Genomic DNA, 72,089 nt, shown 5'->3' on the forward strand with positions numbered 1-72,089 from the left:
TCCCTGTCCCCATGGAACTCACTTCTTCATCCCATCCACAGCATCAGCCTCAGTCAGCAGTAGTGTCTCTTGGAGCTGCTCAAGGATGAACTTCCTGTGCTCCTCCTGCTGCATGATCCTACAGATCATTCCCATGACCCTCCAGATCATTCAGAATCACAGAATACCTCAGGCTGGAAGAGACCGCTGAGCATCTCCTTGTCTGAGTGCCCTGCTCAAGGCAGGCTGAACCAGGTGAGGTTTCTCAAGGGCTTCCCCAGCATGGCTTCCTTGACACAGGAGATAAAAGTGCCTTTTGTCCCACCCCACAGGGGGATTACAAAGACAGGAAACAGTGTTGGTACAAGTGTTGGACACTGAGGCACTGTCACATCCTTCCAGGAGGACTTTGGATCACTGATGGCACTGTGACCCTCATCATCTCGTGAACTTCCCACCCACCACATCACCCACCTCTTCAATCCAGACATCACCAGTCTGGCTACAACAGGACAATGGTAAGCATGTCAAAGGGCTTGCTAAAGGCCAGGTGCACCCCATGCCTTTCTGTCCCCTGCCCACTCTGCTTCAGCAATCCCCTCTTTGTCCTTCACCTGCCTGGAGCAGGCTGGACCCCATCACTGTCCCAGGGACTGAGGTCATAGAATCATAGAATGTTAGGGGTTGGAAAGGACCTCTAGAGATCATCCAGTCCAACCCCTCTGCCAAAACAGGATCACCTAGGGCAGGCCACACAGGAACACATCCAGGGATGTGTTGAAAGTTTCCAGAAAAGGAGACTCCACAGCCTCTCTGGGAAGCCTCTTTCAGTGCTCCCACAGCCTCACAGTAAAGAAGTTTCTCCTCATGTTGAGGTGAAACTTCCTATGTTCTAGCTTAAACCCATATTTCCACTGAAAAGAGATTGGCCCCTTGATTTTGACACCCACCCCTCTGATATAGACATACATGAGTCCCTCCTCAGCCTTGTTTTCACAAAGCTAAACACCTCCAACTCTCTCAGTTATTCTTCATATGAGAGATGTCCAAGTCTCTTAATAATCCTAGCTCTCCTTGGGACTCTCTCCAGTAGGTCCCTGCCTCTCTTGAACAACTGGATCCAGTATTCCAGGTGTGGTCTCACCAGGTCAGAGTAGAGGGGTAGGAAAACCTCCCTAGATTTGCTGGACATACTTTTCCTTATACACCTGACTGTTCATGGGCTGTGCTGGTCAAGCTGGGAGGCAGACCCAGCTGATGGTGCTCACTGCCACTGACCACCTCCCACACAAGCACTTGGGTGCCCATGCAGGGTGCTCAGAGGGGCCCTGCCTGATTCCAGTGCCATGGGATGTCTTTATTGCGGAACATTCACCATCCCTGAGGGCTCTGGACAACAAAGAAGTGACAAAGGAACCAGCCTTAAGTCCCCAACCCCCCCCCCCCCGGGACCATGATGGCATCACAGGGAGCCCCCAGAGAAAGCAGCACAGCAACAATCTCTGCAGAGTTGACTCCTTGGGCAGCTTCTTGAGAGCAAGTGTGGAAGAAGAGCTGAGCTGAGGAGATCCCCTGTGATGATGGAAGGGCTGTGCTGGAGGCCAGCTCTGTCACAGCAGTACCCATGCCCTGTCCCTGCCTGCGGGAACAGGACTGTCACACCGCAGGGCTGTGACCAAGCTGCCAGAGCACTCAGGGCTTACCCAAGGGTGCAGAAGGAGAATGTGGAGGTGGAAAGTGGAAAGCTTGGAAAAGATCAAGCGCTGGTGCTCCCAGGCAGTGCCCTTGTGCCAGGACTCTTTCCCCTCCACCTCTGCACACAGGCACTGCCCTGCATCTCCAGAGAGGGTCTCAAAGAAAGGTCTTCAAAAAAACAAGACACTGGAAAGTTCTTAATTCTATTTAAATACACCGAAAGAGCACAGCTCCTAATGAAAGTCTCTGGGTCAAAGAAAATCTGGATAGAAAAATAATGAGAATGGACAAAAAAAGTAACATTCCTATATGGGCATAAATTGGAAAAGAAATGGCTGATAGCTGGCTGGGTGTGTACTGAGTTACATTATGAACAAGTTGCAGAAAAAGTAACTCAGTTAAATTTTTTTAAAAAAAGATCTAGAGATCAGTTTTGAAAATGCACCCTTGAGCTCCTGGTTCCTCATGCTGTAGATGAGGGGGTTCACTGCTGGAGGAACCACTGAGTACAGAAATGACACCACCAGGTCCAGGGATGGGGAGGAGATTGAGGGGGGCTTCAGGTAGGCAAAGATGCCAGTGATGATGAACAGGGAGACCACGGCCAAGTGAGGGAGGCACGTGGAAAAGACTTTGATCCTTCCCTGCTCAGAGGGGATCCTCAGAACGGCCCTAAAGATCTCCACATATGACACCACTACGAGAACAAAACACACAAAAGCTAAACAAGCACTGATGACAAGGAGCCCAAGTTCCCTGAGGTAGGAGTGTGAGCAGGAGAGCTTGAGGATCTGGGGGATTTCACAGAAGAACTGGTCCAGGGCATTGCCCTGGCAGAGGGGCAGGGAAAATGTATTGGCTGTGTGCAGCAGAGCAGTGAGAAACCCAGTGCCCCAGGCAGCTGCTTCCATGTGGACACAAGCATTGCTGCCCAGGAGGGTCCCGTAAAGCAGGGGTTTGCAGATGGCCACATAGCGGTTGTAGGACATGATGGTCAGGAGAAAAAGCTCTGCTGTTATGAAGAAGACAAAGAAGAAGAGTTGTGCAGCACATCCCTTGTAGGAGATGAACATGAGCCAGCAGTGTGCCCAGGTGGCCAAGAAGGCCAATGGCATCCTGGCCTGTATCAGGAATAGCGTTGCCAGCAGGTCCAAGGAAGTGATTCTGCCCCTGTACTCAGCCCTGGTGAGGCCACACCTCGAGTCCTGTGTCCAGTTCTGGGCCCCCCAGTTCAGGAAGGATATTGAGGTCCTGGAGCAGGTCCAAAGGAGGGCAACCAGGCTGGTGAAGGGACACGAGCACAGACCCTATGAGGAGAGGCTGAGGGAGCTGGGGCTGTTCAGCCTAAAGAAGAGGCGGCTCAGGGGAGACCTCATCACTCTCTACAACTTCCTGAAAGGAGGTTGTAGCCAGGTGGGGGTGTGTCTCTTTTGCCAGACGACTTTCAACAAGACAAGAGGGCATGGTCTTAAATTGTGCCAGGGGAAGTTTAGGTTAGATATTAGAAAGAATTTCTTTACGGAGAGAGTGATCAAGCATTGGAATGGGCTTCCCAGGGAAGTAGTGGATTCTCCGTCCCTGGAGATATTTAAAAAGAGACTAGATGTGGCACTCAGTGCCATAGTCTAGCAACCGCAACGGAGGTTCAAGGGTTGGACTCGATGATCTCTGAGGTCCCTTCCAACACAGCCAATTCTATGATTCTATGAAATGTTCCGAGTGTGGGAAGGAGTTTTCCCAGAGTTCCAATTTATCACAGCATCACCACATCCACACAGGAGAGAGACCCTATAAGTGTCTGGAGTGTGGGAAGGAGTTTACCTGGAGTTCCAGTTTATTTGAGCATCACCGCATCCATACAGGAGAGAAACCCTATTAGTGTCTGGAGTGTGGGAAGAATTTTTCCCGGAGTTCCAATTTATCACGCCATCACCGCATCCATACAGGACAGAAGTTGTATCCCTGCACACACTGCGGGAAAGACTTCAGCAATAGCACCTCCTGGATTCATCACCACTCAGTGCCATAGTCTAGCAACCGCAACGGTGGTTCAAGGGTTGGACTTGATGCTCCCTGATGTCCCTTCCAACCCAGCCAATTCTATGATTCTATGATTCTATGAGATGTCCCTGTTGTCCCAGAGGGAATTGGCCATGGCTTTGGGCAGAGTGGTGGAGATGGATCCCAGGTCGAGGAGGGAGAGGGGGAGAGGTTGAGGAGGAAGAAGTACATGGGAGTGTGGAGGTGGTGGTCACAGGCGATGGTGGTGATGATGAGGCCATTGCCCAGAAGGGCAGCCAGGGAGATGCCCAGGAAGAGCCAGAAGTGCAAGAGCTGCAGCTCCCTTCTGTCTTCAAATGCCAGGAGGAGGAACCGGCTGATGGAGCTGCTGTTGGACATCTGCTGCCTTTAAAAGTCATGGAGAGCTGTTTGAAGAGGATACACAAAAAATTTAGGAGACAATTCTATGAAAAATTCCCCATCTCAGTCCTACAAAGATGCACTTTTCTTCAGCCGTGGTTGTTGCTATCTCTTTCAAGAGGAGCAGAGACTGTTAACAGGCTTCCAAGAAGCAACAGGGGCTTCATGAGAATCGTGGGGACAGGGAGCAATCCTAGAACGGACATTTTTCATATGAGATTGTTAGTGATTCCAAAGGCATTGCAGATTCTCTCCTCCCTGCATAAAAGATCCCTGACAAGAGAATGCAGTTTTAGAAGTTTGGGGTTTTTTTGTTATAGCTTACCCCATCTCCTCTGGGGAGTGTTCTTGGGTATCAGAAACCCTCAGCATTGCTGCAGCACTCAGGCAGAACAGAGTGAGCAAAGAGCATTGCCTGCAGCTGCATGCAGAGAAGGGGGAGCTGGGCTGTGTCTCTGTCTCTCCCTGCTGAGAGCAGGGGGACCCAGCTCAGAGTACTCAGTGTCTGACCCTTTCTCAAGGTCTCAGCAAACCATTTCCAGCCCAGGACACATGAGGCTCATTGTGCCCCCCTGGAAGGCAGCTCACAGCTTGGACAGACACCCCAAGGATGGAATGAGGGCATCTGATGAAGAGAGGTCAGCTCCCTGCCCAGCCTCACTCAGACTGCACTGCCCAGAGCTTCCTAGGGCAGAGCACAGCTGGACACCTCCTTTCCTGAAACCATCTTCATGGGAGGAGCCACAAGAGCTGTGCCTGCAGCTGAAACTTCTGCTCTCAGCCTGACATCAACAGCAAGAGCAGCTGAAGGGGGCATGAAGAGAGGCAGAGGGGCACTCAGGAAAGCCTTTCCCTCCCTCAGCAGTGCACAACCCCTCCCAGATGTTGATAATGCCTGGCAGGCACCTCCAGCCCCTGGGCAGGGGGAGGTGGGCACATGGCAGCATAGATGCACTTCACCTCTTGTGTGAGCAGATGGAGGAGGAGGTGCCCAAAACCCCAGACCCCACGGGCTGGCTGAGGGCTATGCTGTCACACAGACCCTGATGAACCTAGGAAGGTGATGCTGGGTGTATCTGTAGGGTAAAGGAGGCTGAAAGCACTGGCTGAGGTTCCTAGCACACAGGAGGGTGATGGTGTAGGGACTCTCAGCCCCTGATCTCACCTCCCCAGGTGAGGTTTCCTCCCACCTTAACAAGAAAGAGAAAAGTGGAAGTGCAGCCTGAGGAAAGCCAAGTTTCCCAGCAGGAACCTGTGCCCTGACTGTGCATATGAAAAATCCCTCAGAAATAATCTGGGTATGATTTTGGATCCGAGAGCAGTGCTGTCTCACAGAACCCTCTCAAAACAAGAAGGACCCTGCCCTGTCCTCCCTGTCTCCTGGCAGCCACAGCTTCTGCCAGCAGCACGGAGCTCCCTGGGAAGGCTGAGAGTTGCCCCTGGCAGGCAGGCAGCAGAGTCCCTGCCCCAGCACACAGCCCCTGGGCTGCAGGACCCTGCTCTGAAGGACAGCCCTGGGCACCTCTGTCTGCACACACCCCCTCAGCCCCTGCAGCCACCCCAGCAGAAGGCAGCCCCATGCCCTCTCCCTCTGATGCTGCTCCAGGACAGCCCTGCTCTGCCAAACCTTTTCCTCCTGCCCACCAAAATCCTCCGGAAGGATCCCATCATCTGTGGCACAGGCTGCCAGCTGGAGAAGACCCCCTGCAGGAAGCCCAGCTTCACTGCCCTGCAGCCAGAGACTCACCATGGCAGAGGCTGTGAAATTTCTCCCCCAGGCAGCTCTCAGCTCTCCTCCCAGCCCAGGCTGCCTTTCTCCTCTCTCTCCCTCCTCTCTCTCCCCTGCCCTGCTGCCTGCAGGCAGTGCCCTCAGCCCTGCTGCGCTCTGCAGAGGAGCTGCTCTTGCCCAGAGCTCTCTCTCTGCAGCACTCTCTGCTTGCCAGCAACTCTCTCAGTCTCAGGAGCCCGGCCCAGCAGCACAGGAGCAGCGCCAGACTTTGCCACTTGCTCAACTCTCTCGGGGCTCCCTCCAGCTCTCCCTGGGGCTCCCCAGGAACCCAGTGTGACACACACTGAAGTCATCTCTCATGTCCCCTCCCTCCCTCCTTTCCAGCACAGCCAGTTCCCCACTAGAGACACAACCTCTGCTTCTTCCACTCTCCCACTGGACACCCAGGCACTGCCAGGGGGAATCTCCTTTCCCTCCTCTTCCCCTGCAAGCCACGGGTGACACTGGAGGTTCCATGGGTGCTCCAACCTCAGTCAGGGCAGCTGCTCAATTGAGTGGCCAAGCACAGCCCTGTGGTGCTACAGGAAATGTCAGGGCACTCCAGCACAACCACCTGCTGCTGGCACAACAGCACAGCACTGTCACATCCCATGGCCTGACCCAGACAACAGCCAAAGGAGATTCCATCTCCCAGGCCAGAGTTTCCCTTTGCAGGGTAAACAAAGAATGACAGCCTCCTGAGACCATCCAAGTACCCCTTGATCAGATTAAGATGAAATGATACTCCAGGTCTTTTACTCTACAGTCATATTATCAGTTCTGTTGCTCTAGCAAGTAAAATTATTATGAGGAATTTTTAGGGAACACAAATCACTCAAAGATATGTATGGATATATATATTATAAAAGCACAAAATAGATACTTCATTGTTCAGGCTGTGCAATCACAAAGGCTGATTGCTTGGATCACAAAAACCACATAGTCAAATGACATCTCAACAATCCAGTCCCCTCACCCCATGAGTCCAAATATCACAAGGAATGATGATATCATAAGGCAATATCATAAGGCAGTGATATGATGGCTACAAGCTTAGCATCTCGACTCCAGCTTCTTCAATTCAGGCAGTGGTGATCTGTATGATGTGCAGAGTCCTTGTTCTTCAACTTTTGGTGTCATCACATGCAGTAACATTGTAACACTATGTACATAGTAACACTATGTACAATGATCACAAACTTCACAACAGTAGAGCATTACAAAACCAAATAAGAATGGAAAATTTACACAAATGCAGCACAATTACAAAAACAAAAAGAACTCATAATTAATTTTGACTCAGTTTTGGTCCTTCAGCAGACTTTGGTAACCTTCATATATCCCATAATCTGCTCTCATGGATAAGTTTTCCTTAGGAACTACATTATCACATATACCCTTGCCATACATGTATCTACCTATGTTACTTGGCTAGTAAATTTCCATGAGACCCCCTTAAACTATTGCTACTTCTATACTTCTACTTCTGTAAAACCATTGAATATATGTTCCTTTAAACTACTACTTTTATTTCTCTAAAACTACTGCTTCACAAGAAATCAGTCAATCGATCAAGCAAGCAAGGAAGATGTTCTGGGGCTTTTCAGCCAGATTCTTTTCTACTGAGCTCTCTCATTCAATCCTCATGAAAAACTATTGGAGTTTTAATTCTCTTATTTCAGGAGACAACTGACAGAAGCCTTACTGCAGGCTGATCAAGATGACCCATTACATCACCCATGGTGTCACAGAGGCCTCTTCTCCCAAGGGAACAATGAGAGGAAAAGAGGACATGGCCTGAAGTTGCACCAGGGGAGGTTTAGGCTAGATCTGAGGAAGAATTTCTTTACTGAGAGAGTAGTTAGGTGTTGGAACAGTCTGCTTAGGAAAGTGGTGGAACAACCATCCCTGGAAGGATTTAAAAACCGTGTAGTAGAGATGATCCTGCTCTGTTGCTGTCAGCATTGTCCTGCAGTCTGCTGCCTCCCTCTTGTACTGCTCCCTCAGCTGCACGCCCAGCCTGCTGTGCAGGAAAAGTGTCCAGGATCCCATCCTGCCACATCCCTTTAGGAGGGTGTCTTAATTGTAAATACTTTTCTGGTTTTTCCTTATTTGGTAAAAAGCCTTCATGACGCTGAAACAAATATTAAATCTGAAATTTTGAGTGGGATATGAAGCGGTTCCCGATCTGACTACATTTTGTTCTCCACAAGAAGTTGAAATAAGCATCATTGGTGTGATGGAGCTTGGAAAATGAGGTCAAAATGACCCTTCATACTTTGCTGTGATGGGTTAAGTAATGACAGATGAAATCTAATTTCCATTAAAATCTCATCTGTCATTGAGTGTAGCTTTAATGTTTTTCACTGGTATGGAGGCATTGGTGGTTCTTCAAATGGGAGCTTTGCCTGAAGCTCTTCCCGCACTTGGGACACTTGTATGGACGCTCACCTGCATGGATCCGTAGGTAATAGGAGAGACCCAAGCTGGCTGTGAAGCTCTTTTCACACTGGGGACACGTGTAGGGTTTTTCCCCAGCGTGGACATATTGGTGATGAATCCAAGTGGTGCTATGTGGGAAAACAGTCTGCGGAGGCTTAAGGATTCCATGTGCACATCAATATGATTGTATGAAATCGTTTATTAACAGCTTGCACTCACTTATATAGAGAAGTCTTGTTTACACCATCATATCATGCAGGTGGCTTTGTATTCCAATTACACATTCCATTCTCACGGAAACACTAATCTCACATAATTATTTTCCTCTTCTGTTGCCAATTAAGTTATCTCTTTCCCAGTAGCTTTTTTTTAGAAAACCTCTAACTAGGCCTCAATAACCATTAACCCAATGTGGCCTAAATTGAAGTAAGTCAGGATTGCTCACAACCTGTATATTTCTGAACTGTTTCCCCAACAGTGCCATTGTTGAAGGCCTTCCTGCAGTGAGTGCAGGGATACAACTTCTCTCCTGTATGGATGAGGTGATACTCTGATAAACTGGAACTCCAGGTAAACTCCTTCCCACACTCCAGACACTTATAGGGTCTCTCTCCCTTGTGGATGCAGCGATGCTGTGATAAATGGGAATTCTGGGTAAACTCCTTCCCACAGTCGGAACATTTAAAGGGTTGTTCACCCATATGGATCCCTTGATTCTTGATAAAATTCCATCTCCTTCTAAAACCTTTACCACAGTCAGGGCAGGTGTAGGACATGGTGCCTGTGTGATGGTGTCACAATTGGACCAGGTCCGAGCTGTCACTAAAATGTCTCCCGCAGTCAGGACCTCTCTGAGGTCTCTCACCCCGATGAATTTTCCAGTGCTGGAGATGGGCCAAGTGGATCCCAAACCGATCCTTGCCAATGTCTAATTTTTCTCCAGGATGGATTCAGTGATATTTCACCAATGTCATGCTTTGACCAAAAGCTGTCTTATCTTTGGGTCACCCAGAGACGTTTTTGTCCAGATAGAGTAACTGCATGCCTATGAAAGAAGCCATAGTGCAGTGAAAAAGTAGTGGTGGGGTTTTTGTGTGGTGATGGAAGCCAAAACCTACATCAAACTTACTGTGGGTGAAAATGGAGTGTGAGGTGGAATGAGGAGGTTACCCATAGAGTTGGACAACCACTGATCATCCTTTACTTCATCTTTAGGAGCTAAACTGGCACCTAAATCCCAAAGGGGAACTGGGTGGGAGACAGGTTTCTAGCATTTTGAGCCACTCCTGACGTGAATTGGGATCACCCCAATGCTCTTGAGTTGGGGTCTCCTGAGATGTTTTGGCAATCCCTGATTATGGTTCCTGAGCCCTGGTGTTATTAAGTCCCCTGGAAGGATTCTGGGGTTGCCAACATTACCCCTGAATCCAGGGTAATTTGAGGGTCCCCAGTGGCAGCCACTCCAAAAAAAACTTTGGGGATGACTTGGGGATCCCCTATCAAAGACGCCCAACCCAGGATTAGTTAGGAATCCCCCAATGAAGTGGGGGGAGACCAAATCACAGCTCCTCAACCCACTTGAAGAGGTTGGGGGGTCGCTAAACTTACCGCCCTCACCCCAGGGATAAGTTTAGTTCCCCCCTCTCACCCATCCTCCCCCCCCCCTCCCCCATCTTGTGCTGCTCACCCCCAGTTAAGGCAGCACTGGGATAACCACCCCCCTCCCATCACCTCCCATCACTTCCCGGTACCTGCAGGGGGGGCATAGCCCAGGCCGGTGGGGAGGTGGGGGCGATGCTCTGGCAGTCACCAGTGTGGGGGTCCTGGCTGCGGGGCGGGGGGTTTGGGTGCAGCCCCTGGGTGGCGGAGTGAAACCTCCCGGGAGCTGCAGCGTGATTGCGGGAAGCAGTGGGGGGAGGAAGAAAAGAATCATAGAATCATAGAATCATAGAATTGGCTGGGTTGGAAGGGACCTCAGAGATCATCGAGTCCAACCCTTGAACCACCGTTGCGGTTGCTAGACTATGGCACTGAGTGCCACATCCAGTCTCTTTTTAAATAGCTCCAGGGACGGAGAATCCACTACTTCCCTGGGAAGCCCATTCCAATGCTTGATCACTCTCTCCGTAAAGAAATTCTTTCTAATATCTAACCTAAACTTCCCCTGGCACAACTTAAGACCATGCCCTCTTGTCTTGTTGAAAGTCGTCTAGCAAAAGAGACCAACGTCCGCCCGGTTACAACCTCCTTTCAGGTAGTTGTAGACAGCGATGAGGTCTCCCCTGAGCCGCCTCTTCTCCAGGCTGAACAGCCCCAGCTCTCTCAGCCTCTCCTCATAGGGTCTGTGCTCGAGTCCCTTCACCAGCCTGGTTGCCCTCCTTTGGACCTGCTCCAGGACCTTGATATCCTTCCTGAACTGGGGGGCCCAGAACTGGACACAGGACTCGAGGTGTGGCCTCACCAGGGCTGAGTACAGGGGCAGAATCACTTCCTTGGACCTGCTGGCCATGCTGTTCCGGATACAGGCCAGGATGCCATTGGCTTTCTTGGCCACCTGGGCACACTGCTGGCTCATGTTCAGCTTCCTGTCAATCCAGACTCCCAGGTCCCTTTCTGCCTGGCTGCTCTCCAGCCACTCTGTCCCCAGCCTGTAGTGCTGCATGTGGTTGTTGTGGCCAAAGTGCAGGACCCGGCACTTGGCCGTGTTAAACCTCATCCCATTGGAATCAGCCCAACTCTCCAGTCTGTCCAGGTCCCTCTGCAGAGCCCTCCTGCCTTCCAGTTGATCGACACTTCCCCCCAGCTTAGTGTCGTCTGCGAATTTGCTGATGATGGACTCAATCCCCTCATCTAAATCATCAATGAAGATATTAAACAGAACTGGGCCAAACACTGATCCCTGGGGGACACCACTAGTGACTAGCTGCCAACTGGATGCAGCCCCATTCAGCACCACTCTCTGGGCCCGGCCCTCCAGCCAGTTCTTAACCCAGCACAGGGTGCTCCTGTCCAAGCCACGGGCTTATAGTTTTTTCAGGAGGATGCTGTGGGAGACGGTGTCAAAGGCCTTACTGAAGTCCAGGTAGACCACATCCACAGCCTTCCCCTCATCCACCAGTTGGGTCACCTGATCATAAAAGGAGATCAGGTTGGTCAGGCATGACCTGCCCTTCTTAAACCCGTGCTGGGCCTTGGGGGGGAGGGACCCAACTCAGGGGGTGAAGTTGGAAGTTGGCAGGGGGGGGATGACATGGGGGGGATGACATGGGGGGGCTGGGCACATCAGGCTTGTGTCCTGAGGGGGTTGGGGACCTCAGGCTTCTGGCATGGATGTGCCCCACACTTCCCAGGCTCCCTGGAAGCAGGACTGAGTGGCCACTAGAAACTCTGCCTGGACAGAACCAGGTTTAATTGCAGCTGATTTAAAAAACCATGTTTACCCCTGTCTTCTTGCCCAAACCAGGATAAAGGCCCAAACCAGGACACTTCTGGAAGAAGCATCAGTGAACCAGGCATTATGCATACTGCTTTCAAATTCTGGGGCTTCCTTAATGGGGCTAGGAGTTTTCATAATTAAATCTTTTTCTTTCATGGAGTCAAGGGGTTCCTGAATTTTCAATTGCTTGTCTGGGCCTTCAACAATTTGAAACAGCTCAGCAAAATATTCAATTTGGGAACACCATTTTCTGATAGTCCCTTTCTGAGAAATCCCATCAGGGGGCGGTTTCCCAGATAAGACCTGGTTAAGCACTTTAAAGGGTCCCTGCAGGATTACCTGTTGTTTTCTAATTATCTTGCTTATCTCTTTCAGTGCCCTGCTGACTGTAAGCAAAGCCTTTTCTAGAATTGAATAGCGCTTTTCAGAGGCTTTTAATGACTGTGAATAAAACGATATAGGTCTGGGGGGTCCTGCTGGGCCTCCTTGCCAAAAGTGATAAGAGAAGGTGCTAGGGGAAAAACCCTATTCAATTATTATCAGGTCTGCAGGGTGGAGAGGTCCCAGGGTCTGAAAGGTTTGTGCCTCTCGAAGTTTTAAAGCTTCCTCATGGTTGTGATTCCACTCCCATAGGCGATGCTTTTTCAGCAGGTCATATAAAGGCCTGGCATGTAAAGGCATATAAAGGCTCTGGTATGTGCTTTCGCCAATATTGCAAAGTCCCCATAATTTCCTGCAATTCCTTTTTATTTGTGGGTGCTTTTATTTCTCCTAAGTGAGAAAGTGTATCAGTAAGAATGGTCCCTGTTCCAACTTTCCAGTTGATCCCTAGAAATTTAGTTTCTTGGGACATAGGTTGTCTTTTTTCCTCAGGTATTTCAATTTGTAATCTTGTTAAGTGCCCAATTATGGCATCATAAACTGTTCTCACAGCTTGCTCAGTTTTACCACCTATCAGTACATCATCAATGTATTGGTAAATCTTCACATCTGGGTTATTTTTTATTTCTGTGATATTTTCCAGCTCCTGTGCAAGAGCATGGTGAGCCAGCGTGGGAGAATATTTATAGCCCTGAGGTAACATGGTGAAAGTATATTGTATTCCATTCCAAGTAAAAGCAAAATATTTTTGATCTTCAGGGTCAATTGGAATTTGGAAAAACATATCTTTCACATCCAGAGATGCAAGCACTGGGTGTGCTGCTTCCTGGATTTCTAGCACCAGATCTGCAATGTTTGGGATGGCTGCAGTTAATTTTTCAGTATTGGCATTCAATTTCCTATAATCTACAGTCATTTTCCATTTTCCATTTGGTTTTCTTATGGGCCAAATCGAGGAATTATAAGGTGAATGACAAGGCACAACTATACCTTTCCGTTTCAAGTCAGAAATTACATCCCTGATACCTTCTCTAGCTGCTAAGGGAATAGGATACTGCTTAATATTCGTGATTTTGCTTTGGGGGAGGCAAGAGGGGGCTGTTAGCAGTCTAACTTTAAGACTGGGGTGCCAAAATTCCAAAGACAACCGTTTTCATCTCTCCACAATCTGCCAATCAATACATCCATTCCTAACAAATTGTAAGGGATATTATCTACAATAATCTGGGTTCGTATTAACTCTTCGTCTCCCGGTAGTTTAAGGGAAACTTTAGCTGTCTTTTGCAACACAGAGGTTCCCAAAGCACCACTAACAAATATTGGTTTGAGTGAAGAATTAATACCACATTTTTTGGCTACATCAGATTTTAACGTGGAGATCTGTGCCCCTGTGTCCACTACAAATGTGACAGGGTAGCATTTTGGCCCAACAGCGCATGTAAGTTCCAAATCTCCATTTTTATTCAAGACCAATCTTAGCACATTTTGCCAGTCTTTTGGAGGACTTGATATTTTAGGATTTGATTGTTCATTATTTTTGGACCAATCATTTTGATTTGTAGGGATTGTTTCCCAAGGTTTATTCAGGGGTCAGTAGAATTTACTGAACTGGGGTCAGGACCTGTCTCCTCTCTCTGCTGTCTTTTTGCTTTCTTTTTAGTAGCAGAGAGAGGGCCTTTTAGTTTCCCGAATTATGGTAATTTCCAGATCTTTCCCCTGAATGTGACCTGGCAGGCCATCCCTCTACTAAGGCTTTTAGATGGCCATAAGTAAAATTGTGACTTAAGATTGAAGGAGGGATGCCTTTTCACTTAGCTTCCTCTTTAAGCTTTGCAAAAGGTCCCAGTTGACCCTGTGGTGAATTATTTCTTTCTCGGGAGGGTCTATTTTGATGATTATTGTGGTTTCTCTGTCTGCTTCCCCTATTTACAACTGTCCAGTCACCCTGTGATTCCTCCTGCTGGTGAGGAGGAATTTGGGGAGGCCTGGCAGCCACAGTGGCATGAGTCAATTTTTTCTTATCATTATAATTTGCTGGGGTTTGAAGAATTCTTACAGATGTAGAATCAGCTTTGGTTGCCACATATTTGCGTCCAAATTCTGTCAATTCAGTAAGCAGATCGGACCAAGTATAGTCCGTGCCTAATAGCGAATTTCTATTTGACTTTTCGATTCTAGCCTTGATCTGTAGATTTTGCAGTTGCGTAGGTAACCTTCTGATGAGAATATCCATCCTCTCAGGTTTTACTTTTAGCATAAGTGGGTTCTCCTGGTTTATCACCAGAGCATGGTCATAAATCATTTGGATCACACTGGCTTTATGAACATTGTCCAGTAGCTGGGTGAGACCCCCTCACAATACATGGGGTTCTCCCCTAGCTATGGGGTCAGTGAAGCCCACATTATAAGCAGCTTGTTGGGTCAGGGACCATGGAGCTCTGGAATTACCAATGATCAACATAACTCCAGGACCCTAGTGGCCTGACACTTCTTTTTCTGATAATAATATGTGGTCTCCACTGGAAGATGAAACCCTTACCACATAGTCTATATCAGTTTCCAAAGGTAATCTGCCAAATTGACTCTTTAATTGGGTCAGTTCCAGAGGAGAGTATGGAAATTCTTTATGAGTAACTTGCTCCCGTCCGGTATCTAGCTCACGTGTATGTTCTGCTCTAATTACAGGACGTTACAGGCATGCTTTCATCTTCTGAACTATCAAAAGTCTCATGACAGGAGGAAGATTGAGTAGAGGACTTCTCGCTCATTACAGCGATCTGCTGGACCTTTTTCTCCAATTTATCAAATTTTTTAGCCCCAGTTTTTATAAATGTGCTGACCCATTTGCGTTATTCAGCCATTTCTCCCTCGGGCGGGTTAACAGCCTGAGGGGAATGCCTGTTTGCGAGTTGGCAGCTTTCGGCTGTGGCTTTGATTTTAAAATGGAGGGTCTTCTTTTCCCCTTTTTGGGTGCAAAATGCACCGTTTTTTTACAGGGTCTTTCAGGAGAGACATACTATCCATCATCTGTTGTATATTCAGACGCAGATGTATGGCCTTCCAGAATCGGACCAAGTGCAGCACTGATTTCAGAATTTGGCTCCCCGGAGTCTTCAGCTTCGTCAATGGTTTTTAGGAGGTCCCCAAATTCTACAAACATGCCACTTTCAAGATTTTCTAATCTTTGGCGCATTTCTTCTTTCTCCTGCCAAATTATAGCGGCTAGGATAAAAAAGGCACGAGCGCTGAAAAAGTCTACCCCGAGTTTTTTCACATGTTTTTTGGAATCTTTGTCCAGAGAAGAAGGATTGTCTAAAATTTTTACAGATTTAGCAAGGGCGGTAAAGTCACCATTCTTATAATTTGTGTAAATTAAATCGTAAAGAGTATCCTTCGGGATATAATTATGAGTTGTTAGGTGGTCCCAGAAAGCATGAACAAGAGCATATTCACGGAATTCTTCCTCCTTATAGAAGGAAACAGTCTGTTTTTTACCTCCACTGGAGCTGGCAGAACAAGCTATGGCCTCCATTTGTATTTACTTTGGCTTTAAATTATTTTAAATTTGTTTAAGAGTTAGTTTTGCAATTCAGGCATCAAACTAAAAGCAGGCTCTGATATTGTTCCTCGATTTTTTCCTGTCCGTGACGCCAATAAAAATATTACGATCCGAGTTATTATTTATATTTTGATTGTGAGGAAAATTCAGCCACTACTTATAGACGACGCGTGAATTTACAAAAAATAAAAAGGCTTTAGGATTTAAACAAGTTACAAGGATTTATTTAGGGCAGGAAACGATAACACCACCTTCAAAACAGGGAAAACCGGTTTGCCCGCAGAAAGTCTTTGCACAAATTAGTCACCTTGGAGAGAGAGTCATTAAGGTAAAAGAAAAGAACAAAGAGGTTTTTCACCGTCCGCGTTGGACCTGGCCTCAGGCTGGAGTTACTTCTGGGTTCTCCGCTGTTCGATCCTCCGCTGTGTCTGCCTCATGGCTGGAAAGCAAAGTGCCGAGAGAAGGGGGCGTCTAGAAGAAAGCTGCCACCTTTTCCTTTTTTCCTAGGGTTTTTTATACAGCAAAAAGAAAGACGGGTCCCTTTTTTGCATATATCCCTGAAACATACAGATTTCCAGACTTCCCGGAGATGAGTCATCCTTATCTTTTTGTCTTTTGGTGTCCTGCTACTTTCATTGTTTTTGTCTCTACCATGCACAAGGAGGCAACTTGACAAGCAATCTTATCTTTTAGGTGTCTGTCAGGCATACGGTGAGATAAACATATGTTAATTGACATAATGTTGCAACCAGAGAAGAAAAAAAAAAGGTGATTCAAGAGACATATTTTAATTCAAGGTGCTTATATCAAGTGACCACTGAAAATTTTGGCTGGCCCTGACCCTCAAATCGAATCCTACCCACAGCACTACCCACAATCAGGCTACGGCTTTGCATTTTACAACAAACCTCGAATATACAAACTTTAGGCAGCCACTCTCCACTGTTGTTCAATAGGCCTCCCTAAACACCGAACGAACAGGACTGGCAAACAAATGCAAAGAGTGACCACTGAAAACTTTCGCAGGGCCTAACCCTCACTTGGAACCCTACCCTACCCACAGCACCACCAACAATCGAGCTACGACTTTGCGTTTTACCACAAACCTCGAATATACCAACCCTCGGCGGCCATTCTCCACTATTGCTCAATAGGCCTCCCACAACTCGCAAAGAACGGGACTCGAAAACAAATGCAAAGAGCGACCACTGAAAACTTTGGCTGGCCCTAACCCTCACATGCAACCCTACCCACACCACAAACAACAATCAGGCTACGGCTTTGCGTGTTACCATAAACCTCGGATATACCAGCCCTTGGTGGCCACTCTCCACTGTTGCTCAACAAGCCTCCCAAAACTCCCAACAAAGGGAAGTGGCAAACAAATGCAAAGAGTGACCACTGAAAACTTTGGTTGGCCCTAACCCTTACATGGAACCCTACCCACACCACCACCAACAATCGGGTTATGGCTTGGCGTTTTAGCACAAACTTCGAATATACCAGCCCTGGGCGGCCACTGTCCACTGTTGCTCGATAGGCTTCCCAAAACTCCCAACGAAGGGAACCGGAAAACAAATACAAAGAGTGACCACTGAAAACTTTGGCTGGCCCTAACCCTCACATGGAACCCTACCCAAAGCACCACCAACAATTGGGCTATGGCTTTGCGTTTTATCACAGACCTTGAATATACCAGCCCTAGACGGCCACTTTCGACTGTTTCTCAATAGACCTCCAAAAACTCCCAACACAAATCCAAACAGTGAACACTGAAAATTTTGGCTAGCCCTAACCCTCACATGGAACCCTACCCACAGCACCACCAACAATCAGGCTATGGCTTTGCTTTTTACAACAAACCTCGAATATACCAGCCCTTGGTGGCCACTCTCCACTGTTGCTCAATAGGCCTCCCAAAACTCCCAACAAATGGGACTGGAAATAAATGCAAAGAGTGACAACTGAAACTTTGACTGGCCCTTTCCTGTAGTGAAATGAATCAACCACGTGCCACTAATTGCCAAGGAGTGGGCATGAGCTTGTGTTAAGCCTACCTGTGCCTGATTAGGGCGGGCCCCCACTGCGCATGACCAGGATTAGGGGGCCAATAAAAGGTGAGGGTCAAACTCATAGTCTCAGCTCACTCCTGAGCAAATCAGCAGAGTGATTGGCTGCTTTTGGAGTAATACTTTCTATCCAGGTTAGTCAACCCTGAGGGCAATAGACTCAGCGTGCTATGCGTGAGTTTCTGCTGGAACACCTGCTTGGACCTTGGAGCGCCGTGCCCTAGAAGAGGTTTTCTTGCAATATCTGGTGGAGAATGTGGGCATAGACCTTGATCTAGCCCCCGCTCAGATGAATCAGAAAAAAGGGAGCTAGTTCGACGCAAACTAACATTAGCAGAAAACCCAAGGAGTCGGGTAAGAAGATCCACTACCTTTCCTTCTCTACCACTGATTGACCAAGAAAAAGGAAAAGATGGGATTGTCAGCAAGCACCCCTGTTAATTAGAAGCTGGTGACACTGGAGAAGGAGCAAGAACTCTCCTCCTCCCCGTCCTATGTGGCTGCATAAGAACTTTGGCATGAGGTCAGTGACCTGTTGGGAAACCTCCATACTCAAGAAATGTATAAAAACATAATCCGATTAGGCGGTACATGGGGAATGGTGATAAATGCCCTAAATGAAGTAAAAGCAGAGGCGGAAGCTGCTGTCACCGCCATTGCAGCGCTTCCGCCAAGCGCTAGCGTTGATACTACAGCACCACCATCAGAAGCAGGATCCGGTGTTGTCCTCAAAGCGCCTCCGCTACTCACCCCTCTTCCTGAGGGTGGAAAAACCCGGAAGGCTATTTTAGGACTAAGGGACAACGGCCCTGCCATTAAGGGCATGAGAGGAAAGTCGCACCATTCTATAGCCGAGTTTCTATCAGACATTGGGCCGGAGGAAGAAGAAGCACCTGCTCTGAGCACCGAAAGAAACGTACAAAAGAATGCAAAGATGCCGACAGCACATGCCCCGAGATGGGCAGCCCTAGTTGCTGCTTGAAACCACCCCTACTGCCACCTCCCAGCTCAGAAAAAGAGCATGGGAAAGAAGCGGCCACCCCACCAGCTGCACCCATCGGCCTGGAGGACAAAATAAAAGCCCTCCTTGAACAAACAAATCAGGCCGTGAAATGGACACACCCTGCCACGACCAGATCATTAATGGACAATGATGCATCATCCAGCAGCTCAAACTGAAAACCCTTTCTGAATTTGCACATTTGGACATCGTATACTTTTGAACTTCACATATTTTTTGTGTTCCTTTTCAAAAAAAAAAAAAAAGGGGGGGGGGGGAATGTAGTGAAATGAGGCAACCAGGTGCCACTAATTGCCAGGGAGTGGGCATGAGCTTGTGCTAAGCCCACCTGTGCCTGATTAAGGCAGGCCCTAACTGCGCATGAGCAGGATTAAAGGGCAAATAAAAGGTGAGCTTCAAAACACAGGCTCAGCTCACTCCTGAGCAAGGCAGCAGAGAGGTTAGCTGCTTTAGGAGCAATAGCACTGAGCCAGGCTAGTCAACCCTGAGGGCAACAGATTCGGAGCACTATTTGTGAGTTTCTGGTGGAATACCTGGTTGGACCTTGGAGCACTGTGCCCTTAAAGAGGTTCATCTGGCAACATCAATGCTTTATTAATAAGCAAAACATGAAAAACCCTTGGCTTCAGAGCCACCTTTACAGAGCCTTTGCCTCCCTGCAAATATGGCTTCTAGTGATCTGCATTAACAAGGCCATGGAGAGGTTCTGGAAGCAATGGCCCACAGTGGGGCCACTCAATGCTTCAAGGTACTTTCAGGTTCCATTCTGACTTCTGGAGTAGTTTGTTCATTCATCTCTCAGCACCTGAGGATCATGGACTCAGCACCAAACACACCCTGGGGCTCATTGAAATACAGAATTAGATAAAGAGCCATGGCTCTCCATGGGATATTCTTCACATCTTCAAGATTTTTACAGCTAATTGGAGAGGTTTTCACATTGTAGTAAAGGAGGAAAATTTGATACTGTGCTTAATGAAAACTGTTTGTGGTACTTTTTGGGTTTTTGATTTATGTTACTTTTTTAAAATATATTTTAACAAATCATCTCATAATTGTCATTTAAGACAAGCGGTGACAGAGGTTCCCTGAGGTCTGACACTGTGTGGACAACTTTATTGCTGATCTCCACAGCCCCACCATTTCTGTCATGTCCCACCTGGGACTTCCATCTCTGGTCCTTGCATTAGACTTCTCCACTCCTCTCTGCAGCTGGAGGTTACAGCTCCACTGCACCACCTGCTCTCCTTAGAGAACTGACTGCACACGCGCACAGCAGCAGTTTTCCTATGTGCAAGCCAAGAAAAGTCAAACAGAGAAAGTGAAGAAGAATCTGAGGAGAAATGGTTTAGAGAGACAGATGGGAAAAGAGAGCTGTGATCATCATGACAGAGGTGGCTAAAGAGAGAATCAACCTGCTGAAAGACAGGCAAGCTTTGAACAACCTGCTGCTCAAAGCAGCACCCAGGGGAGAGGCATCTGAATAAACAAAGAGTAGGAGAAGGGGACAATTGGAGAGGAATGGGAATGGCCTTTGTCTGCACAGTCTGTGTCTGGAAAGGTGACTTTAGAAATGGTCCCTGTATCACCACCACCAGGCAGAAGTTTATGTTTAGGCTCTGCACTTAGTTTGCTCTTTGCCCCTTCTTGGGGTATCACGGAGGTGTTGTTCATTTTTCCCACAGTTTTTATTGCTCATCTTCACACCCCACTGCCCCCAGGAAAAGTCCTGACCCACAAGTTGGGGGGGGGCTCTGCCTTCCCATTGCCTGGGGTTTCGAGTTTGGCCTGACAGATCCATAAAATAAATAAATGCATAAATACATAAACACACAAATAAATAAATATCTGTTTCTTCAGAGCCACCTTTACAGAGTCTTTGCCTCCCTGAAATCATGGCCTCCAGTGACCTTCTCTAACAAGTCTCTGGGGAGGCTTTGTCAGTAATAGGACCCAATGGGGCCTATCAGTACTTAAAGATAAATTGGTTAGGGTTTTTTTGGCTTTAACTTCTTAAGAGGGTTTTTATTTTTCAGTCTCCTGTCAGTACTTGAGGATCATGGGCTCAGTCCCTCTGGCACCATTGGGCCCATTACAGCACTGAGCATCCATGTCCCCCTGTGGTGTTTTTAGTGTTCAAGACTTGCACAGCTAATCAGAGAGGTTCCAGTGTGGAGGAAGATTACAAAGAGCATCAAATAAATTTTTTTAAAAGTTCAATTTTACTGGTTTTCAGTTTAGAAATTTATATTCAACTGGTATTGGTGCAGAGTGTCTCTGCAAGAGGCCTGGACAGTGAGGAAAAGCCTTTGAGGTCCATCACTCCTCACCACCCCAAACACAACATTGGTCTCATTAGCTCCCTGGGAATGGTCTTGGAAAATTTGCCTCCACCATTTTGTCACCATCACCTCGTCACCACCACCTTGTCAGTGCCACCACTTCTACCCTCCATGCAGCAGCTGTTGCTCTTTCAGCTCACTCCTATCCCTACGCTGCCGCTTCATACCCACTCACCCACCCCGCATGGCACCAGCATCATCGGGGTCTCTGCAGGGAGCCCCGAGCGCTGGCAGCGATTGTCCTGTCACACAATGAGGGGATGGGGGCAGCGGCAGCGAGCCCGTTCCTGCCCTGCCTGCAGGACACCTTCCCTTAGAGGCGGGAGGAGCAATGCATGACAAGTATCCCTTTCCAAAAGCCTGCAGCAGCCTCTCTTTCCTACGGCAGCTGCTTTCTGCGCTGCCATCAATAACGCCCTGTAGGCTGCACTTTGCATTTCCCCGTAAGAAAGGAAATGGTCGTTCTTGGCATCACCCAGCACAGATAGAATGTCGTCGCTTTGGAAGAAAACTCAACACAAAAAGGGGGGAAAAAACACTCCTACTCTGCCAACCCCTTTCCTTATTACGTTCCTTTTGTTTCCAAAAGCACATTGATCCTTTCTTAGTTTCCTTCCAGGCCCTTTAGGTCGCACCCAATCCGTTCTTTAAACCACCATTATTTGTCATGTTCCTTTTTTATAGCTTTCTTCTCTCTTGCTAAAAAATCTCCAGGCTAGTAGCACTTCCAGATTTCTACTATCTGCTTTTCATAGTTTTTCCAATTTTTCCCTTATGTCTTTTGTATGTTGTTCCAAAAACAAGGAGACTAATTGTTGGGTACCTATTTTCCTATGCTGAATTTGGATGGTGACTCAGAGGGACCCTGTTTTATTGCATAAAGTGTTCACCAATTAATCATTTTAAGAGTTTCCTTTTCTATCCCTGTTCTGGTTTTGGCCAGGATAAAGGTAATTATCTGTCTTTGCTTTCAGCTAAGTTTTATATAGGTTGCTGTACTTGCTGAAATGAACAGCCAGTTTCTCAGACAGTGTCTGCTCCTAGGACTGATAACACTTGAAGTTTATAGCTACTGATAGAGACTGGTGTGCAGAGCCAAGGACACTGCTGAGTTCTGAGGAACATTTTGCCCTGCGGAAGGAGAAAAGGAGTAAAGAGGTCACACCTGCAACCCTCCTTTAGGGAGGAATGGACAAGATAAATGACAAAAATTGACCAGAGTATTCCAATCCATACGTGTCATACTCAGTATAAATTGGAGGTATCATGAGGGACAAACCCCTTCCTGCTTCCCCTTCTTCACCTGTCCCTGTTTTCTTCAGCATCCTGGGAGGATTCCATCCATTCCTCTGCCTGGGGACCTGATCCATACCAGCCTGAACCTGTGTGCTCCTGCATCCAGCTCCTGACTGCTGCTGACTCCAGGAGTCCATCCTGGACTTTCCCAGGGCTGCCCTGCAGCCTTAGTGGTAACGTGAGAGTTATTGGGGGAGAGGGGGGAGGAACGTGGTATCAATTTTCCTGTATATTTGTATATATTTAGTAATTTTTCCTTTTTATCATTACTGATTCAATAAAGGTGTTTAGTTTAGTTTCCAACCCATAAGTCTCTCTCCCTTATTCACTCTCCTTCCTTTATCAGGGAGGGGAGGGGGATTAATCAAGGGCATCTGTAATTCAGTTGATTGGTGGGCCAGTGTAAAACTGTGACAGATTTATTGGCATCCAACGTAGGAACTGAAATAATTAGCTTGAGCCCAGTTCATATTTTGACTAATTTACCTGAATATTTTGAATTCTAGCTCCAGTGGGAGCATACCAATATGGCTTTGCTGAGTGAGAATCAGACCTCTTTCTCTGGAAATATAACAGGGTTGGAGATTAAACCAATTGTGACATACCTTTGGTATTCAGGGTATGTGATATGTGCTTTTGCAGCTGGAATGAGTGTTACTATGTGGTTCATTTTTGGTAAACACTGCATGAGTAAAGTAGCTGTGGTATGGTCTGCAATACTAGTATACAGCGCAGTACACGGTGCAGTGGTGTTTCATACAAGGATTAAGAACTTTGTTGGTAATTGCATTTTCAGCCTTCTTTTCTGGAACTATCATAGAATCATAGAATTGGCTGGGTTGGAAGGGACCTCAGAGATCATCGAGTCCAACCCTTGAACCACCGTTGCGGTTGCTAGACTATGGCACTGAGTGCCACATCCAGTCTCTTTTTAAATAGCTCCAGGGACGGAGAATCCACTACTTCCCTGGGCAGCCCATTCCAATGCCGGATCACTCTCTCCGTAAAAAAATTCTTTCTAATATCTAACCTAAATTTCCCCTGGCACAACTTAAGACCATGCCCTCTTGTCTTGTTGAAAGTCGTCTAGCAAAAGAGACCAACGTCCACCCGGTTACAACCTCCTTTCAGGTAGTTGTAGACAGCGATGAGGTCTCCCCTGAGCCTCCTCTTCTCCAGGCTGAACAGCCCCAGCTCTCTCAGCCTCTCCTCATAGGGTCTGTGCTCGAGTCCCTTCACCAGCCTGGTTGCCCACCTTTGGACCTGCTCCAGGACCTCGATATCCTCCCTGAACTGGGGGGCCCAGAACTGGACACAGTACTCGAGGTGTGGCCTCACCAGTGCTGAATACAGGGGCAGAATCACTTCCTTGGACCTGCTGGCCATGCTGTTCCGGATACAGACCAGGATGCCATTGGCCTTCTTGGCCACCTGGGCACACTGCTGGCTGATGTTCAGCTTCCTGTCAATCCAGACTCCCAGGTCCCTTTCTGCCTGGCTGCTCTCCAGCCACTCTGTCCCCAGCCTGTAGCGCTGCATGGGGTTGTTGTGGCCAAAGTGCAGGACCCGGCACTTGGCTGTGTTAAAACTCATCCCATTGGAATCAGCCCAACTCTCCAGTCTGTCCAGGTCCCTCTGCAGAGCCCTCCTGCCTTCCAGTTGATCTATACTTCCCCCCAGCTTAGTGTCGTCTGCGAATTTGCTGATGATGGACTCAATCCCCTCATCTAGATCATCAATGAAGATATTGAACAGAACCGGGCCCAACACTGATCCTTGGGGGACACCACTAGTGACCGGCTGCCAACTGGATGCAGCCCCATTCAGCACCACTCTCTGGGCCCGGCCCTCCAGCCAGTTCTTAACCCAGCACAGGGTGCTCCTGTCCAATCCACGGGCTGATAGTTTTTTCAGGAGGATGCTGTGGGAGACGGTGTCAAAGGCCTTGCTGCAGTCCAGGTAGACCACATCCACAGCCTTCCCCTCATCCACCAGTCGGGTCACCTGATCATAAAAGGAGATCAGGTTGGTCAGGCATGACCTGCCCTTCCTAAACCCGTGCTTGCTGTGTCTGATCCCTTGACAATCCTGCAGGTGCTGTGTGATTGCACTGAGGATGATCTGTTCCATGACCCTGCCAGGCACTGCCTCTCTTGGGCTGAGTTCACCAGATTCTAGTCAAAATGGCATTATGCTTATTATAGTTTTGAACCTCCTGATTGTTGTAGTCAATTTTTTTCAGGTGTCTGTGAGTATTGACATGTGTTTTCATATGTTGGTGAGGAGTACAACAACTAAAATTAGGGGAATGTGCACACCTGGTACAGAGAGCACCCCCACTTTCGCCTCCGCAGCCACTGCTTGCCCCCAACACACAAGGGCACAACTCTGATACGTCCGGTGAGCATTGCCAGTGATTTCTTCTACAGCTGCAGCTGCTGCCTCCCCCCCACAGACACTGCTGCTGTTCAGAAAGCCAGCGCTGCTGCTGCTATTGCTGCAGACACCACAGCCTCTCCCCCTCAGCCCACACAGTTACTTGTTGACCCTGTAACTAGGAGAAAAGGAAAACAATGGAAATCAGAAATGAGCCTTAACCCTTCAAGGTCTGAAATAGATGACCAGGTGATAGAGAAAATAGAGGATGTTGCCTCACCTCATAGAGCAGCTAGAGCAGAATCTAAAGCAGAGTCAGCTGAGCAGGACTCAGACTCAGAATCTGCTCAGTCCTGTTCCATGAGGGACTTGCGTACTCTGAGAAAAAACTACAGCCGTTTTTCAGGTGAACCACTTCTCACTTGGCTACTCCAATTCTGGAATAGTGGGGCTGCTACCGTACATTAACTCAGAGGGAAGCCAGGCAGTTGGGATCCCTGGCCAAAGATGCAGGTGTTTATCGGGCATTTGGGGAAAAGGCTAGAACCACCAGCCTATGGAAATTACTCTTGTCAGCTCTAAGGGAGAGATATCCCTAAAAAGAGGAAATAGACTGCCCACAGATCAAAGGACCCACACTTGAAAAAGCTACCAAGTATCTGGAAGAATTGGCTGTATGAGATCTGATCTATAGTGATGAAAACATTGAAGATCGTTATCAAATGCCATGCCCTAGACCTATGTTTCAAAGGTTTGTGCATGCTGCACCACAGCCTTTAAACCATACACTGTCAGTAATGCTATGGGTTCCTGGAAATATGGATGTAATTGTGGGTGATATAATTAAAACAGCACGAGAATGTGAAGATGCTGTCATGGCCCCTCATCGGGCCTAGGGCTCAGATGTAAGAAAAGATGAGAAATTGCATTCACCCTTTTTTCCTCAGATAGGAGGAGGACGCCACATTGAAGCCATTAAGAGGAGACGCCCTCCTGTGAGACAGAATCGAGAGAAACAGAATTCAGTAAGAGGAATCCTATGGGCACTCCTGAGTGAGTATGGAGAGGACATGAAAAAGTGGGATCAGAAACCTACTGCCGTCCTAGAAGACCAAGTATTTATGTTGCTGAGTAAGACGAAGGCAAAAGGAGGTCCTTCTAAAAAGGTGGCTGCTCAAATCTCCAGTGTAGAGTTACCCAATTCAAATATGCTGGTGACTCAAGATCCCTGTACATCAGGTGTGAGTAATGAAGATGCAAACTTCAGTAATGCACGTACTGACAATGTTGTATGTGCTCAAGCTCAGAGGTGCCCTGCCTCCAGCCACGTGGAGGAGAGGGACAACCAAATGAATTGGATTGTGTGGATTTGATGGCCTGGCACATTAGAGCCACAAAAGTATAAAGCCTTGGTGGACACTGGTGCACAGTGCATCCTAATGCCATCGAATCAGAACGGGACAGAATCTGTCACTATTTCTGGAGTGACAGGGGGATCTAAAGAACTGAGTATTGTGAAGGCTGATGTGAGCCTCACTGGAATAAAGTGGCATAAACACCCGATAATGACTGGTCCAGATGCTCCGTGCATGCTTGGCATAGACTACCTCAAGGGAAGTGATTTCGAGGACCCAAAAGGGTACCAGTGGTCCTTTGGTACTGCAGCTATAAAGACTGAGAATGTAGGATGGCTGCATGCTTTGACTGGCCTTTCAGATAAATCCTTTGTAGTGGGGTTTCTGAGAATTGGCCCTTGGACCAATTCGAACAGGACCAGATATTAAAAATGTGCTCTACATCAGAGACGAAGGTGATGGTCCTACACGGAGTCTCTGGCAGAAAGCTCCAGGAGAGACTCAAGGCCAACCTCTAGGATTTTGGGGTCGAAACTACAAAGGCTCCGAAGCCAACTACACAGCCACTGAAAAAGAGATATTGCCCACATACAAAGGAGTTAGAGCTGCTTCAGAAGTAATTGGCACTGAGGCACAGCTCCTCCTGGTGCCACGATTACCTGTACTGGGTTTTATATACACAGGTAGAGCATCTTCCCTTCATCATGCTACCGATTCTACCTGGAGTAAATGGATTGCTTTACTCTCACAGAGAGCTAGGATAGGAAGACTCGATCGTCCAAGAATTGTAGAAGCAATAACAGACTGGCCAGAAGGCACGCACTTTGGAATACCACCAGAAAAAGTGGTAAAACGGGCTGAAGAAGCCCCACCATACGATCAACTTCCAGAGAATGAGAAAAAATATGCTCTTTTCACTGATGGATCCTGTCGTCTGGTAGGAGGCCATCGAAGGTGGAAAGCTGCCGTATGGAATCCTACACAACTAGTTGCAAAAACAGCTGAAGGAGAGGGTGAATCAAGTCAATTTGCAGAGGTAAAAGCCATCCAATTGGCTTTGGACATTGCAGACCAAGAAAAGTGGCCGAGACTATCTCTATACTGACTCATGGATGGCAGGAAATGCCTTATGGCGCTGGTTAAAGCAGTGGAAGCAAAACAACTGGCAACATAGAGATAAACCTGTCTGGGCTGCTGAACTGTGGAAAGATATTGCTGCTTGGTAAGAGAAACCTGATGTAAAAGTGCGTCACGTAGATGCCCACGTACCTTCATATCAAGCTACTGAGGAACATCAGAACAACCAACGAGCAGATGAGGCTGCTCAAGAGTTCCAAATAGATCTGGACTAGGACCATAAAGGTGAACTGTTTTTAGCTAGATGGGCCCACAATGCTTCAGGTCATCAAGGCAGGGATGGAACATATCGATGGGCACGTGACTGAGGGGTGGATTTATCTTTGGATGCTATTGTGCAGGTCATCCACAATTGTGACATATGGGCTGCAATTAAGCAAGCTAAAAGGTTGAAACCTCTGTGATATGAAGGGAGATAGTCAAAATATAGGTATGGGGAGGCCTGGCAAGTCGACTACATCACACTGCCTCAAACCCGCCAGGGTGAGAGCTATGTGCTGAAAATGGTGGAAGCAAGTACAGGATGGCTGGAAACATATCCTTTGCCTCATGCCACAGCCCAGAACACCATCCTGGGCCTAGAGAAACAAGTCTTGTGGTGATATGGTACACCAGAATTGAACCAGATAATGGAAGTAATTTCAAAAACAGTCTCATAAATAACTGGGCCAAAGAACATGGCATTGAGTGGGGACACCATATCCCCTATCATGCACTAGCCTCAGGTAAAATTGAAAGGTACAATGGATTGTTAAAAACTACTTTAAAGGCAATGGGTGGTGGAACCTTTAAAAACTGGGACAAGCACTTGGCAAAAGCCACCTGGTTAGTTAACACCAGGGGTTCCATCAATTGAGCTGGTCCTGCTCAATCAGATCTTCTACACACAGTAGATGGGGACAAAGTGCCTGTGGTGCATGAAAAGAATCTGCTAGGGAAAACAGTTTGGGTTTATCCTGCCTCGGGCAAAGGCAAACCCATTCTTGGGGTTCCTTTTGCTCAAGGGCCTGGACACACTTGGTGGGTGATGATGAAAGATAGAGAAGTACAATGTGTACCACAAGGGAATCTAACACTAGGTGAGAATTCCTAATTTCTGCTTGTCTAGCTTAATCAGTAATGCATTAAATCTTTGGGAATCATGAACTTGTATCCCACATTAACTACCATTATGTGAATTGTTGCATAAACTAACAGTGTTCTGTGAATGCTTTTCAGGATGATTTTATGATGATGAAACCAGAACTAGGTTCATCGGCTGGCATCCAGTGACTTCCTTGAAGTGAATATCTGCAACCTGCAACTTCTGGACCATGGACATGAACTGTGAAAATGTCCTGGTTTGGGCCAGGATAAAGGTGATTTTCTGTCTTGTACTTTTACTTTTAGCTAAGTCTCTTGTAAGTAGTTGCACTTGCTGAAATTAACAGCAAGTTTCTCAGACAGTGTGTGCTTCTAGGATTGATAACACTTGATGTTTATAGTTACTGCTAGAGACTGGTATGCAGAGCCAAGGACACTGCTCAGCTCTGAGGAAAACATTTTACCGTCCAGGAGGATACAGATGTCCCACCTGAGTCCTCCTTTGGGGAGGAACAGACAAGATAGATGCCAGAATTGACCAAACAGAGTATTCCATCCCATATACGTCACACTCAGTATAAATTTGAGGCATCACGAGGGCCGAGCCAGATCTTTTCCGGATTTCCAGATTTCCAGACTTCTGGATTTCCTGATTTCCCTTCCTCCCTTCCTTCACCCCGGCATCCTGGAAGGATCCCGTCCGTTCGTCTGCCTGTGGTCCTGATCCGTGCCAGCCCATATCTGTGTGTTCCTGCCTCCGGTTCTCGACTGCTGCCGACTCCAGGAGTCCAGCCTGGACTTTCCCAGGGCTGCCCTGCAGCCTTGGTGGTGACGTGAGAGTTATTGGGGGAGAGGGGGGAGGAATGTGGTTTCCATTTTCCTGTATATTTGTATATATTTAGTAATTTTTCCTATTTATCATTACTTTTCATTAAAGTTGTGTAGTTTAGTTTCCAACCCATAAGTCTCTCTCCCTTATTCTCTCTCCTTTCTTTATCAAGGAGGAGAGAGACACTAATAGAGAGCGTCTGTTATTCGGTTTAATTGCCGGGCCAGTGTTAAACCGTGACAGAAAATTGCTCCTTTTTTTGAGAATCTGCTACAAAAGATTAACATCTGCAATCACAGACTGAATTACTTAGTGAATTTTTGCACAGAGAGATAGTAATAATTTGTGTAAAAAAGTATTTAGGGATAAGAGATAATAATGATTGGAGCATGACGCAAATGGTATGGAATAAGGGGTGAAATGACCTGGTTTGGACCAGGATAAAGGTGATTTTCTGTCTTGTACTTTTGCTTTTAGCTAGGTCTCTTGTAAGTAGTTGCGCTTGCTGAAATTAACACCAGGGGTTCCATCAATCGAGCTGGTCCTGCTCAGTCAGATCTTCTACACACAGTAGATGGGGACAAAGTGCCTGTGGTGCATGAAAAGAATCTGCTAGGGAAAACTGTTTGTGTTTTTCCTGCCTCTGGGAAAGGCACACCCATTCGTGGGGTTGCTTTTGCTCAAGGACCTGGACACACTTGGTGGGTGATGATGGATGATGGAGAAGTACAATGTGTAATACAGGGGAATCTAACACTGGGTGAGAATACCTAATTTTTGCTTGGCTAGCTAAATCAGTAAAGCATGGAACTTTGGAGAGTATGAATTCATGCCCCACATTAATTGCTGTTATGTGAATTATTGCACAAATTAACAGTGTTCTGTGAGTGGTTTTCAGGATAATGTTGTGGTGATGAAACCAGAACTGGGTTCATTCACTGGCATCCAGTAACTTCCTCAAAGTTAACATCTGCAACCTGCAACTTGTAGACCATGGACATGAACTGTGACAATCATTTTTTGCTTTTAGAGTCTGCTACAATAGATGAACATCAGCAATCATAAACTAACTTAGTGGGCTTTAGTATATATAGAGAATAATAATTTGTGTAGAGGTGTATTTAGGGATAAGTGATGGTAATGACTGGAGCATGAGAAAAAGGTATGGAATAAGGGGTGCAATGTCCTGATTTGGGCCAAGATAAAGCTAATTTTCTGTCTTGTAATTTTGCTTTGAGTTCAGTCTCTTGCAAGTATCTGCACTTGCTGGAATGAATAGCAAGATTCTCAGTGTCTGTTTCTAGGACTGATAACTCTCAATGTTTACAGTTACTGATAGAGAATGGTCTGCCGAGCTAAGGGTTTCAGCTGAACAGATGGAGTCATGGCCATTCGGACAGCTCAGTCTCTCTCTTCTCCACTGTTGGGAAACTGTCTGGAAGAAAACAGACGTGAGCAATCCTGACTATTTAGCTTTAGCGAGAGTAAGATAAGGGCCGTGAGACCTAGTTCCAAGGTTTCTGAAAGATGAGCTATGGGAAAAAGATAAAGGAGCTGGCAGCAGGAAAAGAAGAATAGCAGAGTAATGATTAGCCAGCAGAAGTTCTGTGAGAATAGAATCTGTGGCCAAGATATAGCCACCTGCAAGATATCGTTATATAAACAAGGGTTCTATATAAAGCGAGCATGAATTGTTAATAGACAACTTCACTTTAACCATATTGGTGACTACGTGTTGTCCTTAAGCCTCCGCGGATTTTTTTTCTACACTCCATCAGCTCTATCTCCTACCTCTCCAGTCACTGTGCTGGAAACTGGTTTATGCACACCTCAGGGTGGGACAAAGAAAAGGGGGTTTTGAGGACAGGGTCCCAACCACAAAGCACACAAAGCATTCTCCAACCCTTTGCACCCCAACAGCCATAAGAGATTGCTCCATTGCACATTTGTAAAATTTCATTGAGTATCTTATTAATAAAAAAAAAAACCCAAATGGTATCAAACTTCAGGCTAGTGTACGTCCACCCAGTTTTGCAGCCACAATCATCTGGACACTGAAGTGTAAAGTCTAATTTCTGCGTCTAAATTTCCTTAAAAGGGCATGTTAGTGGAAAAGGTTTCTTTTCACCTCAAAATGACACAATCCCAAATTTTCAGTCCTGTTTTCTTTCAGAGTCCTACTGCAAGTTCACTCTAAAATGCTTCATATGGGTGTTCCTGAACTAAAAAAAGAAATAGACCTTGTCCCATTCAGACACCTTTTCCTGGTTTGAGCCAGGATGAAGGTGATTCTCTGTCTTGTGCTTTTGGTTTCAGCTGAGCCTCTTTAAGTAGTTGCTGAGATTGGCAGTGGGTCCCTCAAACAATGTCTGCTTTTGGGGCTGATAACGCTTGATGTTTATAGGTACTGCCAGGGACTGGTATGCAGAGCCAAGGACGCTGCTCAGCTCTGAGGAAAGCTGTAGAGAAACGAGATAAACCAGGTGCCTTGAATTGCCAAAGAGTGGGTGTGAGTCCACCTGTGCCTGATTATGACACGCCCCTATTGGGCATGAACAAGATCAGGGGGCAAATAAAGGTGGGACACACACCCACAGAAGGCACCTCAGCTCACTCTGGTGCGAGGCATGGAGAGGCCTGCAGCTCGTCGAGCCTCTGGAGCAAGAAAGGCTCTTCCCGCTACACTTCTACCCTGGAAGCGCTGTGTGGTGGCTGGAGTCCTGGAAGAGACCAGCAGCTCGTCGAGCTTCAGGAGCAAGAATGGCTCCTCCCGCTACAGAAAGCATTTTACCATCCAGGAGCCCTCCTTTTGGGAGGAACAGACAAGATAGATGTTAGAACTGACCAAACGGAGTATTCCATCCCATAGACGTCACACTCAATATAAATTTGAGGGATTTTCCAAATTTTGCTCTCTTCTTCCGGCGCCTCTTCCTGCTTCAGCTAGCTGCTTCCCTTCTTGCCTATCGTCCTGCTTCTTTTCCTGCCTCCAGCTCCCGACTGCTACCAACTCCAGGAGTCCAGCCTGGACTTTCCCAGGGCTACCCTGCAGCCTCGGTTGACGTGAGAGTCGTTGGGGGAGAAGGGGGAGGAGGGTGGTTCTCATTTTTTTTTCCTATATTTCTGTATGTGTTCACTAATTTATTCTATCATTGCTGTTTCATTAAAGTCTTGTAGTTTAATCTCCAACTGAGAAGTCTCTCTCCCTTGTTCTCTCTCCCTTCTTCATCAAGGAGGAGAGAGAGTTGTTAATAGAGAGCGTCTGTTTCGGTATAACCGCCGGGCCAGTGTTAAACCTTGACACACCTCCTCTAACGAGTGTGTCATTGAGATAATGACTTCTTTCTTTTACCTTGTTTGTTTTCAAAGAATCTAAAGATGTCGAAGCTTGGAAACTCTAAAGCCTGGAAAATGTGGTGACCTTTGCCAGGCCCCTTCATTTCTGGTGATGGCTGAGGTGGGTCTGGTGGCAAGAGATTAGATTGTAGCTCTGCTAAAAACTCTTCTCACACTGGGACCAGCGTTAGGGTCGATCACCCCTATGAAGATGGTGATGTCTCAGCAAATGGGAGCTTTGCCTGAAGCTCTTGGAGCAGTGGGGACATGAGTAGGATTTCTCTCCTGTGTGGATGAGACGATGCCTGATGAGATCAGAGCTCCTGGCAAAGCTCTTCCCACAGTCGGGACACTTGTAGGGACGTCCACCCTTATGGATCCGTAGGTGTTGGGAGAGACTCAAGCTGGTTGTGAAGCCCTTCCCACACTGGGGACACATGTAGGGTTTTTCCCCAGTGTGGACATGTTGGTGATGAATCCAAGAGGTACTGTTGTTTAAGGCTTTCCCTCAGTGTGTGCAGGGATACAACTTCTCTCCTGTATGGATGAGGTTATGGCGTGATAATGCAGAACTCTGGGTAAACTCGTTCCCACACTCCAGACACTCATAGGGTCTCTCTCCCATGTGGATATAGTGATGCCGTGAAAAACTGGAACTCCGGCTAAAGTCATTCCCACACTTGGAACATTTAAAGTGTTTCTCACCCATATGGATCCGTTGATGCTGGATAAAAGCTGATCTCCCGCTGAAACCTTTCCTGCAGTCAGGGTAGGTGTAGGACATGGTGCCTGTGTGATGGTGTCACCGTTGGACCAGATCCAAGCTGTCGCTAAACCATCTCCCGCAGTCAGGACATCTCTGGGGTCTCTCACCCCGATGGATTTTCTGATGGTGAAGATGGGCCTAAACCTTTTCCTACATTCCTTGCCAATATCAAGTATTTCTTCTGGATGGATTCAATGATTTTCACCAGTGTCACACTGTGGTATACATGTGGAACCAAAAAAATAAAATATGTCTCTGGAATCAGTTTTTCCTTTCATCCGGCTTGTAATTACCATATGTTTACCTCAGTGTACCTGACAGACACCTAGAAGATAAAGGTTATTTATCAGGTCGCCCAAACCTAGCAGGATTCCAGGAAACAAAGGTAAGAAATGACTCATCCCAGAAAGCCTGGAGATTTGTATGTATCAGGGCCATTTTGAATGAAGGGAACCCCTCTTTCTTTTTGGGGTATAAAAAATGCTAGGAAAAGAAGGAAAAGTGGGCTTCTTCGTCCAGACGCTCCCCCAGCTCGGCACCTCGACTTCCAGCTACGACAAGACAGAGCAACGGCTCGAACGGCAGAGAACCAGGAGCAGCCCCCAGCCCGGAGAGCCAGGAGCAGCCCCCAGCCCTAGGCCGGCCCGGTGCATGGTGACAATTTCTCTCTTTTGTTCTCCCTTTGCTACTCTTAACGACTCTTTAGTTTAGGTAATTACTTTATACAAAAGGCCTTGTTTCTAGTAAACCAGCTTTCCCTGTTTTTTAGAAATAAACCCTTGTAACTAATTTTAAATCCAACAATCTGGTTATTAAGTGATTGAAGCATCGTCTCTGGGTAGTGGCTGATTTATCCTCATAATTAATATATATAAAATAATAAGTGGATTGCGACATTTTTATTGGCGTCACGGACAGGATCAAATCGAGGAATAATATCAGAGCCTGCTCTTAGACTGACGCCTGAATTGCAAAACTAACTCTTAAAGAAATTTAAAATAACTTAAAGTCAAAGTAAAAACAAATGGAGGCCATCGCTTGTTCTGCTAAGCCTAGTGGAGGTAAAAGCCAGACTGTTTCTCTCTATCAGGAGGAAGAATTCTGTGAATATGCTCTTGTTCATCCTTTCTGGGACCACCTAACAACTCATAATTATATCCCGAAGGATACTCTTTATGATTTAATTTACAGAAATTATAAGAAAGGTGACTTTACCTCCCTTGCCAAATCAGTAAAAATCTTAGACACTCCTTCCGCTCTGGACAAAGCAAAAAACGAGTGAAAAAACACGGGGTAGACTTTTTCAACGCTCGTGCCTTCTTTATCCTGGCTGCTATAATTTGGCTGGAGAAGGAAGAAATGCGCCAAAGATTGGAAAATCTGGAAGGTGGCATGTTTGTAGAATTCGGGGACCTCCTAAGAAATATTGAGGAAGCTGAGCCAAATTCTGAAATAAGTACTGACCCTAGCCCAATGCTGGAAGGCACTACATCTGCGTCTGAATATACATCGGACGATGGGGAACATGTATCTCCTGAAAAACCCCGCAGAAAAACTGTGCATTTTGCACCTAAAAAGAGGGGCAGACCCTCCATTTTAAAATCAAAGCCGCAGCTGAAAGCTGCTACCACACAAGCAGGCACTCCCCCTCAGGCTGTTAACCCGCCCGAGGGAGAAATGGCTGAATTATGCAAATGGGTCAGCACTTTTATAAGACCTGGAGCTAAAAAATTTGATAAATTGGAGGAAAAAGTTCGGCAGCTCGCTGTAATGAGCGAGAAATCCTCTACTCAATCTTCCTCCTGTCATGAGACTTCTGATTCTTCAGAAGAGGAAAATATGCCTGTAACACATAAACGTCTTCGTCTTGTAAGTAGAACAGAGCATACAGGCGAATTAGATTCAGGGCGAGAACTGGTGACTCATAAGGAGTTTCCATATTCTCCTCTGGAACTGAGCCAATTAAAAAGACAACTTGGCAGATTGCCTATGGAAACTGATATAGACTATGTGGTAAGGGTTTCATCTTCCAGTGGAGACCACATATTATTATCAGAAAAAGAAGCATCCGGTCACTGGGGTCCTGGAGTTATGTTAATTACTGGTAACTCCAGAGCGCCCTGGTCCCTGACCCAACGAGCTGCCTATAATATGGGCTTCAATGATCCCATAACAAGAGGAGGACCCCATGTATTAAGAGGAGGCCTCACCCAGCTGCTGGATAATGTTCATAAAGCCAGTGTGATTCAAATGATTTAAGACCATGCTCTGGTGATTAACCAGGAGAACCCACTTATGCTAAAAGTAAAACCTGAGAGGATGGATATTCTCATCAGAAGGTTACCTACGCAACTGCAAAATCTAGCCCTACAGATCAAGGCTAGAATCAAAAAGTCAAATAGAAATTCGCTATTAGGCACGGACTATACTTGGTCCGATCTGCTTACTGAATTGACAGAATTTTGACGCAAATATGTGGCACCCAAAGCTGATTCTACATCTGTAAGAATTCTTCAAACCCCAGCAAAATATAATGATAATAAAAAATTGACTCATGCTGCTGCGGCTGACAGACCTCCTCAAAGTCCTCCCCACCAGCAGGAGGAATCACAGGGTGACTGGACAGTTGCAAATAGAGGAGGCAGACATAGAAATAACAATTACAGAAATAATAATAATAATTATAATATTAATACTAATACTCCACGTCCAAATAGGCCCTCTCGAGACAGAAATAATTCACCACCAGGTGAATTGGGACCTTTCGCAAAGCTCACAAATAGTGCTCCGAATCTATTGCCCTCAGGGTTGACTAGCCTGGCTCAGTGCTATTGCTCCTAAAGCAGCTAACCTCTCTGCTGGCTTGCTCAGGAGTGAGCTGAGCCTGTGTTTTGAAGCTCACCTTTTATTTGCCCTTTAATCCTGCTCATGCGCAGTTAGGGCCTGCCTTAATCAGGCACAGGTGGGCTTAGCACAAGCTCATGCCCACTCCCTGGCAATTAGTGGCACCTGGTTGCCTCATTTCACTACATTCCCCCCCCCCCCCCTTTTTTTTTTTTTTTTGAAAAGGAACACAAAAAATATGTGAAGTTCAAAAGTATACGATGTCCAAATGTGCAAATTCAGAAAGGTTATTCAGTTTGAGCTGCTGGATGATGCATCATTGTCCATTAATGATCTGGTCGTGGCAGGGTGTGTCCATTTCACGGCCTGATTTGTTTGTTCAAGGAGGGCTTTTATTTTGTCCTCCAGGCCGATGGGTGCAGCTGGTGGGGTGGCCGCTTCTTTCCCATGCTCTTTTTCTGAGCTGGGAGGTGGCAGTAGGGGTGGTTTCAAGCAGCAACTAGGGCTGCCCATCTCGGGGGCATGTGCTGTCGGCATCTTTGCATTCTTTTGTACGTTTCTTTCGGTGCTCAGAGCAGGTGCTTCTTCTTCCTCCGGCCCAATGTCTGATAGAAACTCGGCTATAGAATGGTGCGACTTTCCTCTCATGCCCTTAATGGCAGGGCCGTTGTCCCTTAGTCCTAAAATAGCCTTCCGGGTTTTTCCACCCTCAGGAAGAGGGGTGAGTAGCGGAGGCGCTTTGAGGACAACACCGGATCCTGCTTCTGATGGTGGTGCTGTAGTATCAACGCTAGCGCTTGGCGGAAGCGCTGCAATGGCGGTGACAGCAGCTTCCGCCTCTGCTTTTACTTCATTTAGGGCATTTATCACCATTCCCCATGTACCGCCTAATCGGATTATGTTTTTATACATTTCTTGAGTATGGAGGTTTCCCAACAGGTCACTGACCTCATGCCAAAGTTCTTATGCAGCCACATAGGACGGGGAGGAGGAGAGTTCTTGCTCCTTCTCCAGTGTCACCAGCTTCTAATTAACAGGGGTGCTTGCTGACAATCCCATCTTTTCCTTTTTCTTGGTCAATCAGTGGTAGAGAAGGAAAGGTAGTGGATCTTCTTACCCGACTCCTTGGGTTTTCTGCTAATGTTAGTTTGCGTCGAACTAGCTCCCTTTTTTCTGATTCATCTGAGCGGGGGCTAGATCAAGGTCTATGCCCACATTCTCCACCAGATATTGCAAGAAAACCTCTTCTAGGGCACGGCGCTCCAAGGTCCAAGCAGGTGTTCCAGCAGAAACTCACGCATAGCACGCTGAGTCTATTGCCCTCAGGGTTGACTAACCTGGATAGAAAGTATTACTCCGAAAGCAGCCAATCACTCTGCTGATTTGCTCAGGAGTGAGCTGAGACTATGAGTTTGACCCTCACCTTTTATTGGCCCCCTAATCCTGGTCATGCGCAGTGGGGGCCCGCCCTAATCAGGCACAGGTAGGCTTAACACAAGCTCATGCCCACTCCTTGGCAATTAGTGGCACGTGGTTGATTCATTTCACTACAGGAAAGGGCCAGTCAAAGTTTCAGTTGTCACTCTTTGCATTTATTTTCCAGTCCCATTTGTTGGGAGTTTTGGGAGGCCTATTGAGCAACAGTGGAGAGTGGCCACCAAGGGCTGGTATATTCGAGGTTTGTTGTAAAAAGCAAAGCCATAGCCTGATTGTTGGTGGTGCTGTGGGTAGGGTTCCATGTGAGGGTTAGGGCTAGCCAAAATTTTCAGTGTTCACTGTTTGGATTTGTGTTGGGAGTTTTTGGAGGTCTATTGAGAAACAGTCGAAAGTGGCCGTCTAGGGCTGGTATATTCAAGGTCTGTGATAAAACGCAAAGCCATAGCCCAATTGTTGGTGGTGCTTTGGGTAGGGTTCCATGTGAGGGTTAGGGCCAGCCAAAGTTTTCAGTGGTCACTCTTTGTATTTGTTTTCCGGTTCCCTTCGTTGGGAGTTTTGGGAAGCCTATCGAGCAACAGTGGACAGTGGCCGCCCAGGGCTGGTATATTCGAAGTTTGTGCTAAAACGCCAAGCCATAACCCGATTGTTGGTGGTGGTGTGGGTAGGGTTCCATGTAAGGGTTAGGGCCAACCAAAGTTTTCAGTGGTCACTCTTTGCATTTGTTTGCCACTTCCCTTTGTTGGGAGTTTTGGGAGGCTTGTTGAGCAACAGTGGAGAGTGGCCACCAAGGGCTGGTATATCCGAGGTTTATGGTAACACGCAAAGCTGTAGCCTGATTGTTGTTTGTGGTGTGGGTAGGGTTGCATGTGAGGGTTAGGGCCAGCCAAAGTTTTCAGTGGTCGCTCTTTGCATTTGTTTTCGAGTCCCGTTCTTTGCGAGTTGTGGGAGGCCTATTGAGCAATAGTGGAGAATGGCTGCCGAGGGTTGGTATATTCGAGGTTTGTGGTAAAACGCAAAGTCGTAGCTCGATTGTTGGTGGTGCTGTGGGTAGGGTAGGGTTCCAAGTGAGGGTTAGGCCCTGCGAAAGTTTTCAGTGGTCACTCTTTGCATTTGTTTGCCAGTCCTGTTCGTTCGGTGTTTAGGGAGGCCTATTGAACAACAGTGGAGAGTGGCTGCCTAAAGTTTGTATATTCGAGGTTTGTTGTAAAATGCAAAGCCGTAGCCTGATTGTGGGTAGTGCTGTGGGTAGGATTCGATTTGAGGGTCAGGGCCAGCCAAAATTTTCAGTGGTCACTTGATATAAGCACCTTGAATTAAAATATGTCTCTTGAATCACCTTTTTTTTTTCTTCTCTGGTTGCAACATTATGTCAATTAACATATGTTTATCTCACCGTATGCCTGACAGACACCTAAAAGATAAGATTGCTTGTCAAGTTGCCTCCTTGTGCATGGTAGAGACAAAAACAATGAAAGTAGCAGGACACCAAAAGACAAAAAGATAAGGATGACTCATCTCCGGGAAGTCTGGAAATCTGTATGTTTCAGGGATATATGCAAAAAAGGGACCCGTCTTTCTTTTTGCTGTATAAAAAACCCTAGGAAAAAAGGAAAAGGTGGCAGCTTTCTTCTAGACGCCCCTTTCTCTCGGCACTTTGCTTTCCAGCCATGAGGCAGACACAGCGGAGGATCGAACAGCGGAGAACCCAGAAGTAACTCCAGCCTGAGGCCAGGTCCAACGCGGACGGTGAAAAACCTCTTTGTTCTTTTCTTTTACCTTAATGACTCTCTCTCCAAGGTGACTAATTTGTGCAAAGACTTTCTGCGGGCAAACCGGTTTTCCCTGTTTTGAAGGTGGTGTTATCGTTTCCTGCCCTAAATAAATCCTTGTAACTTGTTTAAATCCTAAAGCCTTTTTATTTTTGTAAATTCACGCGTCGTCTATAAGTAGTGGCTGAATTTTCCTCACAATCAAAATATAAATAATAACTCGGATCGTAATATTTTTATTGGCGTCACGGACAGGAAAAAATCGAGGAACAATATCAGAGCCTGCTTTTAGTTTGATGCCTGAATTGCAAAACTAACTCTTAAACAAATTTAAAATAATTTAAAGCCAAAGTAAATACAAATGGAGGCCATAGCTTGTTCTGCCAGCTCCAGTGGAGGTAAAAAACAGACTGTTTCCTTCTATAAGGAGGAAGAATTCCGTGAATATGCTCTTGTTCATGCTTTCTGGGACCACCTAACAACTCATAATTATATCCCGAAGGATACTCTTTACGATTTAATTTACACAAATTATAAGAATGGTGACTTTACCGCCCTTGCTAAATCTGTAAAAATTTTAGACAATCCTTCTTCTCTGGACAAAGATTCCAAAAAACATGTGAAAAAACTCGGGGTAGACTTTTTCAGCGCTCGTGCCTTTTTTATCCTAGCCGCTATAATTTGGCAGGAGAAAGAAGAAATGCGCCAAAGATTAGAAAATCTTGAAAGTGGCATGTTTGTAGAATTTGGGGACCTCCTAAAAACCATTGACGAAGCTGAAGACTCCGGGGAGCCAAATTCTGAAATCAGTGCTGCACTTGGTCCGATTCTGGAAGGCCATACATCTGCGTCTGAATATACAACAGATGATGGATAGTATGTCTCTCCTGAAAGACCCTGTAAAAAAACGGTGCATTTTGCACCCAAAAAGGGGAAAAGAAGACCCTCCATTTTAAAATCAAAGCCACAGCCGAAAGCTGCCAACTCGCAAACAGGCATTCCCCTCAGGCTGTTAACCCGCCCGAGGGAGAAATGGCTGAATAACGCAAATGGGTCAGCACATTTATAAAAACTGGGGCTAAAAAATTTGATAAATTGGAGAAAAAGGTCCAGCAGATCGCTGTAATGAGCGAGAAGTCCTCTACTCAATCTTCCTCCTGTCATGAGACTTTTGATAGTTCAGAAGATGAAAGCATGCCTGTAACGTCCTGTAATTAGAGCAGAACATACACGTGAGCTAGATACCGGACGGGAGCAAGTTACTCATAAAGAATTTCCATACTCTCCTCTGGAACTGACCCAATTAAAGAGTCAATTTGGCAGATTACCTTTGGAAACTGATATAGACTATGTGGTAAGGGTTTCATCTTCCAGTGGAGACCACATATTATTATCAGAAAAAGAAGTGTCAGGCCACTAGGGTCCTGGAGTTATGTTGATCACTGGTAATTCCAGAGCTCTATGGTCCCTGACCCAACAAGCTGCTTATAATGTGGGCTTCACTGACCCCATAGCTAGGGGAGAACCCCATGTATTGTGAGGGGGTCTCACCCAGCTACTGGACAATTTTCATAAAGCCAGTGTGATCCAAATGATTTATGACCATGCTCTGGTGATAAACCAGGAGAACCCACTTATGCTAAAAGTAAAACCTGAGAGGATGGATATTCTCATCAGAAGGTTACCTACGCAACTGCAAAATCTACAGATCAAGGCTAGAATCGAAAAGTCAAATAGAAATTCGCTATTAGGCACGGACTATACTTGGTCCGATCTGCTTACTGAATTGACAGAATTTGGACGCAAATATGTGGCACCCGAAGCTGATTCTACATCTGTAAGAATTCTTCAAACCCCAGTAAATTATAATGATAATAAAAAATTGACTCATGCCGCTGCGGCTGCCAGGCCTCCCCAAATTCCTCCTCACCAGCAGGAGGAATCACAGGGTGATTGGACAGTTGTAAATAGGGGAAGCAGACAGAGAAACCACAATAATCATCAAAATAGACCCTCCCGAGAAAGAAATAATTCACCACAGGGTCAACTGGGACCTTTTGCAAAGCTTAAAGAGGAAGCTAAGCAAAAAGGCATCCCTCCTTCAATCTTAAGTCACAATTTTACTTATGGCCATCTAAAAGCCTTAGTAGAGGGATGGCCTGCCAGGTCACATTCAGGGGAAAGATCTGGAAATTACCATAATTCGGGAAACTAAAAGGCCCTCTCTCTGCTACTAAAAAGAAAGCAAAAAGACAGCAGAGAGAGGAGACAGGTCCTGACCCCAGTTCAGTAAATTCTACTGACCCCCTGAATAAACCTTGGGAAACAATCCCTACAAATCAAAATGATTGGTCCAAAAATAATGAACAATCAAATCCTAAAATATCAAGTCCTCCAAAAGACTGGCAAAATGTGCTAAGATTGGTCTTGAATAAAAATGGAGATTTGGAACTTACATGCGCTGTTGGGCCAAAATGCTACCCTGTCACATTTGTAGTGGACACAGGGGCACAGATCTCCACGTTAAAATCTGATGTAGCCAAAAAATGTGGTATTAATTCTTCACTCAAACCAATATTTGTTAGTGGTGCTTTGGGAACCTCTGTGTTGCAAAAGACAGCTAAAGTTTCCCTTAAACTACCGGGAGACGAAGAGTTAATACGAACCCAGATTATTGTAGATAATATCCCTTACAATTTGTTAGGAATGGATGTATTGATTGGCAGATTGTGGAGAGATGAAAACGGTTGTCTTTGGAATTTTGGCACCCCCAGTCTTAAAGTTAGACTGCTAACAGCCCCCTCTTGCCTCCCCCAAAGCAAAATCACGAATATTAAGCAGTATCCTATTCCCTTAGCAGCTAGAGAAGGTATCAGGGATGTAATTTCTGACTTGAAACGGAAAGGTATAGTTGTGCCTTGTCATTCACCTTATAATTCCTCGATTTGGCCCATAAGAAAACCAAATGGAAAATGGAAAATGACTGTAGATTATAGGAAATTGAATGCCAATACTGAAAAATTAACTGCAGCCATCCCAAACATTGCAGATCTGGTGCTAGAAATCCAGGAAGCAGCACACCCAGTGCTTGCATCTCTGGATGTGAAAGATATGTTTTTCCAAATTCCAATTGACCCTGAAGATCAAAAATATTTTGCTTTTACTTGGAATGGAATACAATATACTTTCACCATGTTTCCTCAGGGCTATAAATATTCTCCCGCGCTGGCTCACCATGCTCTTGCGCAGGAGCTGGAAAATATCACAGAAATAAAAAATAACCCAGATGTGAAGATTTACCAATACATTGATGATGTACTGATAGGTGGTTGTCACGGTTTAACACTGGCCCGGCAATTAAACCGAATAACAGACGCTCTCTATTAATCTGTCTCTCCTTGATAGAGAAAGGAGAGAGAATAAGGGAGAGAGACTTATGGGTTGGAAACTAAACTACACAACTTTAATGAAACAGTAGTGATAAATAGGTAAAATTACTAAATATATACAAATATACAGGAAAATGGAAACCACATTCCTCCCTCCTTTCCCCCAATAACTCTCACGTCACCACCGAGGCTTTAGGGCAGCCCTGGGAAAGTCCAGGCTGGACTCCTGGAGTCGTCAGCAGTCGGGAACTGGAGGCAGGAACACACAGATATGGGCTGGCACGGATCAGGACCACAGGCAGGTGAACAGACAGGATCCTTCCAGGATGCCGGGTGAAGGAAGGGAAGCAGGAAAAGATCTGGAAAAGATCTGGCTCGGCCCTCGTGATGCCTCAAATTTATACTGAGTGTGACGTATATGGGATGGAATACTCTGTTTGGTCAATTCTGGCATCTATCTTGTCTGTTCCTCCCCAAAGGAGGGTTCAGATGGGGCCTCTGTGTCCTCCTGGACAGTAAAATGTTTTCCTCAGAGCTGAGTGTCCTTGGTTCTGCATACCAGTCTCTGGCAGTAATTATAAACATCAAGTGTTATCAGTCCTAAAAGCACACACACTGCATGAGAAACTCGCTGTTAATTTCAGCAAATGCAACTACTTACAAGGGACTTAGCTAAAAGCAAAAGTACAGAAACAGAAAACCACCTTTATCCTGGCCCAAACCAGGACAGTGGTAAAACTGAGCAAGCTGTGAGAACAGTTTATGATGCCATAATTGGGCACTTAACAAGATTACAAATTGAAATACCTGAGGAAAAAAGACAACCTCCGTCCCAAGAAACTAAATTTCTAGGGATCAACTGTAAAGTTGGAACAGGGACCATTCCTACTGATACACTTTCTCACTTAGGAGAAATAAAAGCACCCACAAATAAAAAGGAATTGCAGGAAATTATGGGGACTTTGCAATATTGGCGAAAGCACATACCAGAGCCTTTATATGCCTTTACATGCCAGGCCTTTATATGACCTGCTGAAAAAGCATCGCCTATGGGAGTGGAATCACAACCATGAGGAAGCTTTAAAACTTCGAGAGGCACAAACCTTTCAGACCCTGGGACCTCTCCACCCTGCAGACCTGATAATAATTGAATAGGGTTTTTCCCCTAGCGCCTTCTCTTATCACTTTTGGCAAGGAGGCCCAGCAGGACCCCCCAGACCTATATCGTTTTATTCACAGTCATTAAAAGCCTCTGAAAAGCGCTATTCAATTCTAGAAAAGGCTTTGCTTACAGTCAGCAGGGCACTGAAAGAGATAAGCAAGATAATTAGAAAACAACAGGTAATCCTGCAGGGACCCTTTAAAGTGCTTAACCAGGTCTTATCTGGGAAACCGCCCCCTGATGGGATTTCTCAGAAAGGGACTATCAGAAAATGGTGTTCCCAAATTGAATATTTTGCTGAGCTGTTTCAAATTGTTGAAGGCCCAGACAAGCAATTGAAAATTCAGGAACCCCTTGACTCCATGAAAGAAAAAGATTTAATTATGAAAACTCCTAGCCCCATTAAGGAAGCCCCAGAATTTGAAAGCAGTATGCATAATGCCTGGTTCACTGATGCTTCTTCCAGAAGACAGGGGAAAACATGGTTTTTTAAATCAGCTGCAATTAAACCTTCCACAGGGGAACAAATAATAAATCAAGATGAAGGAAGTGCACAAGTAGGCGAACTGGATGCTGTTTTGAATGTATTTGTAAAAGAAAAAGCCACTACAGAACCTGTATATATCTATACAGACTCTTTTGCTGTATTTAAAGGCTGTGTTGAATGGGTAACTTTCTGGGAGATTAATAATTGGGAAATTAATCGTGTACCAGTATGGCATACAGAAAAATGGAAGGAAATCCTAGAAATTGCTAAACGAAATCCCAATTTTCATGTAGGATGGGTACCTTCTCACCAATCCGATTTGAAAAATGAAGCAAGCAAATATAATAACCTAGTTGATGAATTGGCAAGAATTAATGTCATTGAAATCAGAGATGCTCTTAATCAAGGTGAAGTCCAAGAATGGGGAAACTTGTTGGAATGGCTTCATTGCAAAAGGGGTCATTCCGGTATCTTTGATTTGTATAAAGAAGCACAATCACGTGGCTGGTCTGTGTCACGTGAGCAATGTAAAACAATTATTTCTGCTTGTGATTTATGTAAAATTCGATTGGGAGAACATCCTCTGACAGCTGATCACTTTACATCTCAGAGATGGTAAAACATTGTGGTCTACTTGGCAAATAGATTATATAGGACCCTTCCGGAAGTCAGGAAACAAAGAATATGTTATTGTAATGGTGGAAGTGATATCTGGGTTAACATGTGCTGAAGCTTATGCAAAAGCCAATAGGGAAAATACTGTTTCTTTCCTGAAAAAGCTCTTTGGAATTTTGCCTAAGCCTACCAGTATTCAGTCTGATAATGGTACTCATTTCACTTCCCACCTGGTCCAGCAATGGGCAAAAAGTGCAAATATTAACTGGACTTTTCATATTCCTTACTATCCGCAGGCTAATGGAATTGTAGAAAGGACTAATGGATTAATAAAAAAGCTCATTTGGCCTCAAGAAAGTAATTGGCATGACAAACTTAATTATGCAGTTGCCACAATCAATAATCGGTGGGGTGTGAAGGGCTGTCCCTGCCTGACTGCATTCTTTCCCTTGTCGCCTAATCAAGATAACAACGCTGAGAAGCAGCCTCCCAGGAATTTCAGGCAGCGCCTACAACCTGGGCAAACTGCTTATGTGAATTTACCTAACATAGGTAAAATTAGATTAATTTTGCAGCATCCACTGAATTCAAACACATGGGTGGCAACTGATATGAATGACAAGCAACACAAGATTAGTACAAATTGGATAGTCTGTGTGCAGTAAATGGTTACTTTGTATCCTGGATACCAATGTGTCTCTTTGGTCCTTTTGTGTGATTAGGTTTCGTGTATTGCGAGAGGAAGACTGCTTACTAGCTTCAGCTTTTCTTGGAACAGGAAATCCCCCCCCGGCTCAGTCTCAGAATTGGCTACTCTGATACTGAGTGCCGAAGAAGTTACTACATGACAGCCAGAAGATTAGCCACCTTTTTGGCTTACACGCAGTGCTTTATAAGAACATGATTTTATTTCTAATTGTTCCGGAAATGCTGTTGCTTGTAACATGTTTGGTTGGTTTTGCAGAACCTGATTTGATTGATATGCCAAGGAACACATTGATTCACGAACCCTGGGATAAAAATTCTTTCCTCAATTTGGGACAAAATATAAGTACGGTCCTGGATTTGCAAAATTGTTGGGTCTGTGGCTCACATCAGGGATTCACACAATGGCCGTGGATGGCACACCCTGTCCACCCTAAATGGATGTTGCATCCCTATTCTAAAGCACGTATGAGTAAAACTCCTGTTTTTTGGGACAATGATTCGCCTGCCTGGGATCTTCACCATGTCCCAGAAGGGGAATTTTGCCTCAGCCGTAAGCTGACAGATCAGGATATTAAAACAGGTACTGGAAAACCTCTAGGTTTCTCCAGATGCAAATACACCCTGATTCTGGGATGGCATTGTGAGGATAGAAATTGCACCACCATAGACTGCTCGAAACGCCCTTTGGCTAAGGATAAGACTGAGGTTTTTGGCAACAGTAACAGTCCACGCCATAAACAAATGTATTATGGCTCGGCTTGGCAGGACCGCTCGGGATGTCCAGCTTTTTTTAAGCAATATTGGTCCTCAGTGGATAATTCTGACAGACCTCAGAATACATGACTGAAATGTAAAACCGAGGAGGGAGTTTGGCTGTGTTCAAGATCTGATTTAAATCTTTTCCATGCAGTAGCCCCCCTCCCCCCTCGCCAAAGTGAAACTTATGATAGCCCCTCATATGGGAGGCCAGGAGGTGTCAGAGAATTTTCCTACATTTATCCTCGGTCACCCTTACACCCCACTGCCCCAGGAAGAGCCCTGAGCCCTCTGTGAGAGACAGGACCTGTCTTCCCAGGGCCTGGGGTCAGGGCTTGGCCTTTCTGCTGCATCCAACAAACCAAAGGGTTTTCTCAGCATTACAGCCACCAGCACAGGGCCTTTGCCTCCACAACAACCACAAGCAACCCCAACAGCCACAACAACCCCAAGCAGCGCTACAGGCTGGGGACAGAGTGGCTGGAGAGCAGATAGGCAGAGAGGGACCTTGGAGTTTGGATTTACAGGAAGCTGAACATGAGCCAGCAGTGTGCCCAGGTGGCCAAGAAGGCCAATGGCATCCTGGCCTGTATCAGGATCAGCGTCGCCAGCAGGTCCAAGGAAGTGATTCTGCCCCTGTACTCAGCTCTGGTGAGGCCACACCTCGAGTACTGTGTCCAGTTCTGGGCTCCTCAGTTCAGGAAGGATATCGAGGTCCTGGAGCAGGTCCAAAGGAGGGCAACCAGGCTGGTGAAGGGACTCGAGCACAGACCCTAAGAGGAGAGGCTGAGAGAGCTGGGGTTGTTCATCCTAAAGAAGAGGAGGCTCAGGGGAGACCTCATCGCTGTCTACAACTACCTGAAAGGAGGTTGTAGCCAGGTGGGGGTTGGTCTCTTTTGCCAAACGACTTTCAAGAAGACAAGAGGGCATGGTCGTAAGTTGTGCTAGGGGAAGTTTAGGTTAGATATTAGAAAGAATTTCTTTACGGAAAGAGTTATCCGGCATTGGAATGGGCTGCTCACTGAAGTGGTGGGTTCTCCGTCCCTGGAGATATTTAAAAGGGACTGGATGTGGCTCTCAGTGCCATAGTCTAGCAATCGCAACAGTGGTTCAAGGGTTGGACTCGATGATCTCGGAGGTCCCTTCCAACCCAGCCAATTCTATGATTCTATGAATCTATGAAAAGTACAAGCAAAACAGTTTTACATAAATTTGAAGCCATCCAGTGTGGCCAAACCAATTGACTAATTCATCTATACCAAAGAATCTTGCATCTTCCTTGATATTTTGAGTATGTTCTACTAACTGTTGTATCTCCTTATGTATTGACCTAGCGTGATCACTCAAGTTCATACAGCACATACTATCAAAATCTTCGCAACCATGGCCCTGAGTTAAAAGCAAAAAAACAATGGCTGCTCTATTTTGTAATACTGCATGTTGTACAGAAGACAAATCATTAGTTAGTTCAGATAATACCTTGTTGGTATCACCCGTGCAGGGTGAAGTTGTGCACCAGCAGCTCCACATAGAGGGTCTCGTTGAGGACAGGACCCCCCACCCACCAGGAGTAGGTGCCGGCATCCTCGGGGCGCAGGGCTCGCAGCTGCAGGCTCCCGTTAGCCAGGAGCAGGGTGCTGCCATTCCCCCTTTCCTCCGGCACCTTCTCACCTCCCGGGGTCACCCAGTACCAGCTCTGCACCCCTTGTAACCGAGTGTCACAGCTCAGGGTCACCGTGTCACCCAAGTGGCCTTCCAGCACCGTTTCCCTCGCCTCGCTGAAGTTGAGGGGCTGCCGGCCGGCCAGGCTCAGGATCCCAACGGGAGCCGGGAGGGTGGGAAGCACGCAGCTTAATTCCTCCTGGAAATCCATCACAGCGCTCAGGCGGCGGCGGTGGCCCGGAACACCAGCTGGAAGAGGTGACAGTCACAGGCCAGGGGGTTGGCGTGCGAGTTTTGCTGGCAGCGCATACACCATACCGGACCAGCTTGGCATTCTCGTCGCATATGGCCAGGGGCGCCACATCAGAAACAGCGATAGTTTGTTGCTCTGTTTTGCTGAGCGGATCCAGCCGGGCTTTGCAGGGGTGCAAGAGCAGCTAACACCTGAGAGCTAGTAGCTTTCACCTGTTCCTTTATGCTTTTACCTAAGTTCTTAACTGCCTCTACTAACATAGCATTCGGCCCCTGAGGTACTTGTGCCATACACTCTAATAATTCCTCTATCGATCAAGTCCCTGGAAGCGTAACAATAACATTGCGAGCTATGGAGTTACAATTTTGCATGGCACATTGTTTCAACAGAGCCCCATGCATATACTCCAGAACTCCTGCTGACTGAATAGCACTAGCAACTCTGTCTACAAATGACCCAAAAGGTTCTTCCCTCCCTTGTTTGATTCCCATATACGACGGAACTCCTCCAGGCGCTTTAATTCGCCTCAAGGCGAGACATGCTAAATGCATAGATTCCCTGATTTTATCTGGTCCCAACAATGCTTGTGCCTCAGACCAACGCCATGGTCCTAGACCCATTAACTCCTCAAGTGTTATTCCATACAAAGGGTTGCCTGCTTGTCTCTGCACTGCCACTGACTCCTGGCAAAATGATTGCCAGTATGCATTGTATAGCAATTGCTGATGCTGAGTAAGAAACAACTTCATAATGTTCTTAATATCTTCTGGCAGAAGCAGATTACCCCCCCATATATAATCCAACATTTGCCAAACAGGCTCACTCTGTACTCCATTTTCACTAACAGTAGCACATAATTGCGATAATAACTTCCAATCCAGATTAGTAATAGACGCCTGCATACCACCAGCTACTTGTGTATAAACTACTGGGAATGCACTGGTTAAAGAATCTGCTGTGTCCCTATCTCCTGCTCGCATGGCTTCTGCAGCAATAGTCTGCCACAACACTTGCCGTCTCATGGCAGTCATTTGCAGCTCATTAGGTGGAGAAAATGGAACATCATCCTTAAATGGATTTTTTGACAATTTAGAAGAGTCTAAGAAGGGATTTGAAGGAGCCTCAGGAGGATCTAAAAAATCCGATGGTGGGGCAAAATCCGGCAAGGGAGCAGAAGGACCTTCCAGAGTAGGAGGCATAACAGGGGCAGAAGGCAACTCATCTCTCTTTCCTAGAGACTCAGTCGGAATATTTATGACATTGGTAGCGGGGGGTAATGGGCAATTAGGCTCTGTAGCAACAACAGAAGGATTGGGTTCACACAGGCGCTGTGCCGCCACCCAGGCAGCTTGTTGCTCAGCTTTATGCTGTTGTAACACATTGATAACAACCCGCCATTGTTTCCCTAACTTCTTAGCTACTTTATCATCCTCTAAAGTGCCTTCCCATAACTTGTCACCAAAGCGCCTCCATTCTCCTTCATCAAAGACCGTATTGGGGTCTGCAAAACAACCTTTAGCAGCCCCTACCGCAAGCAATCCTGGCAATTCCTTTTTTAAATCTAAACCCTTAACTCCCCGCTTTTCTAAAAAGCACTGGAGCAATGAAAGCACCGCTTGCCTTTCCATACTTACAAAATCGTCAGCGCACTGTTGCAGCCCTGCAAGGCGTAGGCAGTGTTGTCGACCGAGACTCTTCTATAAGGCCACTCGGGGCACGGAGTCCAGCTCTTTTTCCTCTTGTGCTGCATCAAGATCGACCGGCTACTGCATCAGACCGTGCCATCGGGGCACTCCAAGTTAGTTTTGTCCCTGTTCGGGTGCCATTTGTCGCAATGAGGGAAGAATGGAGACGCTTAATGTAAGAATCACCAAGCTTCAGTTTATTGTATTCGAAGATCAGGTTAATATACTCTTTTTAATTAGCTCATACATATTACAAAAGCTAAGCTCATGATTGGTGCTCTAATTAAATGTAATCTACTGATAAAGCTGTTTCTACATCCTGCTTTGCTAACCGCAACGGCATGTACAAGGACACCGTGACTGTGAGAAACTGCTGAATTCCTTCTTCTTTGATCATGTAGCTGCAGCTCAGGGAGTTTGCACCCCGAGCCCTGCCAACCTGTTTGTAACTTTGCTCATGTCCATATGTCCTTGTTCTGCCAACCACCCTTCCACAGTCATTCTTTGCATTTGTTTCCAGTCCCATTCATTGGGAGTTTTGGGAAGCCTATTGAGCAACAGTGGAGAGTGTCCGCCAAGGGCTAGTATATCCAAGGTTTGTGGTAAAACGCAAATCCGTAGCCAGATTGTTGGTTGTGCTGTGGGAAAAGTTCCATGTAAGTGTTAGAGCCAGCCAAGGTTTTCAGTGGTCACTCTTTGCATTTGTTTGCCAGTCCCGTTCGTTGGGAGTTTTGGGAGGCCTTTTGAGAAAAAGTGGAGAGTGGTCACGGAGCGCTGGTATATTCAAGGTTTGTGGTAAAACACAAAGCCGTAGCCCAATTGTTAGTGGTGCTTTTGGAAGGGTTCCATTTGAGGGTTAGGGCCAGCCAAAGTTTTCAGTGGTCACATTTGTTTGCCTGTCCCGTTCATTGGGAGTTTTGGGAGGGCTATTGAGCAACAGTGGAGAGTGGCTCCGAGGGCTGGTAGTTATGAGGTTTGTGAGAAAACTCAAAACCATAACCAAATTGTTGGTGGTGCTGTGGGTAAGATACCATGTGAGGGTTAGGGCCAGCCAAAGTTTTCAGTGGTCGCTCTTTGCATTTGTTTGCCTGTCCCGTTCATTGGGAGTTTTGGGAGGGCTATTGAGCAACAGTGGAGAGTGGCCGCCGAGGGCAGGTATATTAGAGGGATATGATAGGGAATATGAAATGCCCAGTTAACATTTTCACTTTTTGCCCATTGCTGGACCAGGTGGGAAGTGAAATGAGTACCATTATCAGATTGAATACTGGTAGGTTTAGGCGAAATTCCAAAAATGTTTTTCAGGAAAGATACTGTATTTTCTCCATTTGCTTTTGCATAAGCTTCTGCACAAGTTAACTAAGAGATAACTTCTACAATTACAATAACATATTGTTTATTTCCTGACCTTCGGAAGGGTCCTATATAATCTATTTTCCAAGTAGACCACAATGTTTTACCATCTCTGAGATGTAAGTGATCAGCTGTCAGAGGATTTTCTCCCAATTGAATTTTACACGTCACATGCAGAAATTATTGTTTTACATTGTTCTCGTGATACAGACCAACCACGAGATTGTGCTTCTTTATATATATCAAAAATACCTGAATGGCCTGCCTTGCAATGAAGCCATTCTAGTAATTTTCCCCATTCTTGGACTTCACCTTGATTGAGAGCATCTCTGATTTCAATGACATTAATTCTTGCCAATTCATCAACTTGGTTATTATATTTGCTGGCTTCATCTTTTAAATTAGATTGGTGAGAAGGTACCCAACCTACATGAAAATTTGGATTTTGTTTAGCAATTTGTTGTATTTCCTTCCACTTTTCTGTATGCCATACAGGCACTCTATTAATTTCCCAGTTATTATTTTCCCAAAATGTCACCCATTCTACACAGCCTTTAAAGACAGCAAAAGAATCTGCAAAAATATATACAGGTTCTTTAATGGCTTTTTCTTTTAGAAATGCATTCAAAACAGCATCCAATTCGCCTGCTTGTGCACTTCCTTCATCTTGATTTATTATTTGTTCACCTGTGGAAGGTTTAATTGCAGCAGATTTTAAAAACCATACTTTCCCTTCCCTCCGGGAAGAAGCATCTGTGAATCAGGCTGTAGTCATATCACTTTTGTATTCTGGGGCCTCTTTAATAGGGCTAGGAGTTTTCATCATTAAATCTTTTTTAATTTGTAGATCCAATTGGTTCCTGAATTTTCAGTTGCTTATCTGGACACTCTTCAATTTTGAAAAGTTCAGCAAAATATTCATTGCCATCTTAGAACCCTCCCTGTAGGTCCTTCAGTTTAAACCCCACCTCCCCAAGCTTACCAGAGGGTACTGATGTGCCACTTCCAGGCTCCTCTCCAGAAAGCCCAGTTTTATCTATCCAACCCCCCTGCCCATGGGCAGGGACACCTCTCACTAGATCAGGTTGCTCAGAGCCCCATCTAGCCTGACCTTAAAAACTTCCAGGGATGGGGCTTCCACCACCTCTCTGGGCAACCTGCGCCAGTGTCTCACTACTCTCATGGTGAAGAACTTCTTCCTAATATCTAATCTAAATCTACTCTCCTCTAATCTGAATCCATTCCCCCCTGTCCTATCACTATCTGACATCCTAAAGTCCCTCACCAGCTTTCTTGCTGCCCTCTTCAGGTACTGGAAGGCTAAGGTCTGCTCGGAGCCTTCTCCTCTCCAAACTGAATAACCCCAAGTCTCTCCGTCTGTCTTCATAGGAGAGGTGCTCCAGCCCTCTGATCATCCTTGTGGCCACACTTTGGATGCAGCCATCAAGGCAGTTCTTTATCTACCAAGTGGTCCTTCCATCCACCCATCCATCAAACCCATCTTTTACCAAGTTGGAGACCGGGATCTTGTGTGGGACAGAGTCAAAGGCTTTGCTCAGGTCCAGGTAGATGACCTTGGTGTCTCTTCCCTTGTCTATCAATTCTGTGATATTCCCATAGAAGGGCCACAAGGTTTGTCAGGCACGTTTTGCCCCTGGGGAAGCTGTGTTGATTATACCCGCTCACCTCTTCATTAGTCTTCTGCTCCAGCAATGCCTCCAGGAAGATCTGCTTCATGACCTTACCGGGCACAGAGGTGAGATTGACCGGCCTGGCACTCCCTGGATCTTCCTTCATTCCCTTTTTGAACATGGGGGTTACGTTTCCCCTTTTCCCGTCAGTGGGGATTTCACTGGACTGCCATGACTTTTGGAACATGACAGGGCTTTAGCAATCACATCCCCTGTTCCCTCAGTGCCCGTTTCTCCTTGTTTTGGACAGGATAGAGCTAATTTTCTGTCTTGTAATTTTGCTTTCAGCTAAGTCTCTTGTAAGTAGCTGTTCTTGCTGGGATTAACAGTAAGTTTCTCTGTTAGCTTCTAGGACTGATAATGCTCAATGTTTATAGTTCATTCTAGAGACTGGTATGCAGAACCAAGGACAATGCTCAGTTCTGAAGATAATCTTGTGTTCCAGGCAGAGACAAGGAGAAACAAGGTCATACCTGCAACCCTCCTTTAGGGAGGAGTGGACAAGATAAATGACCAAAATTGACCAAACAAGTATTCCATCCCATACACCTCATAGTCAGTATAAATTTGAGGGATCATGAGTTTCAAAACCCCTTCCTGCTTCCCCTTCTTCACCCCTCCCTGTTGGCTTCAGCATCCTGGGAGGATTCCATCTATTCCTCTGCCTGTGGTCCTCATCCGTACCAGCCTGAATCTGTGTGTTCCTGCCTCCAGCTCCCGACTGCTGCTGACTCCAGGAGTCCAGCCTGGACTTTCCCAGGGCTGCCCTGCAGCCTCACTGGTGACGTGAGAGTTAATGGGGGAGAGGGGGGAGAAACATGATATCAATTTACCTGTATATCTGTATATATTTAGTAATTTTTCCTTTTTATCATTACTGTTTCAATGAAAGCTGTGTAGTTTACTTTCCAACCCATAAGTCTCTCTCCCTTATTCTTACTCCTTCCTTTATCAGGGACGGGAGGGGCATTAATAGAGAGCATCTGTAATTCAATTAATTGATGGCCCAGCATTAATCTTTGACAGATTTTTGGTGCTCAACATAATTTAAGATAATTAGCTCAAGCTCAGTTCAAATTTTGACTAATTTTATCGGAATAGTTTGAATTCCAACTTGGGTGCCAGGAAACCTGCTGCTGCTACTGCTGCAGACACCACAGCCTCTCCCCCTCAGCCCACAGAGATACTCATTGAGCCTTGGATGAGGAGAAAAAGAAAAGTAAGGAAATAAGAAATTAGCCTTAACCCTTCAAAGTCTAAATGAAACAACCAGGTGATAAAGGAGATATAAGATACTGCCTCTCCTCATAGAGCAGCTAAAGCAGAGAGGTCTTCCAGAAAGGTAAGATAATAGAAATTCTTCTTAAGTCTGGTTATGCTAAAAAAAGAGGCAAGGTCAAGGGACCTGTGCAAGAGATACAGTTTCCGGGGATTAAGAGACAAGATGGCAGCTTTCCATTGGAGGTGGAAAGTTGCTGTATGGAATCCTACAAGACTAATTGCAAAAACAGATGAAGGAGATGGTGAATCAAGTCAATTTGCAGAGGTGAAATGTAGAAAATCCGCGGAGGCTTAAGGACAACATGTAGTCACCAATATGCATAAAGTGAAGTCCTTTATTAACAATTCACACTCGCTTTATATAGAGCCCTTGTTTCTATAATGATATCTTGCAGGTGGCTATATCTTGGCCACAAATCCTGTTTTCACAGAACTTCTGCTGGCTACATCATTATCCTGTTATTCTTCTCTTCTGCTGCCAGCTCCCTTATCTTTTGCCCATAGCTCATCTTTCAGTAACCTTGCAGCTGGGCCTCAAGGCCCTAAGCTCACTCTAGCAAAAGCTAAATAGTCAGGATTGATGACGTCTGTTTTCTTCCAGTTTCCCAACATATCCCCCTTTTTGTTTTTGAGCAATCCTGACTTACTTCATCATGCGAGATAACATGCTAATGATACATTGCCATAACCAACATACTAATAATACAAAAGCAATAATAACATACTAATAATCAAAACCAATAATAACAAATATAATTGATAAACCTTGTCTAATTAAATCTCTAAGCTATCCCCATATGCTTAAGCGATTTAACCATTCATTTAACCCAGTATATGCAACAGTTGATTTTTTCATGTCATCTTAATCAGTCGCTTTTGGTTGTGAATTGACTCTGAATGATCAGATAAATTCATGCAACACATTCCATCAAAGTCTTCACAAACATGACCTAAAAGCTAACAATGAAAAGTCAGTGGCAGCACGACTTTGTAAAACTGCATGTCTGACACTATCAACATCTTTTAGCATCTGTGTTAAAATACCAGAAGTTAAGTTCATCTGCTTAGCAGTGCAACAGAATAGCACAATCAACAATCAACATATAGACGAGGGATCCCATAATCAACATATAAACGATCACATGAATTACAACATTAACAAAAGCCTGTTATCAGTACAATACAATACAATACAATACGAAAAGCACATTTTACACTGCAGTGGAAGGACTTAAATACCTTTTTAGTATGAGGAAGGTCTGGTGTCCACTGGCGTATAGAGCCAAGGGGGTAGGGGAGGCTTATCTGACAAAAATTGGTCGGGGGGCCCCAAAAGCGTCCCTAGACCCCTCCCGGGTCACGGCACAGTGGAGTCCTGGTTTCCTCCATGGTCGCCAAATTGAGGCCCAAAAACGGCCTAATAAAATTGTTTAGAGACAGAATTCCAAGCCTTTAAACAGCAAAGGCACAGAGTCCGTCCATCGTCCCCCCCCTTTTTTTTTTTTTCTCATCTCTGGTGTCTGCAGCAGGGCTCATTTTCTGAGCAGCAGCAGTGTCTGTGAGGGTAGAGACAGAAGCTGTAGCTGTAACAGATACGCTGGCGATGTTCACATGCCATATCTGAGTTGTGCCCTTGTGTGCGGGGGGGCGAGAAGCAGCTGCGAAGGCAGGAGTGGGGGTGCTCTCTGCACTAGGAGCAGCTCCCACTCTCTACAGCAACTCTCGGCCTCCGAAAAGGCATACTCATTCTCATAACTGTTTTTGGTTTTTTTTTTGTCTTAGGCCTCACCAATATATGAGAAAAGTTAACAACCACCACTAGAAGATTCAAAAACGAAATGACATTGCTACTAAAATCTGGTGAAGTTAGCCTAAAATAAAATGAAGTGGTACAATCTCCCAAACCAAAACTCATATCATAAACAGCGTCACTGTGAGTCCGCATTTGAAGGCATTTGTTTCCATGGACAAACCCATGTGGCCGGTACCCAACGCACTCCGGTACCTGTAAATAAACACATATAAGCTCGACCAGTTAGTTTCACCTCTGCCAGCCCTTCCCATTCTCCAGTGTTCAAATTCTTGAATTCCACCAAAATTTTTGGGAAGGTTCCGAAGCTTCAGAGTCCGCTAAATCCTTTTGATGTATTAATATCAGAGGCTCTGTACGATCTCCTGTAAAGCGCAAATAATTCATGACATATACAGCCTTACTTAACCGGTCCTGTGGAGGACTCCCTTCCTCCCCCTGTTTTTGTTTCTCAAGGAGAGCCTTTAATACTGGATGGCAACGTTCCACTATTGCCTGACCCATAGGGTTATGAGGGATACCAGTAATATGTCGGGTGCCCCATTGTCCACAGAACTGTCGAAAGTGAGCAGAAGAATAAGCGGGGCCATTATCCGTCTTGATGGACTGAGGTACTCCTAAAACAGCAAAGGATACATATAGATGTCTGATAACATGTTTCGTTGCCTCACCAGTTTGAGCAGAGGCCCAAATGGCCATAGAAAAGGTATCTATAACTACATGTACATATTTTAAGCGTCCAAACTGTTGTACATGAATGACGTCCATTTGCCACAGTTCCAAAGACTTCAAACCTTTAGGACTGACTCCCATCCCAATACCAAGATCAACTTTTTGGCAATCAGGGCAAGATTTCACAATTCCCTGGGCATCCCCCAGAGGTAAGTAAAATTGCTTCACTAACATTTAAGCAGATTGATGGAAAAAGGCATAAGACTGTCGAGCTTGTGCAAAAACATCAACAGAAGGACCAGTCCATGCCGGTGCAACCAAATGGTCAGCTTGGTTATTACCGATAGCCAACCCTTGGTCACTAAGATGACTGATAACATTACTGGAGACGGTAGTCCTGGCTGTAACGCTCCCATATCCTCCATGATCGCATTGATGGCATGCAAATCATGCAATAAACGCCACTTTCCAGATTTTTTAGGAATTGTAAATACAGGTGTATTCCACGGCGATGTAGACGGTGCAATATGCCCAGCCATGAGTTGTTCTCGTACCAATTCCTTTACATGCTGCAGCCGGTCATTAGTTAGCGACCACTGATCTATTCAGACAGGATCGTCGGTAGACCACTTGATTTTTAGGACTGCCTGCCCTTCAGTGGCCGCTACTAAAGTATAGTATTACTTTAGTAATTTACTAGAATACTTGTATATACTAGTATTCAATTGACTGAGGACGTCTCTCCCTATTAACATAATAGGTAAATGCATGACATAGGGTCTAACTGACGCTTGAGACCCATCAGTAAATTGTAAAGCAACTGGATCTTTAATAACTCTAGTAATTTGCATTCCTCCTACTCCCATAATCCCTGCTGGAGATGGTATGATGGGCCATGTCAAGATCCAGTACTGCTGAGAAATTATTGTAACATTGCTGGAAAATGGTGAGGGAAAACTAAAGCAACCAATATGGTTGGTAAACAAGCTTCAACTTTATTGTGCAGTAACTTTTACTTATATAGTGTTTTTTTGACCACACTCCCACCACCTGTCACAGTTTAACACTGGCCTGGCAATTAAACCGAATAACAGACGCTCTCTATTAATCTCTCTCTCCTCCCTGATGATGAAAGGAGAGAGATAAGGGAGAGAGACTTATGGATTGGAAACTAAACTACACATCTTTAATGAAACAGTAATGATAAATAGGAAAAATTGTAGTGAAATGAGGCAACCAGGTGCCACTAATTGCCAAGTAGTGGGAGTGAGCTTGTGTCAAACCCACCTGTGCCTGATTAGGGCGGGCCCCCACTGCGCGTGAGCAGGACCAGGGGGCCAATAAAAGGTGAGGCCTGAGACACAGGCCCAGCTCAGTCCTGAGCTAGCAAGCAGAGAGGTCAGTTGCTTTTGGAGCAACAGCACCGATCCAGGCTAGTCAACCCTGAGGCTCTAGGCTTAGAGCACTGTTCTTGAGTCTCTGCTGGAACACCTGGTTGGACCTTGAAGCGCCGTGCCCTAGAAGAGGTTTGTCTTGCAACATCTGGTGGAGAATGCGGGTATAGACCCCAATCTAGCCCGTGCTCAGACGAATCAGAAAAAAGGGATCCAACCTAGCATTGGCAGAAAACCCAAGGAGTAGGGTAAGAAGATCAACTACCCTTCCTTCCCTACCACTGATTGACTGAGAAAAAAGAAAAGATGGGATTGAGACCCCTGTTAATGAGAAGCTGGTGACACTGGCAAAGGAGCAAGAGCTCTTCTCCTCCCCGTCCTCTGCGACTGCATGGGAACTCTGGCAGGAGGTCAGTAACCTACTGAGAAACCTCCATACTCAAGAAATTAACAAAAACATAACTGGATTAGACGGTACCTGGGGAGTGGTGATCAATGCCCTAAAAGAAATAAAAGCCGAGGCAGAAGCTGCCATCACTGCCATTGCAGCACTCCTGCCGAAAGCTAGCATTGACACTAGAGCACCACCACCAGAAGCAGGATCCGGTGTTGTCCCCACAGCACCTCCGCTACCCACCCCTCCTCCTGAGGATGGAAAAACCCGGAAGGCGTTCCTAGGACTAAGGGACAACAACCTTGCCATCAAAGGCATGAGAGGGAAGTCGCACCATTCCATAGCCGAGTTTCTATCAGATATCGGGCCGGAGGAAGAAAAAGAAGCACCTGTTCTGAGCACCGAAAGAAATGAACAAAAGAATGTGAAGATGCGGACAGCCCATGCCCCCTAGATGGGCAGCCCCAGCTGCTGCTTGAAACCATCCTTACTGCCACCTCTCAGCTCAGAAAAAGAGCATGGGAAAGAAGAAGCCACCCCACCAGCTGCACCCATCGGCCTGGAGGAAAAAATAAAAGCCCTCCTGGAACAAACAAATCAGGCCGTGAAATCTTTAGAAAAAAGGGTGAAAGACATAGAACAACGCTCGTCTTTCCATAAATATCGAGACCCACCCACCCTCCCTGATGATGATGATGAGGACATTCCAACCCCGCTGTTATCAAGACAGAACAACCAAGGCATCAAAGGTGCTGACAAACCCCGACCTGGAAGATGGTCTGGCTTCATCCGCGATGCCATTCTCGAAGGGGATTGCTTGCCCCCTTCTGCACGATAACAATGGGCCACCTCAATTTGAACAGCACAGTTGGAAAACCTTACAGCAAGCCAAGAAGACCCTGAGAGAGGGAGGATTAAAATCGGAGAGTGGTCAGGCCGTCCTGGATTGGCTCTTCACTGCTGACACCGATTGCCCCCATGACTGCCGCAATCTGGCCAGGTACCTGCTTACCCCCCCCCAGCAGATTGTCTGGGCCAAAGAAGGGGAGCGCCTGGCCCAAGTAGAGGCAAACTGCCCTCAAGCACCCGGGGATCCACTATCAGGGATAACCGCCGAGATGCTCACAGGCTCGGGACACTATGCAGATGTCCAAGTCCAGCTGCAGTTCCTGACCATGCTCCACCACATTGCTGCGCACCTAGCCCGCTGAGCCTTCTACGTGGTTCCAGAGCCTATTCCAGTCCATTCATGTGGGAAAACAGTCTGCGGAGGCTTAAGGATTCCATGTGCACATCACTATGATTGTATGAAATTGTTTATTAAAAACTTGCACTCACTTTGTATAGAGAAGCCTTGTTTACACCATCTTATCATGCAGGTGGCTTTGTATTCAATTACACATAACGTTCTCACAGAAAGATTCTTCTCACATAATTATTTTCCTCTTCTGTTGCCAATTAAGTTATCTCTTTCCCAGTAGCTCATTCTCAGAAAGCCTCTAACTAGGCCTCAATAACCATTAACCCAATGTGGCCTGAAGTAAGTCAGGATTGCTCACAACCTCTATATTTTCTGAACTGTTTCCCCAACACCTTCATTTACTGCCATCAATCAAGGGATGAATGAGTCCTTTCAACATTTTGTTGACAGACTCTTGGCAATCTATCATGGCTCAATCCGAGCTGGGAGTAGAGCAGAAGGAATCCATGTTCAAGCTTGTCCTGGTTTGGGCCAGGATAAAGGTGGTTTCTGTTTTCTGTACTTTTGCTTTTAGCTAAGTCCCTTGTAAGTAGTCTCTCTGAAATTAACAGCAGTTTCTCAGACAGTGTGTGCTTTTTATGATTGATAACACTTGATGTTTATAGTTCCAGCCAGAGACTGGTATGCAGAGCCAAGGACACTGCTTTCCTCAGCTCTGAGGAAAACATTTTACCGTCCAGGAGGACACAGAGGCCCCACCTGAGCCCTCCTTTAGGGAGGAACGGACAAGATAGATGCCAGAATTGACCAAACAGAGTATTCCATCCCATATACGTCACACTCAGTATAAATTTGAGGCATCACGTGGGCCGAGCCAGATCTTTTCCTGATTTCCTGCTTCCCTTCCTTCACCCGGCATCCTGGAAGGATCCTGTCCGTTCGTCTGCCTGTGGTCCTAATCCGTGCCAGCCCATATCTGTGTGTTCCTGCCTCCGGTTCCCAACTGCTGCCGACTCCAGGAGTCCAGCCTGGACTTTCCCAGGGCTGCCCTACAGCCTCGGGTGGTGACGTGAGAGTTAATGGGGGAAAGGGGGGAGGAATGTGGTTTCCATTTTCCTGTATATTTGTATATATTTAGTAATTTTTCCCTATTTACCATTACTGTTTCATTAAAGTTGTGTGGTTTAGTTTCCAACCCATAAGTCTCTCTCCCTTATTCTCTCTCCTTTCTTCATCGAGGGGAGAGAGAGATTAAAGAGAGCGTCTGTTATTCGGTTTAATTGCCGGGCCAGTGTTAAACCGTGACAATGCTGCTGGCGTTTGAAAACACGAATACGAGAATGAAGTCGCTGTTCTACACTTTACCAAAAATGGATGACGTCTCGGAGATGCTAGAGGTGGCTTCCAGGGCCACCCAAATACAACAAAACCAAGGCATGGCCAGTGCCTTTGCCGCCGCCCTGGAACCCACCCAAAAGCTCCTTGCGGCAGTGGCGCAAACTAGACAGAAGGAGAAATCGATCAAGAAAATCCACCCCTGTCTGTTTCCGATGTGGAGCCACAGGCCACTCAGCAAGAGCTTGCTCAGCCACAGTGTGGTGTGACCGAAGCCAGAGAGACAACCACAACAACCTGGCATGCAGGTCTGCAAAAAACGGAAGGCGCAGCGCACAACGCCCCCGCACCATGACACAATGAGCTGGGCCAGCGCTTTACACCAGCTCCCGGCCCCAGCCACAAGGGGAAGCCTGGGCATCGATGTGCCCTCAGCAACAGATGTCACGCTCATGACAACACAGGTGTACCGGATACCAAATGGGAATTTATGGACCAATATACCAAGAAGATAGCATGATTGGAGCCTTACTTATGGGCCGTTCTTCCAATGGAGTTGCAGGACTTGTTGTGCTCCCAGGATTTATAGATGCGGATTATACAGGGGAGATAATGATCACTTGCTTTACATAAACGCCCCCCCTGATAATCAAAGCAGGAACCCGGCTAGCACAACTGGTCCTCCTCCCAAAAATGAATCTGGGAAAGAACGCCCCCATGGCACGAGGCAGTCAGGGCTTTGGATCTTCTGGAAGCACTCTGGTATCCTTAGTGCAACAGATGAAGACAAGGCCCATCATAATTGTAAAGCTGACCGCTGGAAAAGAGGTCAAGACACTTTCCATGATGATGGACACCGGGGCTGATGTTACAATAATCAACCTTAATGTGTGGCCTCGTCATTGGAAACTTATCACTGCCCACGATGCCGTCCAGGGAATAGGTGGTGGTTCCACCCCCCTTCAGGCCCTTAAACCCGTGCAATTACAGTTTCCCGAAGGACAAGCAGTAACCGTACGTCCCTATGTGTTGCCACTACCAGGACAACTTGGAGGGTTGCTTGGCAGTGAAGTGATGAGCCATCTAGGGGCCATTCTCTCCATCCCCGAACCCATCCAACCCCCTCAATATTTTCAATAAGGGCCACTGCAGAAGAGCTGACAACTCCCAGACTGCAGTGGAAGACAGACGCCCCTGTCTGGGTGGAGCAGTGGCCCCTATCCAAAGAGCGCCTAGAAATCGCCAGCCGTCTGGTAAAGGAGTAGCTGGATGCAGGACACATCCAGCTGTCTGTCAATCCTTGGAACACGCCCATCTTCGTAGTTCCAAAAAAGACAGGAAAATGGCGACTATTGCAAGACTTGCGCAAGGTCAACAACCAGATGTGGCCAATGGGCGCCCTCCAACACGGGCTGCCACTACTCACAATGTTACCAAGAGGCTGGCACCTTCTGGTAATCGACCTTAAGGATTGCTTCTTCAGCGTTCCCCTACATCCTGAAGACACAGCTCGCTTTGCAATCACCATCCCATCGATCAACAAAGCGAACCTGCGAAGCGATACGAATGGGTAGTGTTGCCCCAAGGGATGAGAAATTCCCCAACGATATGCCAAATGTATGTGGCATGGGCACTCTCGCCGATCCGAAAAGAAATGCCGGAAACGCTAATATACCACTATATGGACAACATACTGCTTTGCCAGGAAGCCCTGTTCCCCGACAATTTTAGTCAAATATTGACCAACTAACTGAAGACAAAAGGACTAATAGTAGCTCCTGAGAAAGTGCAAACACAATCGCCCTGGAGCTACTTAGAGTGGCAAGTCACTCATGCCATGGTGAGACCGCAAAAACTAGAAGTGATAAGCTCGATTAAAACATTGAATGATGCCCAAAAGCTAGTGGGCGAGCTTCAATGGGTTCGACCCATTATAGGTCTCACCAATGCAGACATCCACCCCTTTTTGTCTCTATTACAAGGCACGCAACCAGATACGTTAGTGGACTGGACCGAGAACCATACCAATGCGTTAAAACGGGTCGTCCACAAACTGGCAACCGGCTTTGCAGATCGTCAAGATGCCACCCAAGCCATCGGAGTCTGGATATGTAATCACCCTTCATTCCCATTTGCACTGCTGTTGCAGGATTTTAATTGGCAAAGGGAAAATGGGGAAAACCACCATGACAACCGTGACCAAAAGCACAATCAGAGCTCTCAGAAATCAGATTCGATAGCCATCTTGGAATGGCTATTTCCACCACACACGGCCCAGAAAGGTATCTGGCAACAAACTGAGATAACGGCATTCCTGATACGAAAGGGACGACAGCGTTGCCTTGAAGTAGATGGTCAAGAGGCAGGATGGATCAGCATCCCTATCAAAACAATTGATTTTGATTGGTTGCTGCAACGCTCTACACCACTACAACTCGCCTTGTTCGAATACTCTGGGGAAATCCATCATGGAGGCCCAAAACAAAAGCGCCTACAGGCCATCAGCCAATTCCATTGGATAGAACGACCGATTGTTTCAGAGTGCCCAGTGCCTGGTATCACAGTGTTCACTGATGCTGGAAAAGGGTCGAAAATGGCCACCTGCGTATGGCAGGATAAGGGACAGTGGAAGCAACATTTGATTCCGGGCACCGACAAAAACAACCTGCAGACTCTGGAACTACTGGCTATCATTTGGGCCTTAACACAATGGCGACGTGTCCCCCTTAACATCGTCTCCGACTCGCAATATGCAGTCGGAGTAGCAAACCGTATCGAGGATGCTCTTGTCAAGTCAGTAAAAAACCAGCAGCTATTAGAGCTCTTTCTTACATTACAGCGTGTGCTGAAAATTCGCACACAACCGTGCTGCATCTTGCACATCCGCAGCCATAAAACGTCTTTGGGACTAGGAGAAGGAAATGCAAGGGCTGACTCCCTGGTCAGCTGAGGATTACAGGGTCCTGTAAGTCAGTTCGCGAAGACTCAAAATAGCCATTCCTTATTCCACCAAAATGCCAGGGTGTTGAAGCGCATGTTTGCAATTCCATGGGAAGATGCAAAAGGGATTGTTAAAGCATGCCCTCAGTGCGCACAAATTGGTCCTGCCCTAGGAATGGGAGGGAGTCAATCCACGCAGGCTACGGGCGGGAGAGATCTGGCAGATGGATGTCACCCACGTTCCGGAATTCGGACGACTCAAGTACGTCCAAGTGACCATAGACACATTTTCAGGCATGCTTTGGGCGACAGCTCAAACAGGGGAGAAGGCTTTACATGTGGTCCGTCACCTGACCAATTGCTTTGCTGTTATGGGGGTCCCTCAAGTAGTAAAAACCGACAATGCGCCTGCTTATATAGCCAAAAAAGTCAAGCAATTTTTTGCTACTTGGGGAGTAAAACACATTACAGGGATCCCTCATTCGTCTACAGGCCAGGGGATAGTGGAAAGAGCTAATCGCACCCTGAAGACATATCTACAAAAACAAAAAGACAGCAAAGACATGGACCCACAGATGCGGCTTAGCAAAGTGCTTTTTACTCTGAATTTTCTTAGTCTAAGCTGTGATTCCCAGCAACCCCGTGTTACTCCATTACTCGTCCCAGAAAATCAACCACATGCCGGAAGTCCAGATTAACTACAAAGACCCATCTACAAGTCAGTGGGTAGGGCCCAAGCCACTACTGTTTACCGGAAGAGGTTATAGCTGTGTCTCCACAGAATCTGGACCTCTTTGGGTACCCAGTAAATGGAAACGCCCTGCCGCCACCAGATCTGTAACGGACAAAGGCGCATCATCCAGCACATCAAACTGAATAACCTTGTCAAATTTGCACGTTGGATATCGTATAATTTTTTCCTTGTTGTTTGTGTTCTTCTAACAAAAAAAACCAACAAAACTCAAACAAAAACCAAAAACAAACAAACAAACAAAAACAAAAAAAAGAAAGAGAGAGAAATTGTCATTTTTGTTTTATTTGTGTTTACTATGTACCTATTGTCACGGTAGTTCTTCAGAAAGAAAAAAACAAAAAGAAGGGGGGAAATGTGAAATGACGCATCCAGGTGCCACTAATTGCCAGGTAGTGGGCGTGAGCTTGTGTCAAGCCCACCTGTGCAGATTAGGGCAGGCCCCCACTGCGCGTGAGCAGGACCAGGGGGCTAATAAAAGGTGAGGCCTAAGACACAGGCGGAGCTCAGTCCTGAGCTAGCCAGCAGAGAGGTCAGTTGCTCTTGGAGCAACAGCACCGATCCAGGCTAGTCAACCCTGAGACTCTAGGCTCGGAGCACTGTTCGTGAGTCCCTGCTGGAACACCTGGTTGGACCTTGAAGGGCCATGCCCTAAAAGAGGTTTGTCTTGCAACAAAAAATTACTAAATATCTACAAATATACAGGAAAATGGATACCACATTGCTCCCCCCTTTTCCCCAGTAACACTCACGTCACCATTGAGGCTGCAGGGCACCCCTGGGAAAGTCCAGGCTGGACTCCTGGAGTCGGCAGCAGTCGGGAACTGGAGGCAGGAACACACAGATATGGGCTGGCACGGAGCAGGACCACAGGCAGACGAACGGACGGATTCCTTCCAGGATGCCGGGTGAAGGAAGGGAAACAGGGAAGGCAGGAAGAACAGGCAGCCGGAAACTGGAAGCAGGAAATCTGGCTTGGCCCTCGTGATCCCTCAAATTTATACTGAGTATGACGTATATGGGGTGGAATACTCTGTTTGGTCAATTCTGATATCTATCTTGTCTGTACCTCCCCAAAGGAGGGCTGCAGGTGGGACCTCTTTCTTCCTTCTGGAGGGTAAAAGTTTTCCTCAGAGCTGAGCAGTGTCCTTGGCTCTGCATACCAGTCTCTAGCAGTAACTATAAACATAAAGTGTTATCAATCCTAGAAGCACACACTCTCTGAGAAACTTGCTGTTAATTTCAGCAAATGCAACTACTTACAAGAGACCTAGCTAAAAGCAAAAGTACATAACAGAAAATCACCTTTATCCTGGTCCAAACCAGGACATTTCACCCCTTATTCCATACCATTTGCGTCATGCTCCAATCATTATTATCTCTTATCCCTAAATACATTTTAACACAAATTATTACTATCTCTCTGTGCTAAAATTCACTAAGTAATTCAGTCTATGATTGCAGATGGTAATCTTTTGTAGCAGATTCTCAAAACAAGGAGCAATTTTCACAGTTCATGTCCATGGTCCAGAAGTTGCAGGTTGCAGATGGTAACTTCAAGGAAGACACTGGATGCCAGCCGATGAACCTAGTTCTGGTTTCATCATCATAAAATCATCCTGAAAAGCACTCACAGAACACTGTTAGTTTATGCAACAATTCACATAACAGTAGCTAATGTGGGATACAAGTTCATGATTCCCAAAGATTTCATGCATTACTGATTAAGCTAGACAAGCAGAAATCAGGAATTCTCACCTAGTGTTAGATTCCCTTGTGGTACACATTGTACTTCTCCATCTTTCATCATCACCCACCAAGTGTGTCCAGGCCCTTGAGCGAAAGCAACCCCACGAATGGGTTTGCCTTTGCCGAGGCAGGATAAACCCAAACTGTTTTCCCTAGCAGATTCTTTTCATGCACCACAGGCACTTTGTCCCCATCTACTGTGTGTAGAAGATCTGACTGAGCAGGACCAGCTCGATTGATGGAACCCCTGGTGTTAACTAACCAGGTGGCTTTTGCCAAGTGCTTGTCCCAGTTTTTAAAGGTTCCACCACCCATTGCCTTTAAGGTAGTTTTTAACAGTCCACTGTACCTTTCAATTTTACCTGAGGCTGGTGCATGATAGGGGATATGGTGTTCCCACTCAATACCATGTTCTTTGCCCCAGTTATTTATGAGACTGTTTTTGAAATTACTTCCATTATCTGGTTCAATTCTGGTGTACCATATCACCACAAGACTTGTTTCTCTAGGCCCAGGATAGTGTTCTGGGCTCTGGCATGAGGCAAAGGATATGTTTCCAGCCATCCTGTACTTGCCTCCACCATTGTAAGCACATAGCACTTATCCTGGTGGGTTTGAGGCAGTGTGATGTAGTCGACTTGCCAGGCCTCCCCATACCTATATTTTGACCATCTCCCTTCATACAACAGAGGTTTCAACCTTTAAACTTACTTAATTGAAGCCCATATGTCACAATCGTGGATAACCTGCACAATAGCGTCCAAAGATAAATCCACCCCTCGGTTACAAGCCCATAGTTATGTTGCATCCCTGCCCTGATAGCCTGAAGCATTTAGGCCCATCTAGCTAAAAACAGTTCACCTTTATGGTCCCAGTCCAGATCTATTTGGAAGACTTGAGCAGCCTCATCTGCTCGTTGGTTGTTTTGATGTTCCTCAGTAGCTCGATAGGAAGGTACGTGGGCATCTACGTGACATACTTTTACATCAAGTTTCTCTAACTGAGCAGCAATGTCTTTCCACAGTTCAGCAGCCCAGATAGGTTTATCTCTATGTTGCCAGTTGTTTTGCTTCCACTGCTTTAACCAGCGCCATAAGGCATTTGCTACCATCCATGCGTCAGTATAGAGATAAAGTCTCGGCCACTTTTCTTGTTCAGCAATGTCCAAAGCCAATTGGATGGCTTTTACCTCTGCAAATTGACTTGATTCACCCTCTCCTTCAGCTGTTTTTGCAACTAGTTGTGTAGGATTCCATACGGCAGCTTTCCACCTTCGATGACCTCCTACCAGACGACAGGATCCATCAGTGAAAAGAGCATATTTTTTCTCATTCTCTGGAAGTTGATCGTATGGTGGGGCTTCTTCAGCCCGTTTTACCACTTTTTCTGGTGGCATTCCAAAGTGTTTGCCTTCTGGCCAATGTGTTATTGCTTCTACAATTCCTGGACGATTGAGTCTTCCTATCCTAGCTCTCTGTGAGAGTAAAGCAATCCATTTACTCCAGGTAGAATCGGTAGCATGATGAAGGGAAGATGCTCTACCTGTGTACATAAAACCCAGTACAGGTAATCGTGGCACCAGGAGGAGCTGTGCCTCAGTGCCAATCACTTCTGAAGCAGCTCTAACTCCTTTGTATGCAGCCAGGATCTCTTTTTCAGTGGCTGTGTAGTTGGCTTCGGAGCCTTTGTAGTTTCGACCCCAAAATCCTAGAGGTCGGCCTCAAATCTCTCCTGGAGCTTTCTGACAGAGGCTCTGTGTAAGACCATCACCTCCATCTCCGGGGTAAAGAACATTTTTAATGTCTGGTCCTGTTCGAATTGGTCCAAGAGCTTGCACAATCTCCTGTTTAATACTCTCAAAAGCAGCTTGTTGTTCTGAGCCCCATTTAAAGTCTTTCTTCTTCCAGGTAACCTCGTAGAGAGATTTCACAATCTGATTATAAAGAGGAATATGAATCCTCCAGAAAACAACAGCTCCTAAGGAGGACGGAGTTTCCTTTTTGGTAGTTGGTGGGGCCATAGCTGTTATTTTGTTGATCACGTCCATTGGGATGGGGTGACGTCCATCTTGCCACTTAACTCCCAGAAACTGTATCTCTTGTGCAGGTCCCTTGACCTTGCTCCTTTTAATAGCAAAACCAGCCTCTAGAAGGATTTCAATTATCGTCTTACCTTTCTCATAGACTTCCTTTGCTGTGTCACCCCACACAATGATGTCATCGATGTACTGTAGATTTTCTGGAGCTCCACCCTTTTCCAAGGTATCATGGATCAGTCCATGGCAGATGGTAGGACTGTGTTTCTACCCCTGGGGCAGTCGATTCCAAGTGTACTGGACACCTCTCCAGGTGAAAGCAAACTGTGCCCTGCATTCTGGTGCTATAGGAATAGCAAAAAATGCATTAGCAATGTCAATATTAGCATACCACCTGGCTGCCTTTGACTCCAGCTCATACTGAAGTTCTAGTATGTCCAGCACAGCAGCACTAAAAGCAAAAGTACAAGACAGAAAATCACCTTTATCCTGGTCCAAACCCGGACACCACCACACATCAACATAACGTTTTATTGTACACCCGGTGTTTTTACCTGTAGCACAGCGAATCCCTGGTGCAGGTAGCACAGGATTATGGGCCGATCTAATTGGCCCCTCAAACATGGGGTTGGGCACGGCAAAAGGTCACACCCCCTACCTTTCGGGAACATTCGAGAGCATTCTACGACATAACATCTGCTCCTGTATCAATCATCATTTTCAATTTAATAGTCTCATTCTATTTAGATCTAATAAGTACCTCTACCTCAGGTTTTCCTTTCATAATATCCATAGCAAAATAAACTTGTGGTGCTCCAGTGGAGCCAAAGCCTCCACTTCCTCTGTCGCTTTCATCTTTACACGGTACCTGTGACAAAAATGGTACTAATTGCACTATTCTACTGCCTTTTGGAATGGATACCAGTGGAGTAATAGTATAAACATGATTTTTACTAATCCAGTATAGTCAGCATCGATCACACCAGGGACTACAAAAATACCCTGTCTAGATGTAGATGACTGTCCTAAAAGTAAAGCACACAAATTATGCCCCAAGGGTCCCTGAATATTCGATTTCACTAAATGTATGTCAGTGTTTAACAATGTTACATCTTCTGCGGTTTCCACGTCAACCCCGGCGCTCCCGTGAGTGGCGGAGCTGACGGTGTCCAGGGCCCCTGGGGTCCCTGATTCCCCTGACCAGCGGACCATGCTCCCTGAATTTGTGTCTTGGCGTGTGGGTAGTTCGCGCTCGGCAGCCGGTTTCCCGATTGCTGGCACTCAGATGCGTTGTGATTATTCTTATTGCAATTCGAACACCATTTCTGTTTGGGTCCTGCAACTCTGCATTGCGCTTTAGAATGACCCTCTTTACCACAATTAAAACATTTTTTATCTTTTGAGGACTTGCCTTTTGGTGCTGTTGGCACCATACCTTTTAATGCAGCAACCATATAGGCGGCTTTTTCCGATTGCCGAGTGCGCTCCACGAGCTCAATCATATCTGCAACCTCAGCTGTTTGGGGCAACGGTCCTAAAATTTGTCTTGTTTTATCATTCGCATTATCAAAAGCTAAAACCTTAAACATACTCTGTTTGGAATCCTCATCCAAATCAGGATGATCTTGGATTGCCCTGAACAGCTTATCAACAAAATCAGGAAAAGACTCATTTAAACCCTGTTTAACACGAGCAAAGGCATGCAATTGACCTGGTTCTTGAATTGATGTCAGTGCCTGCAAAGCAAGTCTTTGAGTTAATTGCAACACCTGTGGTGCAAATCTTGTTTGAAAAGCACCATCAGCAAAAGGACCTTGACTCATTAGCATTTGCAAATCAGGACAGGGGAATAGTTGGGAAGGCTGGGGGGAGGGGGCGAAGAGAAAGAGCACAAAGGAAGGGTCTCACACACAATAAGAGTTCCTCCCTGGCTTGGCAGGGTCCATCAGGGCTGGGGGAGATGGAGGGCGTTGTGGAGAGAGCAAGCAAGAGTCTGCTGATCCCACTGTTGTGTGCCCCCTCCTCCCAGAGGCCCCGGGAGTGGTGGTGGCTCCAGCGTGGGGAGGCAGTGAAAGAAGCGGCAGTCATCTCCCCTCGGGCACCCTCCCCCCCCGCCACGGGGGAAGTGGTCACAGCTCCTGTGTTACCCATTGTCATCACTCCATTCCCCTTCCCCATACTGCACAGGGAAAGCTAGGGCATTCATAACGTGTAGCAAATCAGTTCTAATTTTCCCTTGATTGTCTCTGCCAGTAAATAAAACAGTTACTGCAATTTTCAATGGAAAAGTCACAGGCATGCCTAATTCACGTGAAACTTTTATTGTTTGCATCAGGGATGAAAACGCAGAACCTTTTCCAGAGCCTCCCCCTCCCTCCACAGCACTTCTCTCTCAGCTCTGCCTATGGGGTGCAGTCACAGTGGCACTGGCAGCTATTGAAGGAGTGTGTGTGGGGGAATAGGTCTGGCTCCTTTTCAAGATCTATTAACCCTGGATCAAAAGGGACCTCATTCCTTGAAGACACAAAGTCCTCTATTGAAAACCTTTGATGTGAAGTTTCAGAGTCAGTCAACAATGCATCAGTCATAGCAGGTATATCAATAAGAACAGTCTGTATTACTGCATCATGACAAAGCAGTTTGGCCGTGGCGGGCGTGCCCTCTGTATTAAAGACAAGCAGCTTGTCCATGGCTCCCGTGTCTTCCGTTGAAAATGACATGAAATTTTTTTTTGATCTTTTACTTATGTCCAGCATTCTAAGACTGCCCTGCTTCTCAAGCAACAATCAGATAGAATTAGTGAGTGAGTTGGGCAGGTATATAATAAGCTCACAGCAGTCTGTAGTGGAACAAAGCAACCAGATGCCTCTAATTGCCGAGGAGTGGGTGTGAGCTGGTATGAAGTCCACCTGTGCCTAGTTAGGGTGGTTTCACGCAGCAGCTGGAGCCACCCATCTCGGAGGCATGGGTCATCGGCATCTTCACATTACTTTTGGTCTTTGGAGCAGGTACTTCTTTTTCTTCCTCCGGCCCGATGTCCGAGAGAAATTTGGCTATGGAACGATGCGCTTTTTCTCTCATGCCCTTGATGCCAAGGCTGTTGTCCCTTAAACCTAGGAACGCCTTTTGGGCTTTTTCATTCTCGGGGGGGTAGCGGAGGTGCTGTTAGGACTACACCGGGTTCTGCCTCAGGTGGTGGTGTTTTATTATCAAGGATGCCGTTTGGTGGGACTGCCGCTATCGCGGTGATGGCAGCTTTCGCCTCAACTTTTATCTCTTTTAAAGCATTAATCACCACCTCCCAGGTAGCATCTACTCTAGTTATATTTCTGCAAATTTCTTGATCATGGAGGTTATTCAATAAGTCACAAACCTCTTTCCAGAGTTCCCGCGCAGCAACAGCGGATGGGGAGTAGGAGAGTCCT

At 46.2% G+C, this 72,089-nt stretch overlaps 2 pseudogenes; both read right to left on the reverse strand.

Moving 5' to 3' along the window:
• Positions 1 to 2,099: 2,099 nt before the first annotated feature.
• LOC115600055 lies at positions 2,100 to 48,331 on the reverse strand (annotated as a pseudogene).
• A 23,252-nt stretch (positions 48,332 to 71,583) lies between these two features.
• Positions 71,584 to 72,089, reverse strand: part of LOC115600056 — a 7,814-nt pseudogene continuing 7,308 nt past the window's right edge.

This window comes from Calypte anna, chromosome W, assembly GCF_003957555.1.
Source record: "Calypte anna isolate BGI_N300 chromosome W, bCalAnn1_v1.p, whole genome shotgun sequence".
In the NCBI taxonomy this organism is placed as follows: Eukaryota; Metazoa; Chordata; class Aves; order Apodiformes; family Trochilidae; genus Calypte; species Calypte anna.